Consider the following 60,642-nt stretch of genomic DNA (forward strand, 5'->3'; position numbering starts at 1 on the left):
AGTAGTAGAAATCAAAATACAAGTATTATTCACATTTTCATGGAGAGAGTTATAAAGTATCACTTAAAGTTTCGTTGGGGGAAATACACAGTGAAAATAAAAATTATTTTGAAAAAAAAAACATGCCTTTATAATTTAGGCAGTTTTTTTTTATTTCTTTATTTTAATTTTGAGTGAAATCAGTCAAATAGCTTTTAAGAAATTGAATTTTAAATATACGATTTCTCTAAAATTCAATATCTTAGGAACTATTTTTCTCAAATTTTGTATTTAGTTACGTAAAATTACATTCTTTAAAATAATGTAAAAACTTGTAAATCTTACAATTCAAAACTGCTTTGGCAATGTTTAAATAAAATAATAAAAAATAATAAATAATTCTTAAAAAATATTCTGTTCACGGAAATACTTTCGAATGAACGAATTTTATAATAGTGAGCAAACATAAGTTGATAAGCTTAAAAAATTCTCAAGATATGGCGAAATACACAAAAAAGTAAAAATAACATTAATGAATTCAAACTGTGGACCCTTCTTTTTATATCATTGTTAGGACCAGATTTTCTAGATTACGGCTACCCCTTGTATATTGAGGGTCAGAAATTCAAATCTGTCGAGAAAAAAAAGGCTTGTTTTAATCAGAGGAAATACGTTTTTGTGTCTGAGCTCGTAATTTAAAAGATAGTTTGCACTAATGAATAAACATATTTCAGGTCAACTCTTCGTACCATTAAGATTGAGTCCTGAACATCTTATCAATAGATCAAAAGTTAATCAGAGCGATATGATTTTTTTCGCATAGTTGGACATCCCCATGCTATTTAATTCCTTATATAAATTTTAAAGGTTTCTTTTTTTTTAAATGAGCCAAATTTGTTTTAACTATCAACATTTTGAATGGCATTTTCAAAAAAATTGTTTTTCCTCCTGACGCGGTGGAAATTTTTCAAAAATTCATCAAATTAATGTTATGTCAATCAAACTATTTAAAATGAAATTTTTCTTTTCAAATAAAAATACTAACCAAATAATGAACTGAGATGCAAATGTTTTCAAAAATATAACATTTATTTTCAAACAAAACATGCACTCATTTATAAAAATCAATACTTCAAAAACTTTCAAGTAGTACAAATATAATAAATTGCTAAAAAATATTATTAAATAAAAATTATGATTTGTAATAAAACAAAGAAAAATATAGCGATCATTAACAGGTAATGTAGCTTATGACGACAGTGCGTAAATGTGTAATTTTTTTGTTTTGTTTTTTATTTAAGTATACTATTACCGTCCTTTGCATGAAAATAAACGTAACAAACTCTAACTAAAGTTTTGTATTGAAATTCAAAAGACAATCCAAAAACATAACATGTACAATATAAATACAATATAAATTTATAGAAATTATTTATTGTTTTACTTATATAATATTACTTTCAAGTTTAACTTAGTTCTCGAAGCTGGTTATTTCTTAAATATTAAATATTTGCTAAATATTTGAATTAGCTTTGAAAGCTAAACAAATATTAGGTCTAAAATAAATTTTATTTGCAATTATTTTGCACATCATGCATTAACTTTAAAAAAGTGCTTTTAACAATTTCCTATAATATATAATAAGCAATGAAGACACAGAAAATCTAAATATATTTATCACAGAGACTTTGTTCGGAGCGATCAGTACCATTAATAAATAAATCAAAAAAAAAATATAAATACATTTCCTTATTTATTTTAAAACTTGATACATGCTTTATCATCAACCCGAACAACTTTTTCAACTGAGGCAACATATGCTTTACCAAGTTCTTAAAATAAGATTTTTGTCAGATTGAGAAGTTCTCAGGAACAATTAATAACAATTTTTCTCAAGAACTGATCAGAGCATCGAAAATCACGTTCTAAAATCTGTAAAAGTTGCATCGGGTGGAAAAGTTGGCCCAATTTATGGAATGAAAAGCATTTGAATTGAACAACAATAGTAACTGTAAAAAAAGTGATTAAGATTGCACTGAAGTAAAATATTGTTCAAATCTCTCGCAAATTTTGTAAGGTGCTAAATTGAACCATTTGTCAATTAAAAATAAAAATGCAAACACGTGCAAGTAACTTGCGATTCAAATTGACACATTACTAAAGTTGCAGGGAATTTGCAACAATTGTTACACCAATAATTTTAACAGTAAGAAAATGGCTTCCCGCATTCATTATTCATTCTCTTTTCTTATCTAACTACATATTTAATTAGGACATAATTAAGAGTCATTAACTTCTGTTAAGACTGATAACCAAAACCAAAATACAATAAAAGCTGCTATGATTTTAAGAGGTATTCCCTTAAATTTTCTTTTTGTTTTTCTATACCCTTCTCTCCTAAGTGGGCTTTCTACCCTTTCTTTGTAAGTTAGAATTGCATTTCGGGCTCCAGACCATTTATGAGGACCTTGCAAACGATATTGATACGGTAATGAAGGTCCCAGCCACAAAGCCCAAAACAACTTAGGATCCGTGAAGAATATCTTGAGAATATTAGGCTTAGCACCGAACTGAGAGGTTATGTCGTCCATATACTCAATATAATCGACTCGTGTTGTTAATCTATCGCTCTTCTTATATCGTTTAAGGTTATTTCCATAAGTCTTACGAACTTCTGTAAACATTTCATCAGTTGAAGGAAATTTCACTTTTCTATTAACCAAAAGTGCCGCCCATCTACATTGTGACTCTCCCAAGGGAAATCCAGGACCTAAGGGCAATAAAAATCCTAGAATAGCAAGTGTGGGATGTGGTAATTGGGCGGGATACATACATTTATAAATATTAAGGCAGTCGCCATCTTTAGTGAGTATATCATCGCTTAAGAAGGGAAATTTCCATTGATATCCTGTTGCCATTATGACAGTATCAATCGCGGTTACCTTTGTTTCACCTTCAAATATGACTCCATTTTCCGTAAAACATTTAATATTATTTTTAACAACAACATGTCCAGAAATAATTTTGGAAGGCAAAGTATCTGACAGAACTGGATCCTGTGACCAAGCAGAATGAGGTGGCTTAATACTGTAGAGTGAGTGATTGAATTTCAGCCGTTCAATAATTCGTTCAAAGTTATAACTACTCCATGATAATGGTACTAAACGAAACACAAAATCTGACCATCTCCGTAAGTAGCACATATCAAAAGGAAGACCATATGGGCCCAATCTCGGAAATACCCAAGCTCCATGCCGGCTGCTCAGATATACCTGTAAGAAAATTAAACAATAAATTTCGAAGTTGTAATTCAGAGGGGCTGTTAAAATATTACGTAAGCATCTAACGATAGATTAGGATTAGTGATTTGCTCATTTTTGCTGATAAGAGGAAAAGGGAATGATCAGTACATAAAACACTCCTGTAGCGCTGTCGGTTAAGGCGTCGCTCACACCACTAGTTGGAGAACTTTGGTAAGGAGTTCCATCATGACAGTATACAAAATAACTGACGCATATATCCTGCAAGGGGCACGTTAAAGCTGTCATTTTTTAAAGTTCTCTCGTTGGTTATGGTGGGGAAATTTGGAGAGTGGGGTACCAGCTCAGGCACTGCCCACGTCGTCTGACTAGGATCAAATTTATGTGGCATTCCTACCATGACCGTTAGAAGATAGAGCCTAAAAATGGGATTATTTGGTGTTAGGTGCTTGGCAATGGTAGGGTGATGATGCTGAGCAATGCTTACGTAAGACATTAAGATCTCATTTACAAAATTTTATTAGAAAGCAAAATAAAACTGCAATAAAAATAAGAAGAAATTTTTTTAATTTGGAATAAAAGTAGAATTTGAGGAAAGAAAAAAAAACTGGAAAACATTTCTTTGATGGTCTTTAGAGGTCAACAGTTTTGGGCAGAAAAATGAAGCTCAAAAGATTCCTGAAAAATTTCACAAAACAAAAAATCTACTCAAAATCTCACAAAATGAATTGAAACGTAAATTTTGCTTCATTCAAAATGAGTAATGACACATTTCATTTGAATTTAATCGTAAAATTAGATAACCATAGTAAAAGTCAAAGCAAAAACCAAAGGGAGTTGTGACTTTCTTGTATAAGCATGGTGGGGGAATTGTGATTTTCTTACTTTTTCTGACAAGGTGGGAGGGGGAGTTAAAAATTTTCAAATATATGCTTACGTAACATTTGAACGGTCCCAAAACAAAACACAATGAATCAGTGATTATAAAAATAAGACGTGGGCTATCAAAACTATACCTTATTTGAAACGTTAGAGGACTATACACTCTCAAAAACTATAATAATAGTAATTTTAAATTCAGTTTTCGTTTAAACTTGTCAAAAGCTGTAGCTACATATTTGTTTGAATTTCATTTTCGTTCAGGTTTATCATGTAATCAAGAGTAATCCATGTTGCTATGATATTGCAAAGTTCAACTATCCAACAAATTAACCTGATGCTTTGATTTAATATTTTAGGTTGGATGACCTTTCTTTTAGGGTTGCAAGACTTATCTTTTGGGTTGCAAGGCCGTTCTTTTAGGGCAGCACGACATTATTTAAAAGCATTATTATTACTATTTAATTTTGAAATATTTTAATACTTTGAAAACAATTTTAAAAACATACTTTTGCGTTTTTTCCTTTTTTTTTTAGAATTGTTGAGCTTAAACATGCGATTTTACATAACTTTAAAAAGATAAATAAATCTCTTTAAGATGGCTACAAAAAAGATGAACCATAATGAAATTAAAAAGCTGCTTTGAAATATAAATAATTTTCAATTTTTTTTTTCTTTCAATTACGACACTGGGTCACTACTAAATAACTATTTATTTACTCAGATATTCGTTAAAATAATGACTCATGGTATTTGATGTCTGATTTCAAAATGAACGTTACTCACTCGTGCAACACTCATCCGAGTTAAGAACTCATGATTGCACTTTACTAACAGTTTATGATTTTATATTGAAGATTTCCGGATGTAATTCTGTTGTTCGACGTAAGGCAACAAACATACATAATTTTGATAAAAATGGGTAGAGAAGTCATTTATTATTTTTAACTTTGAGACTGTTACTTTATTCTGCTTACATAAATAAATTAATTAAAAATTAATGGTATATGTTATTAAAATAACAGTAAAAGTAGTAAAATTAATTTCATTTTAGCAGAAAATATGCTCAATTTTGGAACAAATAAATAGTTATTTAATAATTTTTTCCCGAGAAATTTAAAACAGTGTATAGTGATCTTAGAAAACTCAAGCTTAAAAGTTAAAGAACGTGATACGATCGTCGGCAAATATAAAACTTTAACTCATTCTTAGACATTTATTTAAAAATAAAAAAGCAAGCTATTAAACACCAAACAATGAATGTATATGTACATAGCTCAAAATAAAGTAATGAAAAACTGGAATATCTTTTGATCAAGTGATCAGATTTTTACGTACTAATTTGCAGCTCAAATAAAGCGATACTAACCTGAAACACGTCATTTACTCTCATAAGCAACATTTTAAGTTACGAAATCAAGCACAAAAACGTACTTTTTTAATAAATATGTCTTTTCTTTCCCAACTTATTCGAATAATTAACACTCAAAATATGGAAAAGGCTGCAAACTGGAAAATATGATTTCAATAGTTAAGCCAGAAGAAAGATTAAAAGCTTAGAGCGTCTTAATGTTAATCTCACTTTTTGTTTACTTCATCATAGCTCTTAAACTATTTCCACGAGTTAAAAGGTTTTTGAACACAAAAAAGAAACTCGTTGTACCAGAAATAACCCATGTAAATGTTTCTTCATAATCATTTATTAACTTATTTTATTCCTTAATTTAATAACGTTTTTAATCGTTTACTGATTTTTAAATTATGTGATTTTAAATGAAATTTAAAATTTGAAAAAAAAAACTGACTGAATAGTTCCCAAGTAATGCATTTTTGCTTTTTAATAAAAGTCGATATTTTAAATATTTATTTCTTAAAAACTATTCCACCGATCCCATTCAAATTTTGGATTTTGTCACTTAAAAGTTTATACTTCCAAGCAATATTAATTATTAACTAAGTAATTTTAAATGAAATTTAAAACTTGAAAATTCGACCAAGTAGCAAGAAGTAATACATTTTTTAAAAAAAATAGAATTTTTAAACATTTATTTCTTGAGAATTACTCCACAGATTCCATTCAAATTTTGGATTCTGTCACTTAAAAGTTTATACGTTCGCACAATATCAATTATAATTAAGTAACTTTGAAGGAAATGTAAAATTTAAAAAATCGACTGAATAGTTCCTAAGTAATATTTTATTCTTTTTAAAAATTGATTTTTTTAAATATTCATTTCTCAAGGACTACTCAACCGATACCCTTAAAATTTTGGATTTTGTCACTTAAAAATTTATACTTTCAAATAATACTTTAATACCTTACAGTTCAAAAATCCTTCGACAATCATTAAATTAAATAATAAGAAGCGATTATAATTTAAATTTTCTCAGCAGGAGATTATTTCATTTCAAATTATGATTTTTACAATTGTCTGCAAAAGGTTTTTATTTCTCTTAAAAAATGCTAGAGATATGACAGAATTAAAAAAATAAATAAATAAACAAAGGAGATCCAAAATTCAAAATGTTTTTCGGAACATATTTTTCAGGTTGCAGTTTTCATTCCTCATCCCAAATTTTGAGAGTCAAGAATCCGAATCCATTGAAAAACTGTATGTTTATTCAGAGGAAATAAGTTTATTTTGTCTTATTTAGTTACTTAAAAATTACCTGCATTAATCATTTTGCATATTTTAATGGCAATCTCTCAAACTATTGTAATAGCATCTTAGTACATGAAAATTCGATCATTAACTGTTAAGTCATTTAGGTGAGCCGCTTTTATTTTGTGCACTCTATGAATTTCATAAATTTAGTAAAATGTTTTACCATTAAGCTGCCCCAATACTATTTGTTAAAGGAAAATTACTTACTAAGAGCGAAAACGAGTATGTAAAAAAATAATTTCTAAAACATCAGCCATTAAAAAATTAATTTTAGCTCTCAAATAACAAATGTTAAAGTTCAGTTAGTTATTTTACCTCTTCGGCAATGTTACTAGTTTCTGTAGCTGCGTCTACTGCAGAACACCCAAAACCAACTACAACTACTCTTTCATTTTTGAAGCTTTCAAATGTTCTTAATTGCTTGGAATGAATTATTCTTCCTTTGAATTTTTCTTGTCCTGGGAACTTAGGCATATTGGGGTATCCAAATTGTCCAGTGCAGACAAACACTCCATCATAAACATCGGTCATGATCTTGTTGGTCATGAGGTTTTTGACCGTAACTGCCCACCTCCCCGTCTCTTCGTAATCTTCAGATTTACGAACCCGTATGACTTCGTAGTTAAAGTTCATATGTCTGAGAACGTCGAAATTGTTCACGTATTTGTTTATCATCTCGTAAACTTTTTTGTGTGATAAATAGTTGGGAAGATCTTTTGGTGGTGGAAAATCACTAATAGCAGACATTTCTTTACTGTTATTTGCCACCGTTGCAGAGGTTATAGCAGCTAATCCTATTTTATTTAAAAAAAAAAAAAAAAAAGAATTATTAGCATTATATATGATCATATGCAGATATTGTTCATTTTAAGATTGGTTATAAGCAGGGCTAGACTTTTGATGATAAGTTCATTTTTTTACGCCTTTTTGGTCCTTTGAGTATTTTTTCGAGTGCTCTTTGTTTAGTCATTTTTAATTTTAAGATTTTTAATTTTAATTTTTTTAAGAGCATTTTGCTTGTAAAAAACTGTTTCTCCTAATAAATTATGGTATGTTTTGCATTGAATCTTCTATTTTAAATATGCTCCGATAACAAATATTGATATTGATTCAAGTTTTTTAAAATATAAACATTTGATTTTGAACTAGTGACTTGCTTTTGGTTTTAAGAATATCAGAAAAAACACTCTCTAATGCAATAAAATTCTGATGTACTTGATTGTAACTAAAAATTAATAATCTTTATTAGGTTTTCATTTACAATTTATTTTATTATTAATTACATATATAATTTAATTACTGCTTTAAGTTCTATTATAAGTATAGATAAAGGTTAGGATTTATATATATTTTAAAAAATACTCATAAAAAAAACATGGAGTCGAAAATGTATAGGACATTCTTTTTCAATATAAAGTTATTTTTTTATAGTTTTTAGAGAGATTTTTTTGTCTCATTTTCAAGGGCTCTTTTTGAAAAATTTTAGGTCATCAACATTTTAGCCCTAGGGTTTCGTTTTCCAGGAATATGAAAAAATTGAAATTTAAAACAGTACGTAAGTGAGTAAAAGAATTCTGTCGCCACATAACATCCCTCTAAAAAATGGTTCGACTATAACTATGAAACTACTGTTTTTAAACCATGTCGTTTTTAGGGGAACGTTGATTTTTTGGTTGATTTGTTTTTATTCATGATTGATGGTCATATCTTTTAGAAACTGGGAAAGAAATTTTAGAATGATGTCATTTATATGAATGGGGTCTTATATTACCCCAATTTTAAAAGATTTGCATAGATTACACCTATATGTCCTTGTAATCAGATAGATAAATTACAATAATGAGGATATTATTTAGAAAGTGGCTAAGAAAATTTTGACTGATATCTTCCATGTAGGAAGTTTCAAATTATCTCTCATTTCTTTAAGAATTAGGTCAATTGCACATGCATTTAATTGTAATCATATAAATAAATTACAAATGTAATGAAAACTGATTTTTTGTGGATTTTTTTAATGATCAGTGGTGAATAAATGATTGACTAAACAATTGCTTAAACAATTAACTAAAACCTTAAACTACTTAAATAAATGAATCCTTTCATAACTAAACCACTAACAAATCAAGAAAATTATAATTAATCCAAATACTAACTAATTAAATCACTAAAGTTCCAAGTTAAAGTTTAAGTCTAGTTAAGGTTGAGTTAAAAGTTCCAAGTGCTCTTACACTCCTGAAGTTAAAAGTTCTGATTCGTCCAGTAAAGTAAGTTATAGTTAAAATTTCTAATTAGTCTAGTAAAGTAAGTTAAAGTTAAAAGTTCTAAGTTAATCCAAATACTTACAAATAAAATTATTAAAGTTCTCAGTTTCTTACTAAAGTTCATCACTAAGTCACTTACTAAAGGTTTAAAGCTTATGCTTTTAGACCCATGTTACTTTTAACAGTACATATATTTTCTCGTTGATTTGATACTATTTAGGAATTAGAAAGAAAATTTTATAATGATATGTTTCTTCTTATATAAGGATAGTTTTCAGATTGAATCTACATTTTTAAAGACTTAGATCGATTGCACATATATTTAATTGTAATAATATAAATAAACTGTAAATTTAACTGAAATTGATTTTGTGGTTTCGTTAATAACTGATTTTGTGATTTTGTCAGTAATGATTTAAAATATGGTAAGTAGTTAGTCATTCAAGGAAAAAGAAATTGATCATTGTTTTTTTTTCCCATTGCATAATTAAGAGAAATATTTCTCCCCTTTCAAATCAGTCTTTTCACACAATGGAATTGCCGTTTTTCTACTTTTTAAGGGATTGGAATATGTTTCCTTTTCTTTCTGTCATTCTTTCATTTCACGCTTTTGTATCAAACATTTCCTTAAACAAACTAGTAATTTATAAAATTGCTGTCACTTACAGAGGAACTAACATTTTAAAGCTGGCGATCAATGTAATTATCTTTTGTTTAAGACGCAGTTAGTGTGCAAATGATTCATGAGTTGAAGAATCCGTATGAATTTTTAAAATAATGATTAAATTTGTTCCAAAAAAACATGTGATTTCGTGTCGTCTAAAACAGACAAGATAGTTTTTTTTCCAACTTAGTTGAAATGATTCTGATCAGGAAAATTCTTTAATATTCATACTTTTAATGAAAGTTATGAAAAATGGAGTAATTCGAACCTTTTTTGTTGCCTTTTTTATTTTTGATGCAAGAAATCGATGAAAATTTTTTTTAACTTTTTTTAACCTACTTCATATTTTCTCATATATATATAATTTATACACATACTTATATTTTCACTTATGAAAAAAAGTACATTAGCGTTAATGTTGCGGCATTTAAAAAAAAATTATTTTTTTTTTGGCTTTATACTTTAACCTTTATAAGTCAAAAAATAACTATTTAAAAAAGTTAAAATAACTCAATAGACATATCTTTTAACTGTGGAAAAATAGTAATTTTGTATTTTAAAGGAATATATTTGTTATTAATGATTGATCAGCAAGAAATAAGAAGTAGTTTTTATATCTCTTTTCCTTTTTTAACCCACTTTTGGTAATAAAAAGGTGAGAATAAGAATTATTTCACAACTGCCTTATAAACTTTATATAAAAATAATAAATAAATAGAAATAATAAGTTAAGATTAATAAAAATAAGTGTAAAAAAACTTCCATGATTTCTCAATGCTACAAAGTTTCATATGTTATATATCTTTATATCGACATTTGACTTAAAAAAATCGATCTGATTTTAAAATCAACTCAATTCGTCTTCGGAAACAAAAATGTTTTTCATTCAATCATTTGAGTTAGGCTAAATGTTTTTAGAGTAGTAGAAAACGCATGATATTTTTAACATTTCAGTTTCAATGCAGATAATTTTTAAAAAAAAAAAAGTATTTGTGATCACAATGATTCAGATGCAAATCATTCTTAACAAAATTTCATCTTAACAGTCGAATTTTTCCACCTAGGTTGGAAAATTCTTACTGCAACTGACTTATTCGGTGATTATTAAAAAATAACAATTATCCAAACAATTTAAACAAAAAGTTTTTTAATTTGGTATTTTTTAAAGAAGCAAAAATTTTCAATTCTGTATGTTTTGTCTTAAGAAGTTAAACAAACGGGATGGATTTAAATAAAATAGTAGATTAAGCTAGATCGAAATACACAGTGCACAGAGTAAAGTATTTTGGAAATTTTTTTAATAATTAGGAAAATAAATGGCTTGTTAAATAAAAATAAATAGATCGTTAAATAAAATTATATAATTTTTTTATTAATTCATTATTATTACTTTTCTTGTGAACAATTTTTTAGTTTTTTTATGATTGATGATTCATTTAAAATATTAAAAGCAAAATTTTTTGGTTTAAAAAATTGCGTAAAAATTTTGTAAAACTCTACTTTTTCCAGTTTCTTATGTTACTGATATGAATTTATAAAAGAATTTCTTTAGAGATTTAAACTATTGTCCTAACTTTTATTTTCCCCCTCCTTAAAGAATATCTTTATCATTTGGCTGACATTTTATCAAAATATTTGAGCGTTGTACGAATTTACTAAACCTTAAAATGTTAGGTAAATTAATTATAAACATATTATACAAACAGCGTGTTTGTTTATTAAAAACTGACTAGAAAATTTTTTTCAGTATTATTTGTCCTTTTAGACAATTCACACTCTAACCTAAGAAATTAATTTTTTTCGTACCTTCGACATCATCTTCATGGTATCGCCATGTTCCACCAAAAAATCCAGTCTTCTCAAAGCATACTGGTTCGATACCTTCCTCTTTCAGAGTTTTTACACTACATATTCCACAAACTCCCCCTCCAATTACAGCTACTCTTTTTCGTTTCTCTCTATTCATTTTCTGCTGGAATGAAAACGATATATAATTTTAAATAAAAATTTTATTATTAATTAGAATGCATAGAATACGTAATATAAAAAATAAATAACAATTTTGGGTTATGATATTATGTCTGATCCGATAAAATAAACTCTTTATGGTACAGAAAAAAAATCGTTTTTGTTTATCTCTAGTTCTTATTTATGAGAAATCTAAAAGGTATGTAAACATGTTTTTTATTGTTAAAAAACAGTAAAGCAATAAATATATTTTTATCTTTGAAAAAAATATAAGTACAAATGCTTTGGAAAATGCAATAGATTTAATTTTTATCAGAAAATTTCTACATGGCTGTTGCTAATTAAAGAGTAAATTCCCAAAAATTGAAAATTGTTAGACTTATCAATTTAAGTTTCTTTGAAAATTGAAACCAAAACACCTTCATAGAGGAGTCACATTACGCAAAAAAAAAGGCAATTAAGAATGGTACAAAAATTTCGATTTTATTTGATTGCTATCATCACACTGAAGTTGCACCTATGAGCAATCGAAGACGGGTCTAGGTTTCATCCGTTTTGAGGATCCGAAGACTAGATTGGCTCATAAACACACTAAGCTACCGCAATTTCAATCGGAAAACATATGGCATCCGATTTCCTACCCCCTAACTGCCCAATAGTCAGTAATAATAGTTGATCGAAATAATTTCAAGTCAAAATGTTTTTTCTAACGAGACTTGGACTAGCCGAACTCGTCGGCCATAGGTCTTTTGCAAATTAAGTCAGAAAGGTGCGACTTTCGTTTGACAAGAGAGCACCTCAAAGGGGGAAGGAATGTTTTGGTTCAGAAACCCACAGATGGATGGCTGAAACCATTCATTCGTGAGACCACTTCCTCAAATTTTCTCTCAATTTTAACCATATCCTTGTATCCATGGTACTTATCAGCAACCGACCACAAGAATTTCGATGCAACAAGCGGAATCGAGGATCGAGCAAGAACCAAAATCCGATTCTCTGACCACTGGGCTACCACGGCACTTAAATTTATTTTTTGAAAATTAATTTATTATTATTTACCCGAAATCATACATTTAGATATAAATTTTATTCAAACTTGTTAAAGTCTAGCGCAAAAAGAGTAAAAGGACAACTATACTTTACTACTTGGACCACATATGTTATTACAACTGATGACAGTGAAATTACCCTAGATAGCGTTGTGAACGGTCCTGGTTTGGTCACATAATCTTGTGCAAAAGCTGCACAACCGGACATTTCTATACTCGCAAACCAGACCGAATGCGTAAAGAGCTCATTTAATCTGGGGAGAAAAAACAGTGCTAAAAAACGTGAGCTTTTCCTTTAGAAGAGGGAACTCTTATTCCATTTTCGAAAAGAGGGTGCATCGCTGATTGGATTAAAGTGTTCAGGTAAATTGCTGTAAATAATAATGGCCGTAAGACTGTTTATGTCCATTAGTGTCTATACATTATTCCTAATACCTTGTCAAAATTTATAACACTATAAACTGAACACTCCGTCAGTGATAAAAAAAAAGTATCTGAAAAGATGCTTATTAATAATTTAGAATCTAAGCTAAACAAGTATAACTCATACGTCATCAATAGTGTGAGAGTCGCGGTGGACGGAGAGCTCACCTCCCAATGAGGTGATCCAGAACAGAAATCTATCAATGAGAGATACAAATTCTACTCCCGGTTTGCGACGACCACAGTGCTATCTTAAAATATCTTCAGTGGTCGATGAGTTATGGGTTAGAATCCCCTTGCTGTCTGTCTAATCTTGAGAGATTTTTGTGTTTTCCCTCTCCATATAAAGCGAATACTGGCTAGTTCGATCAAAAAATCCTAAACCAAAACAGGTTTGTCTCATTGCTTTTATGAACGTCGTGGAACGGCCGAGCCAAATTTGGATTTACGATTACTAGTGTTCATAACCTAGTATTTTTGAATCCAATCCAGAAGACAAGGGAACTCCAGGATCAAGTATTGGGAGAAATTTGCCATCGTGGATGATTTTTTGATAAAACTAACCTACATTTGAGTTACAAGGAGAGGAAAAACACGAAAACCACCCAAGGTTAGCTTGTCGACAAGGGGACTCTAACCCATGATCCGACTACCTCTGAGGATATTTTACATCAGCACTGTGGTCGGTGCGATCCGGGTGCCGAATTCGTTTCGTCTAACCATTGCTGGGATTCGAATCCAGTTCAACTAATTGGAAGGGGAAAGCTCTATCTTCGGAGCTACCACGGCTCTGTCTCAATGCTTGATCCAAGGGTCCCCTTGCCTTCTGAGTTAGGTTCAAAATTACAAGACTAACGAGTTGAACATTGATAGTCGTTGGCTTTTCAACGCCGGTTACAAAATGAAATTAAATACATATAGTTAAATTTTTACTTGTATAAGGCGAGAAACTGGCTTTGTGACAACTGACCCTTGTGACTTCCCGCTTTGATTTCTTCTTTACTTTTTTTCCCTTTTCAAAATACTTGGAACAACAAAAGCTTTTTTAAAAATTAAAAATGCCCTAATTTAATAAACATATGAATAGATATTATGCACATTTTGACTCTCGTCAAATATCAGGTCCATTTGATTATTGTAATATTTGTTGAGCGTTGTAGAGTGAGCCAAAGAAAAACGGACCATCCTGAATAACTTTTGATCTAATGATCGGATCTTCGCGTTCTGGAACTCGTTCTTGATCGTTTTAGGAGGTGAACTCAAATATGCTAATTAATTTGTACTGACGATATTTTAAGTTATGAATTCAGATACAAACACGTACTTTATCGGAATCAACATACTTTTTTTCAATGAATTTGGTTTCCTGCCCCCAAAATACCGCAATCTGGGAAATATGGTCCCCAGAGATTACTCAGAATAGCGCTCCAAAGTTTGAATGCGTTAACGTTAATTTTACTTTTTGCGTATTTCACTATATCTCGAGAACTATTTAAGCGAATTGAAAAATTTCTTCCCACAATTATAAAACTCGCTTATCCAAAGATAATTCCATGCAAAAAATATTTTTAAATAATTATTTATTATTTTGTGTTTTTTTATGAAATAACAGTCGAAAAAATTGTGAATTACTTGATAAAAAAATTGAGTAAAATCCGTTGAATAGTTCTTGAGAAATCTAATGTTAACTATACGACTTCCTTACTATTATAAATAACGATTATTTTAAACATACGACTTGGCTTACTGTACTATACAAAACATACATGTTGTCCTATGATATTTTCTTTAAATAGAAGTCAGTTTTCATGAAAAATTATGATTTTATTAGATGCTAACGATTATTTTTCGTTTTCGAGACTAATCTTTTCATCATCGGACACAAAAATACTGGCTATATTTGAAAAAACAAAATTAAATAAATGAAATAATTTAAAAAAAATAATATAACAAATTTTGTTTGTCAACTTTCGAAATTAGATATTTTAAATAAATGTAGTCAATAAAGAACTACCAAATAAGATAATTTCTGTTTCATTTAAATAAATAATGCAGCTTACAAATTTTTTTTTTTGCTTAAACGCTTTATCGTTACTATTTTTATTATACTACGATATAGTCTGTATTGAAAATTACGCAATAATAATTTTAAAAATAAATTTAAGTTCTTTGTTTTTTTTAACTGACTGCCCACTACAAAGCAAATAAGAAATCAATTTACATTATACATTAACAATTTCTCTTGAAATATGCGTTTTCTTGATTTTTTACATGTATGAAACTAAATATCTAAAAGAATTACGCATCTAAAAATATATTTACAAAAATTATGCAATTAAATATGCTGTTTAGCGATAATTCTATTAAAAAAAGTCATGTTTATATTTTTTTCTTCTCGAAAAATGTATCAAAAAATTTCTTTTCATATAAAAATAACATTAATAAAACATTCAAAATTAAACAATAGAATTTACCTTTGATACTTTACCGCTCTACTTAGCAGATCAGCAATATTGGTTGAAAGAAAACAATCACAACATCTATGCGGATGGATGAAAACTGAAGAAACCAAGTTCGAAACTCCATAAGAAAGCTACTTAACTTGACCGCATTTAGTTAAGGTCGACTTGAACAGCGACATCTTGCGTATTTATTTGAAACTAACGCTAGTTAAGGGAACTGTAAATGTAATTAAAAGATCAAGTTCATGACCATTCTGACATTTAAATAAAGTGATTTTTTAAATTTATTTATTAGTAAGCTTATTTATTTTTCTTTAAATTATTATTTGTTCAAGTTATATATATTTATTGCTATTATTGGTTATACGTATTTATTATTTTTAAGTTATACATAATTAATGCATTTTATGCTTTCAATGCGCAATGCATTTAATGCGTTTAAAATTAGTATTGAGATGAAAGTAATTAATTTGAAGTTCTTTTTTCCTGTGTTAAACTACGGGAACGTTTTTTTCGGAAACATTAAATAACTTTTCGACTCTGTAAAAGTAATTATGAGGAATACGAAACTTTTAAAACCTTTAAAGAAAGTTTATTTTAGTAATGGATTGTCATACAATAAATACGGTGACCGCATACAATAATATGACTATGTAATCAGTTGGCGTTTTATTCTGAAAAAATGTACAATGGTTCATTAAATTTAATCTTTAAATTATATTTGTTTACATGAAGATTAAGATATTTTTACAGCCAACTGATTACATCAACTGATTGTATCATTTATTCAAAACACATAAAAGTTCATTTAAATTTTGCTTGGGACGAATTGTTTTGATACAGTGAAAATTAAAAGAAAAATTGACTATTAGCTTAGATAAAAAGTTTTTCATTATTTTTTAAATGAGTACAGGAAAATATACATCTCTTTTTGCTCTCCCTTATGCTATACGAAACAAGAAAAAATTCTAAGAGACGTGGTCACTAATATTTTCTTAAAAAAAAGTTGTTTTTTTGAATTTAGTTTTTACAAACTTGTCGTATTTGTTTATTATATAGATCTAACAAAAAATGCTTGTACGATTGTAAATAATTACGATTGTCAATACTTTTTAACAATTTCTCGAAAGTTTTTCGCTATTAACTTACGGTGACAGTACAAATAGTAATTAAACGCTATCTGATATCAAGAGTAATTCAGATTATCGGCAAAATAAATTAAACTATGGATGTATCTTTACAAGTAACATTACAAATGTTTACCATGGTAAAATTAAAAAATAAATAAAAACATTAATTGGAAGAAAAAAAGGTGTCATCCAAGCAATTAAATATTGCTACTGAATATCAGATTAAAATACAAATTGAAATCAATCTTTTAACTTTACCCATCTAATTCTTATTATTATTTCATAAACTGTTACATCAAATAAGGCGTATTGATCGATACTCGTAATCGAATTATAATTCATTTTTAATGATGATGATGCATAATGATCAAAAGACATAATGATATGAATATAGTTAGTTGAGACTATGAACATAATAACGACTACTAAAGGACAAACTATTTTTTTAAAATTATTTTCAATAAAGTTTCGTGAAATTGCATGAACGGGAATGAAAAGTTTTTTCTTTTCATAAAGTTCTCGTTTTAGCCCTTTTACATACAGGATTACTTCTAAACACTAGTTTATGAATTACGTTTAATTCATATTTGGCATTAATAGGATTTTTATTATCTAACAACGCTTCTCTTTTACTAGTTTTTACTCTTCTTTGCTCATAAAAAAATGTTTAGATAATATTTTTTAGTTTTTCGAAGTGGTTTATGTCCCTGTGAGCGATAAAAAGAGCTCTACCAAGGTACTAGGGGCTTTCTAGGGATCGATCATAAAATAAAGAAAAAGTGTAAATATTTGAAAATAAGTCAATTTCTTCTTTTTGTAATAAAAATATAATTTTAAATTTCAACTTTTCATTCTAATAGTTATTATGAAATACAAGGGGAATAAACTGTTTTATCCAATTTCAAAGCGAAAAAGGAACCAAACGTTTCTCACGAAAACATATATTAAGGTTCAAAGTTTTGTTTATTTTTTAAAGATTTATTTCACGTTTTGCTTTAGAAACACAAAGTAAACAGCTTTTGCAATTTTTTTCAAATTGTATTATAAAAAGTATCTGATCGTGCATCATTTTTAAGAGATAATTTTACAGAAAAGCTTTTATCCAGTGATAATTTTTCGAAGTTATGACTAATTAAAGATATATGAATCTCTAATGATATCGTACAAAGACTACCTTTCTATGGATTTCACTGAAAACATAGTTTGTTCACATCATCATCAAACGTTTCATTGAAATAGTGCTCGTGTTTCGATAGATATGGCACAGAAACTATATAATGCGATAACTTTACCTTAAATTCCATACTGATAAAATCTTTTTTATTTCTGTACATTTAATACTTGTATGTTACAAAGCACACTTGTAACGAATTCAGATAAAATATAAAGGAAACACTTTTATTTACAGCTCTAATTAGTCATATTTTCTTTAAATCAGTATAAAACAAAAATATTGTTTTAATTCCCTTCTAATGACAACAAGAATAATCCGTAATACGCATTTTTTTTTTTTCATTTGCAGGCTGCTACGACTGGCAACTTCTCTTAAACCTCAATCTCAATTAAATTTAGCTAATTTATATTCCCTTTTAATTATTTAAACACTTTTTATTTTTTATTCATACTTTATGTTGCCATAGATTTTGAGGTATATATAATTTTTCCTTCGTTAGTTAATAAATGTTTATAAAAAGAAATCTGTGACTTTTTCAATTAATTTATAAGCTTTCACTATCTAATTTAAATACGCATGCTACTGTTGGCGTATTAATTATATGGTATATTATTGAGGTAGACTAAAATATGCTTTTAATCATATTTAGTTGCGAATAATTATTTGCTTTGAACTTTTAAGACTGTTTTTGACTTACCTATGTTCTCTTACAAAATTAGTTTTAATTTATTTTGAACCATACACAGCTCAATGAGTTCCAAGAAAGCAGAGAAAATGTGTTACATTATATTCTAAATCGATATAATTTATTTCATGACAAATATTTGCAAAATATTTAGCTTAATACAACGGCAATGTAAAATTCGAAATATAATTATGAGCAGGAATTTTTAAATTTTACATATTCGATACTTTTTATAAAATTATCGGGTAAATAATTATTTGTAATATGTTATTTCATTTTGAATAATTTAAGGGCGTGACCAAACGTGTGCTATATCAAAAATATTAAACAATGTGAAAAGAATATTCTTTTCTTCAAAGGTGCCGCCCACCAAAATTATTTTAAAATTATTTTTCAAAATTTTCATTTTGAAAATAGGCGGTGATCCTACATGAAGAAAAAAATTCTGGTAAAATTGCCGTGCAGTATGGTGATGATATATAAATAAAATAATAATAATAAATAATAATAATAATAGTAATAATAATAAAGGTTGTAATAAATGTAAAATATACGGCATTTAAACCATTAATTTCATAATTTTTCGTTCATACGGTAATGGTTTTAAAGGAAATTCTGGTTTTTCAAATTATAGTTTATATTACTACAAGTTTAGTAAAAAGACAAATCTGAAAGAAATTTAACTGAATAAATGGTTTTTATGTCATGTTTTAAGGTAGCGTGATAAAATTATTAAATTTTAACACATATTATAAAGCAATATTTAATTATATAATTTATATTGCGAAGCAATAATATCACCAAAATCAATAACAAAGCGTTTCTGTAAAAATTGCCTTGCTTTTTTGGTGTTTCCATAGAATTAGAAACACAGTAAATGTTATAATGTTCTGGTAGTTTTGAACATGCTATTTTTTTTCTCAGTGTATCATCAGATGTGCCCTTTACCAAAATTCTTTTACAAAATTTGCATTTTGCAAAGTAAGAGGTGATCTTAAAAAGTAGTTTGTGATAATATAGTTAGGTATATAATACATAATATAATTAGGATAATATAATTTTTCAATATTGAAAATATAATATATATTAAAAACATAATATAGGGAGGTTTTCATATATTTCTTTTTGTGGCTCGAGAATTTTTTATAAATTGCATTTAAAATAAATAAATAAATAAGAACATGAGAAAATTGTTTCAATTAAGTTTGGAGTTTATTTATTTGTAAAAAATAGGGAAAGAAATGTATTAAGAAAATAGTTTAAACCATTCAACAATTGGCAAAGCAATAAAATGCAATAATTAATAATGGTACAAAAGTAGCCATTACAAAAATTGAAACAAATATTTTCCTTTCAATTTTCATGTTTCAATTTATTTTATACTTTTTTTTCATTCAAAAAAATAATAATAAGCATAACGTAGAAAATATTGTCAAAATTTCCGAAATTGTTTAATTTATTTATAAATTTTGAAAGTAATAAATTTTCATAAAAGCATATTTTAACATAATTTGTGATCTAGTAAAATTCAAAACGTGTAATAAAAATTAAGCTGTGGAATTGAAATGCAACTAAAACGAATTATTTTTCGTATCTGCGAAAGGCTTAAATTGCTTTTACTTTCTTAATCTACTGAAAAACGTTTTCTAATTATGTTGAAATTTAGAACATAAATGTAACAAATGTTGGAGATACTTGACTGCGTAGGGAATCTTAAAAATAAATTCGTTTTCCTCTGGTTTTTATCTGAAAACCGTTCAGCTTGAATAATATTTTCACAGATATTGCTATTATGTAATTTTAGAAGCTGTAAATAGTTCAGATTAAATCTTTATTACTTTCACCTTAACTTCCACTCTATTAGAGCTCATTCCACTCTACTAGAGCTCATTACGTAACATAATCGCAACAAGAATAAGGGCTTAAGTATTACCCCACACTTTACTGACATTACATTACCGCAATGTTTAGTTATATCATTCACAATTAATTGCTATGAATCAAAAACAGTAATTGTATTAGAATCTTCTATCACAAATCTTAATATAAATGACTTGAATAAAAAACAAATTCAAAAGTCACATTATATACTGATTTCTTTAGTAATACTAAATGTGCTTGTTGTTATTTATTTCTACTTTACACAACCAAACTATCTGAAACTTTAAAATGTTTATTAACAATAAAACCTAAGCACTTTTTTTATCTGTTATAGTCATTTTTTTAAATTTTCACTTAGACTTAGTAAGAAATATATGCTGTTTACTAAAAAATATCATAATCAGCTTATAAATTACATAATTTAATTTTTTTATATTTTTTCGCAAGTAGCAAAGGCTGGAAGTAGCTCGCTTATGTTTTTTTTCTTTCGAAAGTAGCACCCTTTCCAAAACGGTTGCTTTCTCCCAATCTACGTTATCTAGAACATTACTTATCGACGAATAATGGAGAGTTAATTTTTATTTCCCCACCTAAAATCCTCGAAAATTGTATGGGCAGCGTTCTACTTAAAATGTGATATATAAAATCCCTTTAAAAAGTACTTAGCTACTTTGGAAAGGCACTTTTTAAAGATTTCTTTTTCATGAAATTTATAATTATTGTCTTTGTATATTCTGAAGTGTTCGCAAATAAGCACTTATTTTAAAGCATAATTCTGTTGTACTAGACCGTTCAATTACACTAACTATTTTTAAAGAACTAGATGAATTTATTTTACGAATAATTGAATTTTTTTTTTATTTTCGGTGCTTTTAAAATACTCGAATAGAAACTGGCGGTGAAATCCTCTCTTTTTTATTAAAAGTCCATTTCCTTCAGTATAAATTGAGTATGGATACTGTACGGATAAACACAAAATATTAACGATGGAAGGGAATGTAAATTGAGTTTAAGATTAACTTAAACCATTTAAAACGTAATTAGTGATTAAACTAGCTAGATCAATAACGTCTAGAACCTAAACTTTGCTGATAGCATTTTCTGGAAAATGACATTATCGATGAAGAAAGAAAAAAACACTAGAAGGTTAACAAAAAAAAACTGCACTAAGAAAAAAAAAGCATGAACAAAAGTACTAGAATAAGGTAAAATTTATAGTTTCTTGCTCTATGGGAACACCAAAACATTCGGGAATTTCTATTGAAGAGCTTTGTTATAGATTTTGGTAAAACTAACTATTAAATATTGTTTTGTAATGGGTGATAAAATTTGGTAAAAGTGGTAAAATTTAGTAATTTTACCTTAGAGCATAGCATAAAAACTAGTAATTCTACAAAATTTACTTTTTTTGTATATTTTACTGAATGTGGGGTAATGATATAATTTTGATAAGCAGAATTCTCTGTTAACATATGAACGGAAAAATATTACCCAATCCATATATTTTGTTTTTATTACTGTATATTTTGGTTTTATTAACTAGAATAAAGTTTTTTTTATTAGAAATTTCATTACCATACAGTCCATTAATTTTTACATTTTTCCCCCTTTGAAAATGGAGAAAATACAGTTAAGCCCCGCTACAGTGAACCTTTAAGAGTCCGAAATTTTGTCAGTACCGAAAACAATTTTAACTAATTTTTCCGAACTGCTCCCTTTTATTACACATTATTTAAATAAATGACCAGTAAAAAGAAATATAAAAATGATTAAAAAACAATATGTAGTAACAAAAAATGCGTTAACTTTTATTTTTTATTACTCTTCGTCTTGCGTGCAGAAAATTTAGGGATGGCCTTTATTTAGGATGGGAAACTGAGATAGAAGAAGCAAACAAAAAAAATGCTTTTGGCTACATTCCACTCAATCGATGGTTTTAAAAATCGGTATATATATTTTATGTAGAAATGTCAAAATTACCAATAAATGAAGAAAAATAAATCAGTCTAAAACAGAAAAAATATCCTAATATCCAATTTCCTATCTTCTTTTGGATCACTATATCAACAAAGAATAATATGATATGTGTATAGCAAGGGACGGGAGCGAACGTTTCGTTCACTGCATCCGGGAGTTCACTATAAACCATGTTCACTATAATGGGATTTGACTGTATAATTTAAATTTAACATGAAATTTGTAAAATTTTTAAAAATAATTTAAACTGGTAATTAATATGCTAAACTATCTGGGTTGAGTCTCGTCAAAAAAAGAAAAAAGAAACACTGCAAAGATTAGCACAAAATATTTACTATTTATGTTCTAAATCTAACATCTTAACAAAATCAGGGCAAGCGTTATATAACCTCATCGTACTCTTTTACAACGGTAATCAGAAACGAATATGAATGCAAATCACCCAATCCAAACACATTGACAAACATCCCCAGGCCTTTTATTTAGAATAGATTGAAATAAAACAAAAGAAGGAAGATATCTACTGATGATATTCCTTCCTAATGGGTTCGTTATTCTCTTCACGTTCGTGTGGAGGCCAACTTAGAGATTTCAGTGGTAAACATCATCATCATCTATCCTATAATAAGTCAAACACGAACGCTGTTGGCTGAACTGTGTCAAGACTAATTCAAGTTCACGTGGACCGTTTTATCGCATCTTAGCCTTAACGGCTCAAAAGTGAATAGCTTTAAGCCTTTCGTGTCTCTTGTATCTTTTTAAAACGACACATTTTTCCTTATTTTATATAGCTCGCAACCAAATGGGGGGAAATTGCGTGCAAATAAAAAAATGCTAAAAATTTTTATTGCTAAGAATTTCATTGATTTTTGTACGCTCAATTATTGAACTATTTTGTGTGTCGAGTCTTAAACCTAGAAATGTAGACTCTGTAACAAAGTTGCGTCAGCGTTTTTTTTAAACAAGTGTCATTAGTTTTTAGTGTTTAACAACCAACTAGGTCTGTTAATTCCAATTTATTTATATATATATATATATATATATATATATATATATATATATATATATATATATATATATATATATATATATATATATATATATATATATATATATATATATATATATATATATATATATATATATATATATATATATATATATATATATATATATATATATATATATATATATATATATATATATATATATATATATATATACATATATTGGCGTAGGCTGGTGAGCACCTTGTGACCAAAGTCACGGAGAAGAGCAGCATTACCCACGACGCACTGTCACAGATACCTGTTCATAAGGTGGGCCACATTCATAAATCACACATAACAAAGCACAGAGAGAAACATCCAAGCCCTGAGAGGGATTCGAACCTGCAGTCAGACACGCTAGCCACTCGGCCACCTAGCCGGCTCAAAAAAAAATTTAACATAAGTTCAATATTTGCATATTATGTGTTCAAATACGTAAAATAAATTTTCTGTGCCATTTTTTTTCTCCATTTCTTCTGTTTTAATGGTAGATTTTAAAGTTTTTGTAAACAAAACCTATAAAACCAAGCATGATGGAGAGGATATTATTTTTAAGAGTAACCTGACATCAAGAAAAAAATCAACTTTCTCAAGTTAATGAAATGAGAATACTTCAATGATCTTGAAATAGTTAAATAGAGTGTTATCGTAAGAATTTTAGAATTCGAAAGTAATAAAAAAAAATTCCTTTTGTTTTCCGAATCTAAAAAATATGTAATCTATGTTCAATATTTATGTGTCTAAATATGTAAAATATATAAATTTTTTTGTTGCTAATTTGCATTGTCATTTTATTAGGTTAAGATGCTACAATTGTCTAGTGTATTCAATGTCTTTTAAAATACGTGAATGATTAAAAACAAAATAATAGAAAATAAGAAAAATAATGAGAAATAAAAAAAGAATAAAAGAAAAATTAGATTGTGCAGTTCACTTCCTAATACTTTGATAATTGTTTAAAATTTCTATTAACATGTTTAAAGTGCATCTATTATATTTTTAAGTAATAAATATGTTAGTGAAAACACAAAAAAATGAATAAACGAAGCCACGGTGATGGTATTTCTAAAACAAATTCAATCCGTTTTATGTTTCAAGATACTGATATTCCCTTTAAAAGCATTGTTATTACACCATCCTGATTTATATTTTAAGAAGAAATAACTCAAATGAAGCAATAGTTATTTTACATAAAGTATAAACCGGAGTTTATATTGTCTGCCCCAATAATCAACTAAATATTTAAATAAATAATGAACTTGAATGCATTAAAAATAGCCAATTATGCTATGGTCCAGCTGATTTTTGTCTACTAAGAAGAAAACGCTTGTTTTAGGTCAGTGGTTTCGAACAGTTAGTGGATCCGCGGAACACCAGTGTTCCGTGAATTTAGAGAAAGTGTCCTGCTAAATTTTGAGAAGAAGTGAAAAAATCAAGACATTGAAAAGAGAAAAAAACTGTTATTCAATACAACAACCAGTTTCCTCAAATCACCATATCAAGTTATGAATTATCTTTTTGAAGGTAAGGTGAAACTAATTGCGGTGTGAATCAAAAATAATTTCTAAATAATTTTGTATTTCTATATAAACTAAGTTTGTAATAATTTCTGAATAAGCCGTTTTATTTTATGTTTTATAACCGGTGTTGTACAATCGATCCAATTCTGAGTTTGTGACTATCAATATTCAACCACATAACCTTATAATTTTGAACTTACCCGGAGGACAAGGGAATTCTAGAATCAAGCATTGGGACAAACTAGTCTTTGTGGAGGACTTTTTCGATGGAACTATCTCGTATTTGTGTTACACGGAAAGGAAAACCGCGAAAACCTCTCACGGTTAGCCTGGCGCAAAAAAAGAATCCAACCCATGATCCATCGACCACTGTGGATATTTTACGCCATTACTGTGGACGGTGTGAGCCGGCAGTAGGATTCGTATCCACATGCCACCTCTAGGATTTGAACTTTGTTCATCTCATTAGGAGGCAAGCACTCTATCCCCTGAACCACCATGGCTCTTAAATAGGCGATTAAAATTTTATAATGTCTTTGAACATCGTTTTTATGCAAACCTTGTTTCTAATGTTAACCAATCTGAAGGAACAACTCCGTCACGCTTGAAGTACTATTTGCAAGTTCAACTATAATTCTTGTACTTATTTAACAGCGATAAAAAAGGTATTCTGTTTATGCGACATGTTCAATATTTACAAATTAACAAACAAGCAAGCGCTTAGTTCAGAAAACAACTGACCTTACAGTCCAGATGTTTCCGTAATAAACCAACTTTATGTCTTGCTAAGATTTGATCACAGACAAACACAACCATCCCAACATCGGCGAAATATAACTCAAAGTTGTTAATAAATACAATATAGAATGCACAAAGGAAAATTAATCTTTATGTGTGATAAATGTATGTTATGTGATCACATTCCATACTCTATGAAATATGGTGTTATTGAAAGATTTTAATAATGGCGTAATTTTAAGTCAATGTTTTTGAAGGAATGCGATATACAAGTAATCAACTAACTGTGTTTCTCTCTAAAATGTACCACATTCGCAGAAGATTACCAATTATACAACTTATATAGGAGCGAAGAATATAACTTAGACCCTCACCTTGTCTAAATATAAGATTAGCAGTACAAAGGTATTTTAACCTGCATGATCGTACGAAGGAAAATTAGATGATAAATTTATGCTATGTTACATGATGGTTTTGATACTATATGAAAGGTGCATATTGGCATTGAAAGATATATTAACAAACGTGAAATTTGAAGTTAGTGCTCTTATATGAATGCGATCTTCAAGTAATAAACTAACTTGTTGTTTATCTAAGACATAGCACACTGCCAGAATAATACTAGTACAACACAAATCCACGCGTCGTACAACTCAAATCCACGCCACGTGTCAAGTAGAAGATTAGCAGCACAAACGTGTGATAGTCCGCTAGATGCCTCGAAGGAGAATTAACTGCAAGATGATAAATTTATATTATGTAATCCGATTACATTTTACATTTTATGAAAGATGCATAGTGTTATTAAAAGATTTTAACAAAGATGAAATTTGTTCTTATATGACTGTGATAGTGTTTAGTGTTCTTATATGAATGCAATACAAATTAAAATATTTTGAATCAAACTACAATATAAAGGACTTTTGGGTGCATCATCCGAAAAAATCATTTTACCGTAAAATCCATTTTTACCATTATATATAATACCACAATTTTTTCAATAATATTTATTAAATTAAAGTGATTCAGTGATATTTAATAATGTCTGAACAACTATTTATTTGATAAACAGTAGAGTAGTAAGATGATACTCTAATTATAAAATTATTAATAATTATTTATAGATCGAGAATGTTGTAGTTTAAGTTAGTATTTTTTTAATCTTGCATTATGTAACATGCAAAATGCGCATAGTTCTGTTTACAACTGCATTTTGGAAAATTCTTATGAAGTTTAAAGTATTCCTTTTCTCCGAAAAGGTTGAAAAACACTGTTTTATGTAATGAAAAAGTAATTTAAATTCTTTTATAAATATCAGAACAAGGTAAATTATTTCAGAATAACCTGGTATAATTTTTATTTTAATTTAAGGTATGTAAATTAGCGATTTATTTCTATAACTAGTTTGAAAGACACATATCTAGATTAAGTAATATAAAGATGGTACTCTGAATATAAAGTTATTAATACTTGTTTGTTGATCACAAATGCTGTAGTTAAAGTTAGCAAGATTTTTTTTTTATACATTGAATTATGCAACGTGCAAAATATGCATAGTTCTGTTTCACAACTGAGTTCTGGAAGAATTTAATCGAATGTGAAGTATTACTTTTCTTCCAAAAGATTAAAAACCACTGGTATATTTAGTAAAAGAGTAATTTAAATTAATTCATATCTGAGCAAAGTAAATTACTTTTGAATAACCTGGTATCATTTTCATTGCTATGTAAACTAATAATTTGTATCTATATCTAGTATATCTAGTTTATGCGACACAAATCTGGGTAAGGTAATGTAACAAATAGTAACAAAACAATGAAAGAATTTTATAATTTCCGGAAACAAAGTTTTCTGAAACAGTGTATTATAACAATAAGAATGATTTCTTGGCGATAGAGGAACCAAAAGAACTTACGAGACATACTAAGAAGCTTAAATCATGTTCTATTTTACAAGAAGTATCACTTACGACTTAAGGGATGGTCAAAAAAAAAAGAAAAGAAAAAAAAAGGATAATTTTGAAGAGTTGAATGAACTAAAAGAAACTGGTTTCGGTCAGTAATCACGAATATATACGCGGGTCTCGTTTAATATTAGACACGTGATTTAGGCCATTTTTGTTATTTTTTATATAGAAAATATCATTAATTTAAAAAGGAAGAATGTCGAAGAGTATTTTATTTTCTTTAAGCGAAACTAAGTGGAGGAAAATTTTAAACAAATTTAAAAAAATGTCATTGAGATTATTCCTCATTTTCTGACTTCAATGCCATGTGCTATTTATTTTAAAACACATCATCATGCTTGACAACATATCTATTTTAACTGGCAATCGCTGAAATTATTGTAGAAGTAACCATTTTTTCCAAGCATTTTTTTTTCAAGAATAAACGAAAGTGTCTTACTAAAACACATTTTTTTCTCTTTCATATAACATTCTGTACTTAGAAGCCTTCTCTGAAAGTTAAATTTACGTTTAACAGTGTTATCAAATATTTAAATCACAATAGCGCAATATAATGGTTTATCCTGATTCTAGAGTTATTAATACTGGTTTTTAGTTCACAAATCTTATGATTTATAAGCCAACAACAAACCATGACCTTACTGTCATGTGGCTGTTAAATTTCAGGGAAATGCCACGTTCAGAAAAGCTACGTATCTAATATTTCTGAATTAGTTTTTAAATGATTTAGAGCTATAAATTTTCTTCAATATTTAAACGTATTTTCTTAATATTTGTTCCCTACATTAAAAATAGTTATCAGATATACACTGCGAAAACTGGCTGTAATACCTATCCGAATTGTATCTTAAAAATAACTTCACTGACTCTTTGTGTATCATATCTTACTGTAATTAGAAATTTAGTCATACTGAATATGAAAAATAGTGGGAACTACTTTACACCAAATAAACTGTGAAAACTGTGGTATAATACCTATCCGAATTATATCGTAAAAATAACTTTACTGACTCTTTATGTATCATATCTTACTGTAATGATAAATTTTAGTGTTACTGAAAATGAAAAACGGTGGCAGCTACTTAGCACCAAATAGAGGCTTGGTGTTTCACGGCACTAATAATGTATGGTGTTTCACAACACGATTTTGGTGTAAAGTAGTTGCCACCATTTTTGGAGTAGAGATACACTCAAGTTTTTTTGCAGTGTATGTTTCAATTATACGGCGTTTTAATATTATCTCCTCTTAAAAATATATTTATACTCCGTTGCAAGTTAAGAAAATACCATTGCGGTAAAGGATTTAAGTAAACATTCGTTCCGTTTTATTTTGCTAATTATACAAATAATGTAAATCAAAGCAATATAAAAGCTTTTAAAAGTTAAACATGTCTGACAAAATTCAATTTGTGCTATCTTTTATGATAGTATATATTATAGAAATATTAAAAATTGGAAAATATTTTCGTAGTCTTACTGGATTCCTAGACTTGGCAACACATTTCGACAAATGAGGGGAACATTCATTCTTGAAAAAGAAACAACAATATGACGCTGCAAGAGTATAATTATAAGATCATAAAGCGCATCGTATGTTAACACGAACTTAACAAATCAAATGCAAGATTTTTATTTCTATTTTATGAGAAATTTTTACTTTTTGTTTCGTCGTTGAAGAAAGTCATCTGCTAAAAACAATATTTATTATTTTTTCCATCCTTTAAATATGCTACTATTAATTTTATCACATTAACCAAATTTTATCACAGGTTATAAAATCATATTTTATTGTTATTTAACTATAATCATTGCCAAAGCCTTTCGAAAAAAGATACCGAGCCTTTTGGTGTTCTCATAGAGCCAGAAACACAGTAAATTTGACTATTTTCTGATACACAATGAAACATTCCGGACCAAATTCGGTACAAAATACCGGCACTTTGGGTGTATCATCCTTAAAATCTATTTTACCGTCAAATCCATTTTTACCTGATGATATTATACCGTAATTTTTAGAGTAATAGTAATTTAATTTCATTGATTCAGTGATTTTACTGTAATTATTACTTTAAAATTACAGTGCATCAGATTTTTTGTTCCGTAGCATGTTCCGGTAAAAATGGATCCTTCTGTAAAAAGTACCGCCACTCTGAGTGCCGATACTTTTTATTGTAATTTCATCCGGAATTTTGTACATTTGCTATACTTTTTTTTTCAGTGAAGTATATTGGATCTTCAGAAAAAATAAGATAATAGACGGCCATTTTTGAATGGGCTGACAATGAGCATCCATTATCAGATTTTTGTTTCATCTTATACTATGGACTTCAAAGCACAACTCTTAAGAATAGTATTACTTAACGCCATTTGGTAGCATTGAAAGACATAACATACTCTTATACTTCGTTTTTTTTTATTGAAAATACAAATTATTTCATTGTAACTATCATAATAACTCATATAAATAAGTTTATGTATGCATTTATAATAGTCATGTGAGATTTCATTTCAAGTTACAATATACACTGATCAAAACATTAAATGATATTGTAAGTCTTGTATAAAATAACTTTATAAGCAATTTTTGTTGTTGCATGGAATGGAAGAAGAGAGTCACAGCTGCAAATTTTTCTTATTTTCAAACTTTGCAGTATGCAAATTTTGAGTTTGACGTCGAAGACGACGCTTTAGTGGCAGCTAATTTGATTTGGCTTTCAACTTAATGCTGAACAAAGCGGAAAAGAGTAATCGGCATTCAGTAAGCGCGTTGCTTTTCAACACGCTTCTCAAGTCTCAACGAAGTCATGTAACTAAATCAGAAGCTTGGAGAGTTGTTGGCCGGTTAGAGGGGTGCTAAATACAATCAGAAGTAGCAGAAGTCATTGGAGTTTCCCAAAGTGTGATTTCCAGGATCTGGAACCGTTTTTTGGAGACTGAAAATGCAGGCTGAAGATCAGGACAAAGGCGTAGACGTGCAACAGCGCCCAATGAAGACCATTATTTTACGCTAACGGCTCGGAAACTCTGAAATATGAACGCCACTCTTCTTCAACTACACCTTCACTCGGCTGCTGGTACCACAGTTCCGGCCATAAACTGTCCGAAACCACCTTCACGCTCTAGGTCTGCCTCCTCGCCGACCAATGGTGTGGCAAGGCACAATCGCATTCGCAGGGAGTGGGCAACAGGGAATGTAAACTGGAGGAGAAATGAATTTCGCAATCTTTTCTCTGGCAAGTCCCATTTTTCTGTTCATTCTGATAATAGGCGTATTTTCATTAGGAGGGAACGTGGCACTAGAAACAATCCTGCTTTCGTGCACGAAAGTGTAAGATTTAGCGGTGGGGAAGTGATGGTCTATGCATGCTGGCATCTCCATTGATGGGCGCACCGATCTCCATATCATTCGAAATGGAGCTCTGACCGGTCACCGATATAGGGATGAGATCCTGAGACCTATTGTAGTCCTTTACGCTGCAGCAATTGGAGATAATTTCGTGTTAATGAACTGCAATTGCAAGCCACATCGTGCTAACTTGGTGAATGATTTCCTTTTGGATGAAGGAATCATACGAATGTATTGGCTAGCGTGTGTTTTTCGGACGAATTGCTGGACGCCTATAGTGGGACAGAATACCCCAGCCCCTCATTAATAAGCTCGTTGACTCGATGCCTCAAAGGTGTTCAAGGCTGCTGGGAGTCCGGGGAAACCATACCCCCTACTAAAAACGATTTTCTTTTAAGGAAGCACCTTTTTTTAAAAAATTTGTTTTTCTCACATGAACAAATTGTGTTTTTTTCCTTTTGTACCTAAACACTCAATAAAACTGATTTTTCTTTCTTCCAAACAAATGTAATTTTTATCTCATATAGCCTACTACGTCTGTCGATAATGTATCAATCATTTAACTTCCAGGTGCAAAATCAATCCACAACCTCAACATCCTTTAATTGTTTTGAGCAGCATATTAAAGGAGTTATAACAGTCAAGTCATTTTTATTTATAAACATAACCAAGTTATTTGTTTAAAAATTTATTATTCATAATCATTATTTGATTTATTTCAATCTACTGTACGCTCAGCGAAATTAAGGTTTAAAAAATTAAGTAAGATCTTCATCTGAAGACCTTTTAAAATAGATTTTTACCATAAATTCTTGAGTGCATAAGCCAACACATTTAAAATAAATTTATGTACCACTTAAGTAAAAGCTTCAAAATTTCGAGGCTACAGATTTTAGAAATTATTTCAGAAACAATTGAATTTAGATTGTAACTACATAAAACTGAAAAGAAGAATTAAAACGCAGTGTACCACATAAATGGAACTGCAAAAACCGCATTTTGCAAAGCATACAGAAAATTTAAACTTATCATGTTAATAACAGCTGGCCAAGCGTGATCTATAAATCCTTTTTCCAATACATCTAAGTATTTGTTCAAAGGAGAACCTAAGCCAGTAAATTTTGGCTGAATCTGACCAATTTTTAAAAATGATACTGATCTTAAATTATTAACATTTATCGGATAGTTGGCAATTATAACTGACATGAGAGTGGACGTTAAATTTGCTCTGGCAGTAATTGAAACTGTTGGAAGCTTGCCGTACTTAAGCTTACCTTTAAAATAGATTTTTAAATCATCTAAACCTAGAGAACAATTAATAAAAGGCATGTTCCAATCTAAAAATGGTCCTGAACAGTCTCCTTTTCTTCGAGCATTTCCTAATCCTCCTAGTTGACCATCGTAGAAATTTGCAATACCATGTACTCTTCCAATTAGTTTTATTCTGTCGTCAAAATCAGTATCAAAATCGGGTAGGAAAACCGGATCGAGACCTAAAGATCCCAGTTCCATTTGCAAGGCTGTATTTAACACAGTATCAAAGTATTCATTAACAAAGTTGTTGCCATTAGAATTAGCTAAAATAAAAATAAGATCATTAAGATGAAGAAATATTAGCTTTTCTAAATGATGTCTGATTTTAAATATTTTCACACTAATTTGTCTTTAACCCGATGCTCCGTAAAGAGTTCCCTTCCCATCTCTAAATTCTTAATGGTGCCATCAAAAGATTCTGATGGTTTACATTAGTTTCAGTGCGATTCATAATAGTCCAACAGCATTTGATGGTCACCATCATCCAACATTTTCCATTATGCGTTCATGGTTTTTTATATGCCAACAAACATCCATCATTCCATGATGGAAAATGCTACTTTAATACTATGATGGTTAACCGTCATTAAGAGAAGTTTGATTCCAACGGACCAACAATCCATGATGATCCGTGATGGTCCATGATGGTTCCAACTAAATGTATTTCTATTATGATTTAATGAGAATTATTGTTGGTTCAGCTGTATACCATCAAAAGAATTTGCTTTTTTATGTTGGCCCATCAAAAATCAGTTCAAATTCCTACATTGGGTTGATTATTACTTATGTTGGTTACCATCAAGATTATGCTGGTCCATCAATGGATAACCATCAAAAATTTTGGCTTTGGTTACTATATATTTTTCGAAATTTTTTCAAAAATAAAGATATTAAATTAGTTACTTAGGGGGTCGCAAATTCCTATTTAATCAAGGAAAAGCTAAAAATGCTATCAAAATCTGTCGAACCACAATTAAAGAAGGTGGCTACACGAAGGACTAAAACTTGTTAAGTTGCCAAAAATCAGAGGGGAAAGGGAAGAAAAAAATACTGGTAACAACTAGAAGTTTCAATTGATAATGAAACATATTTTGATGTTCTGTAGACTCGCCTTCCAAAACTGTGATTTTCCAGGTTTTGATAGCACTTTTGCTTTTTCCTCGCGTTAGTGATAGTTTGTAACTTCCAATGAATATACCTCTGTGTCTTCCTTTTTGCAAGAAATCTAAAAATGTATGATTAGGGTGGTTTTTACGGGGTACCCTGCGTAAATACTTTAATTTTTCAAGTTTTTCGTCTGAAAAGGGTGACCTCAAATATGCTAATTACCAAGTGTAGATGATATTTTAAGTTATGAAATCAAACACAAAAATGTACTTTCTCTGAATAAACATACCTCTTTTTGACGGATTCGGATATCTGGGTTCCAAAATATAAGGGGTAGTCGCAATCTGGGAAATATGTATATTGAAATTTGTAAAATTTGTAATTGAATTTCAAAACTTTCAGATGCTTAAAATTCAATTTCTCAGGAACAATTCGACCGATTTTGCTCAAATTTTGTATTTTGCTACATAAAACTATATTCTTTAAAATTAAAAATTCTAAAAATTGTATACCTTACAATTCAAAATTTTTCGACCAGAAAATTCGATTTTTTTAATTTTAAATAAAATAATAAATATTTACTAAGTTATTTTCTGCATGGAATTATGTTTGAAAAAACGAATTTTATAACTGAGTATAAAAATTTTTCAATTTGCTTAAAAAGTGAAATTAACATTAAGGAATTCAAACTTTTAAGCGCTCTCCTGACCAAACAATTGGGACCATATTTAACGGATTGCGGCTAGCTCTTATATTTTGGAGATCAGAAATCTACATCCGTCAAATGAAAGGTATGTTTGTTCAGAAAAAGTACGTTTTTGTGTCTAACTTCGTAACTTAAAATATCGTCTGCACTTATTATTTAGCAAATTTGAGGTCACCCTCTCGATCCATTAAGAATTGAGTCCAAGAACGTGAAAATCCAAACATTAGATCCATTTTTATTTTGGCGTACTGTACCTTATACATTTATGCATAATTTTTATTTTAGATATAACCAGAAATGTTTTTTTTTTTTTCAAATTTTCTCTAACTTAATATTTTTTTTTAAAACAAAAAAGAAAGGAAATTCTTATTAAGATGTTAAATATTATTGTTTATCAAGTGAATCCATGTTTTTCAGGTTTCTTCTAAAAATAATTTAACAGGTTTATCATTCTGGAAAAACATGCAATTTTTTGAACATACAATAAGAATTTAAGAATTAGTAAGTCTTGAATAAATATCAATATAATAGTTTAATTTGCTGTTTTCTTAAATGAACGACCGCTCAAGTTAATAAAATATGTGGTGACTTAAATGTTTCTAACATCCTAATTTGTACTGCGTTCAATACAAAGTGGTTCCACGGTTTTGACCGACATGTGATACTGACATTCTTAACACATTTGACCGGCATTCTTAATACTGAATTTCTATAGATAAAAATAATTTTATTCATATTCAGAAAACACTTGCATAAAATTATAATTTCTAAGTGTACTTTTTCTGTGGAATCACTCTACTTAATTAGCGCTACGAAATTTGCATTTTTATAATCCTAATCCAACAAAAACAAAATACTGACTCAATAATATATACTTACCAAAACCGTAGACTGACATTAAAAGAATAAATAAAGTATTTGTTCTTCCTAGAAATAAAAATATAAAATTTTTTAATATAGGTTTGAATACAAAATAGGGAATTATAATATTGTGTATACATTGCGATGCAAATGTAAAAGCTTGATTAGTGATTAAAAAAAGTGATTTGAGAAAATTAATTATGTTTCTGAAATCACCTTACAATTAGATTTACTTCATTTCTCTGTTTGTTCCTTAATATATACTTTTCAGTAGTGTGTGTATTTAAGAATAAATAAGCAGTAACTATGCTTAAAACAATCTGCTAAAATTTTTAAGGAATATTTTTTGCTTATATAATTAATTTTATTTCAAAACTTACCTTTCATACTATATATAAAAATATAAAATTTTTTAATGTAAGTTTGAATACATAATAGGGAATTATAATATTGTGTATACATTCCGATGCAAATGTAAAAGCTTGATCAGTGATTAAAAAAAGTGATTTGAAAATATTAATTATGTTTCTGAAATCACCTTACAATTAGATTTACTTCATTTCTCTGTTTGTTCCTTAATATATATTTTTCAGTAGTGTGTGTATTTAAGAATAAATAAACAGTAACTATGCTTAAAACAATCTGCTAAAATTTTCAAGGAATATTTTTTGCTTATATAATTAATTTTATTTCAAAACTTACCTTTCATACTATATATAAAAATATAAAATTTTTTAATGTAAGTTTGAATACATAATAGGGAATTATAATATTGTATATACATTCCGATGCAAATGTAAAAGCTTGATCAGTGATTAAAAAAAGTGATTTGAAAATATTAATTATGTTTCTGAAATCATCTTACAATTAAATTTACTTCATTTCTCTGTTCGTTCCTTAATATATATTTTTCAGTAGTGTGTGTATTTAAGAATAAATAAACAGTAACTATGTTTAACGCAATCTGTTAAAATTTTTAAGGAATACCTTTTGCTTATATAATTAATTTTATTTCAAAACTTACCTTTCATACTTCCGAAGAGAAAAATAGAAGAATGGATCTTCAGAAAATTAACAATCTATCTGTTAAATGAAAAGTTTGGACCTCTTTGTTTTATACTAAAATAAGATATTCATAATTCAAGTACAGTTAAGTCGTGAACCACTAAAATTTATGTTTCGTCTTTTATGCAAAGATAATAATAAAATCTCAAAGCGCACCAAAAATGTTTTTCCAAGGTTGGATTTCAAGAATCGTTGCATCGAACTAAGATGTAAAAAAATAAAAACACACAGTAAAAAACTTTTCTTTTGTTTATATTCCAAGAAATGAATTAAAATATAATACAGTACGTCATAATTAATGGGATAACTGTTTCTCATTTTTTCAATAAACTGAAAATATTGTATTTTCATTTCATTGATATTTGATTTTGCGTTATATTTTGTAGTCGAAGAACATGTGTTTGAATTATTTTATTGCGACGCTGTTGATCAATCTGAAGTCTAAAGGATGGAAAACTAATGTAATAATTATAACAATTAGCTTTCTTGCATCTAAATTCGTTTAATAATAAGTTGTACTGAAACTAAAATTTTTGCAGAGTAGTCACCTATTTTTTTTATTTTTTAATTCATTTTTGTTTGTTTACTGACAAGACATATTTTCATATTTTATGCAACACATATTTTAAAATTTTATTCCATTAAAGTAAATATTTGTCTTAACAATATTTATTCTGCAACTAGTTAATATTTAATAGATAAATACACCTTAAATAATAATTAATGAAATAATTCTCATTTTTTCAAAAAACTGGATATATTGTATTTTTCTTTCATTGATATTTGATGTTACGTTATTTTTTGTAGTCAAAGAACATGCGTTTCAATTATTTGATTGTGACGTTGTTGATCAATCTAAAGTCTAAATGAAATAAAACAATTCTAATAATTATGACAATTAGCATTCTTGCATCTAAATTCGCTTAATAATTTAGTACTGAAACTAAACTCTTTACAGTGTAGTCACATTTTTTAATTATTTAATTCATTTTTGTTTGCTTACTGGCAACACATATTTTCATATTTTATGGCAACAAATATTTTCATATTTCATGGCTACACATGTTTTCATATTTTATGGCAACACTTATTTTATAATTTAATCTCATTAAAGTAAGTATTTGTCTCTAAGTAACAATATTTATTCTGCAACTAATTAATATTTAATAGTCAAAAACACTTTAAATATAAAAACACATTTATTTCATTGCTTTATTTTATTTCATTTCATTGCTTTATTTTATTTAATTGAACAAAAAGTCCTTGAATAATTTCAAAATTAATTTAAGCTTGTAAGATAACGAGAAACAATATTTCAATTTTTTGATAAGAAATAACACACTTCATTTGCAACACAAAGAGAATGCACATTATTTTTTATTTCCGTAGAAAATGAAATGCTCCCGTTCTTTAGCACAAGTTTCACAAGCACTGTAAGGAGAACTAAAACTTCATATCTGAGGTACTAAGTATATATGAGGTCAACCTTTTTAATGTGGTTTTATTATTTACTTTAAATTTCTTTTCTGATGTACATTAACTATACTTTTTCCATTATGTTTGCTGTCAATCAATATTTTTCTCTTCTAAATTTGCTTGACGGGTTAAAAAGCATTTGCACATATTTTTTAAAGTTTCACATACGTCCCTAAAAGAAAGAAATCTAATAAATACCAAAGGCATGTGCACAACTTTTTTTTTCGAGATTTTTCAAAAGTATTTTAATCCCTATAGCCTCATAATCCCTCAAAAATCATTATAAATAGCAACTTAAGTTGGTACCTATATTTCCATGTATTTTGTTCAATTAAAGTAATTAAATTTTAAGATTCGACATATTCTCTTCAGGAATTTATTTACTACATTTTTACCTTATTTTTATCACAATTTACAAAATTATATGTATTGGAACTGGATTTCATATTTTATATTAGATTGTTTTAAGAAATTAATATTTTTAAGTTACTAATAATAATTCGATAATTGTTTAATCTGCAATAAAAGTTGAAATTTATTGTCTTTTTTTAATAAATAAAACCTCCAGTCACTTGCTCAAATCGAGCATATTTTTATTATTTATATTGTTTAAAATAGAAAAAAAAACAGTTAATTGGAACTAAATTAATTTTTTTAATGAAAAGTTAAATGATATTTTATATAATTATTGATCAGTGAACAATAGTTTTCATTTAAGAAAAATGTTGTTAAAAATAAGATACTTACGCTGCGTGAAAATGTTGGTATTTAAATAAGTAATATGTTAAATAAAAGTGCAAATTTGACGTGTTATAATTGATTTAATATTATATTAAAATTGCATAAACACTATAAAAAGAAGAAAATAACACGAGGAGGAAAACAAATAAGATATTTTATAAATATGTTTCAAAATTCGTTCCAAAATGGACTATTTTTAAACGCTTAAAAATTGGCTCGTAAAAATGATAAACTAAAAAATGTGCTCATTTAAACTCGTAAAAATATGGAAATTAAAATTTAATGGTTGAAGGCATTATTTTTGTCAAATTAGGTAAATGCTACTAAAACAAAATGCAATGGTTCAATATTAGAGTTTAAATTTAAAAAGAGAATGATTTAAAATTAAAGAATGAGACAATGATATTTTTACAGCAAAAAAGCAATTTTTAATTTCATCTTAAAAAAATTACAGTTAAAGTAATAAACTATACAAACAATGTACAAGAGCAATAAAGCAAAACAGTTTTTCACAATGTTAAATCTTTATTCGTAAAGGTATACCTGAGAATCCAACAAATAATCATGCTCGTATAACATTAATTTGGCATTGGTACTGAGGCCACAGCTCTACTCATTGCGTATTGAAATCTTTGACTAACGGAATTAAAAACCTGAGCTTCAACGTGAGATTTATAGCCATCTTCTAAAAACTTTGTAAACTTGTTCAGTGGACCTAATCCAGTAAATGTGACTTTCATGAATCCAATTTGTTGGAAAAGAAAATTTTTCAGGGTTGGATATCCACCTTGGCTGGTCACTTCAATAAAAATAACTGTGTTTGTAACGTCACCCTTTCCTTTGATGTTAACTTTTGGTACTTTACCATACTTAAGTTTCCCTTCATAATTTATATGCAAAGTATTAAATGTAATTGTGCAATTGATACTTTTAGCACCAAAGCTATAATAAGGTCCTTGGCATTCTGAAAAACGGCGAGCTTGAGAAAGACCACTAAGTGTACCTTTGGAATATTCTGCCTTGCCTTTTACTTTTCCAATTATTGCAACTTTGTCCTGGAATTCAGTTTGAAAGTCATTTAGTACTGCAGGATCAAGACTTGCAGATCTAATTTCATTTCTCAGAGCTACATTCAAAACGCTATCGATGTACTGATTAGCAATGGGTGATCCATACGTCAAACCTGAAAAGAATAAGTGCTTAATTTAATATGCATATTTGACCAATAAAATTAAAGCTTAAATATCTTTTTAATCAAAAACAGTTCATAATTAAGATTTTTTTTATGCATTTCTGCTACTTTTTTGAAGTAAAGAATATTTTAAAGGTTGGTTTTGGATGATAAAAAAAACTTCTTAATCGAGACTTTAATAATTGCAAAAGTTAGTTAAATCGATTGTAATTTTACTCTCTTTAATGTTACGAAAATACTCATTATTTTACAAAGATTTTCATTATGATTATTTGCAAGATTTCTTTAGTTTTAATCATTAGTTCTAAGTTCATGTTCTGTTCCAGGAAATATCAACTTTTAAGATCAAATTCTGGTCAAGATTTCAAAAACTAAGTCAACTTAAAAATTCTTTTTAGAGATATAAAGGAAGAACTTTATTAAACAATTTTTTTTCATTTTACTAGCCAGATTATATTATAATTTTCATTTCAATACTACTAATAATTCAAACAGACATGAGTACTTCACTTCTCGAACTTCTCGATCTCTTAAACGTAAGTGAAACAGAAAAAAAAGAAAAATGATATACAAAATAATTCTGTTTAAAGAACCCTAAATTTAAATTTGGTTTTAAAGAGAAATACGGATAACTTGACAACTCTGCACTTGACAACTCTGAATCTTATTTCTTTTAAACACCATGTAATATTCGTATTTATTTTTCCAATCATTTTATAAGTTTATCCCCCCCCCCCAAAAAAAGCAACTAACATTATTTGGGAAAAGAAATTATAATTATTTTTATTGATTTGTAAGAAGTGAAACTATGAAGGTTCTGAGGAATCAACCAAATAATCGATTGATATCTAATAAAAAAATCGATACCCTCTAATTTATAAGTAATATAGCAATTCTAGAGAAGCAAAAATTGCAAAACCCCTGAACATTAATTTTTGCATCTTGCTCACCAAAACTCCAAGCCTTAAATAGCGATAGAAGAAAGTCATTCTTGTTTTCTGAAAGAAATGCTCAATTTTCTTCTTGCCCAATTTTTCTTGGCCATTAGAAAATATGCGAGCTTTGCCTGTTTCGGATTCAAACTAGAAAACTTACCAAAATATTGGTGACCAAGTACTATCCTTAGTGATATTCAAAAGCAAGTATTCCGATAATTGAATAGTGCAATTTAGTTTAATTCATATAAAAATTAGTAAAATTAATGAGTTTTAAAAGTATTAACTCCAACTTAGGCCGTAGATCCACAAGGGAAAATTATTAAAATTCATTGTCACGACAAAGCGAATACAAGCATTAGTAAAGGAGCCAAAATGTTTTGAGAAATAGTTTAAAGGTTATAGAGTTTAAACGAAAGATAGACTTCTATTATTTGTAACTCAAACATTGTTTTTTTCTTTCTTTCAAAAGAATAATATTATGTTATAATCAAATAATTACTAAAGACATTATTTGAGGAATCTTCGCTGCTGATGAATTAACATCACTATAATTTCATAAATTTTAATTAGTACTATAGCTAGAATTATAAAATTATTTTACCATCATTTTAACAACTTTATTATATTATAGCTTACTAAATTACCGATAAGTAATATTATTAATTTTTTAATGCTGTGTCAAACCAGCTTTAACATTTATCATACAGTAAAAGTTTGTGAAAAAATTCAAGCCTTTTCTGAGAAAAAATATAATATAATATTATATAATATAATATAATATAATATAATATAATATAATATAATATAATATAATATAATATAATATAATATAATATAATATAATATAATATAATATAATATAATATAATATAATATAATATAATATAATATAATATAATATAATATAATATAATATAATATAATATAATATTATATTACATAATGTAATGATTTAAATTGAGAAAATAAAAAAACACTTACCTACGGTGAAGAGAAGTGCAAAAACTGCAGAAAACATCATTAACTCTTGTATTCTTCTTAAACTAGTTAATAAATAAATTAATTAATTAAAATTTGCTTCAAATTTGTTAAAAGGATAGAAAACTTGAAATTTTTACATGAGATTATGTTCAAGTATTTCTCCTGTCTCTAAGGATTGCACAAGTGATTTTCGCTTTTAACTCTTTCAAGTTTAAGTAGGAAACATCAAATAAATATGAAAAAACCCAAGTCAATTTTTATATTCAGGTAAAAAAAAATAGGATAACAGGTGGTCAGATAATGCTGTATTGAACTTCAATTGTAAAGCTTAAGAATCCAGATGTTATCCAAAAAAAAAAAATCGCAATTTGCAGTCACATAAACACGCTATCTTTCCGATTGCGAAATGATTCAAACAATTGTGAAGAAAATAACACAGACTTAACAGATTTTTGTTTCTTTTAGGTTTTAGAAAAAATGCTTTTAGTCACTGGATCAACTTAAACTGTAAGCGTTAGTGAAATTAAATATATATATACATTTCATCGTCGAAGAAACATTTTTCTTACTTACTCAACTTACTATCTTAATTAATAAATTCTTATATATACAAGATTTTTATAATATATTTTTATTGCAAATTTTACCTAATATATACTATATATTAATTTAATAAACACATGACTGTCATAAATGCATATATAAACATATTTATATGAATCATTATAAGTTGCAATTGAGAGAAATTGTTTTATTCTATAGCATAAAAATATTTTAAACATGATTTAACTCATATATATTTTATGTCTAAGAAGATATAAAAACTTAAATGTTCAGTACTCCTTTCCCTAAGAAAAATGGAACCCCTTATTAAATTTTGAGCTTATAATCGAACAACCATATAACAGGAAATATTAATGTTTTAAAGGATAGACTTAAAATGACATAAATAATTAGTGCAGACTAAATTTATTTAAGAAATCGGTCACAAAAACGTACTTCCCCTGAATAATTAATAATATGACTTTTTTTAATCTGTTCGGATAATGATGTTAAAAAACATACCGTCAATAAAGGGGGAGCGGTTGTTGCAACCTAGAAAATAATAGTTTAATCAAACGGTCGAGAGTTTTGCCCAAGTAATGTTAATTCTATATTTATACTTTTTTCTTGTTTCACTATATTTATGGCATTTATTAGGACAATTTCAAAAAAAAAATAGCGCAATTGTAAAAAAATTTTAAGCAGAAATAAATTTAAGCAAAATATAATTTTTTTGGATTATTTTTTTATTAATCAATTATTATAATAATTATTAAATTTTTTTATAATTTAAGTTATTGTGACAACAAAGCAATTTTGAAAGGTAAATTATACAAATTTTTGCACCATTTTAAATTATGTAATTTTAAACGACAAAATGGTCTCCAATGTTCAGTATTGGAATTTATCAATAACATTGAGTGATTTGTAAACTCATGTAAGAATTCCTTGTATTTTAAAGCATAATTTTGAAACTGAATCCAAAATATATTAGTTTATATTTCAAGGTCATGACTTCAGTTTAAATATTTTCTGATTTGCACATTTTATCAAAAAAAAATTTGCTTTTATAAGCAAATATTAAAACGCAAAAATTGACAAAATAATCGAAAAAGTCTTAAAACTGTATAAATTTCAGCAATTTTACAATAAATTATTCATTTCAAAAATTGAGCAAGACTCAATTTCTTTTTCATAAAATTCAATAAATTTAGTTATTAGTATGTCACATTTTATAGAATTGTTTTGTTATTTGTTTATTTTAATGATTAAAATACATCATCAAATGAAAGAGAGAAATCGTATAAGTCAGTGAAATTGTTTAATATGTTGCATAGAATTCTTTCAAGTTTTAAATTTTTTCGAATTTTTACATTTTAACGAGTTGCAAAATTGTAAAAATATGTATGATTTTAAGCTCTAATATTGTTCAAAAATTTTTTTGTGAAATTTAACTCTTTGATCTTGTTATTTTTTTCTCTTGATTCTCTTAATTTAACTCTTTGATCTTGTTATCTCAGAAAATGCCTAAACCATCAATATAAACCAATTTTTCATTAACTTAAAAAATAAGTTAGGGAGAGGAAATATATAAATATATTCTGCATAGCGAAAATTAACTCAATAACCAATAACTTAATTTTGAATCACGCTTATGCTGGCTGATATTTGCTTAAGTACTATTTAAATATATATTTAAGATACTAATATCTATTCATATAATTATAATATTATCCGTATTATTATGTCACTCTTTTGTAATAAATTTGAAAAATATTTTAATGTTTTACAATATGAGACAGGTACTAAGCTAAATTGAACTTACTTGACTTGTATGATTGTTCCAGCTCTGGAATAAAGTATGCATTTGTGTAAGCTTTTATTTCAAACATTTTTTTACTTATCAAATATTTGACGTATTTTCCGAGATAATAATGTAAACTGATTACACCTTATTTCAAGAAGCTCTTACCTCTTAAAATATCATTTTGAGTTCCTAGATAAGTTGAATAATAAAAAACGTAAATACATAAAAGCTTTTTCAACTGAAATGGTGCAATAGTTGCTATCATTTTTAGTGTTTCGATATTCAATTTATTGACATTCTGTGAATTTTAAATGAGTCATAATTATTTTTATCTTACTTTTAAAATTAAAGGATCATTTCTTCTAGAAACTTTATAATGTCGTATAGATAAAGTAATTTTTATCCAAACAACCAAGGAGTTAAAATATTTTGTATGATTGATTAGCAACACCTAAGCAAAAATTATTGAAGTACTTCATTTTCTCATTAGTTTTATGCCAAATTTTCCTCCACCACATAAATAATATTTTAAATAGATAACATATTAGGCTAACTGAAATTCCCAATTAGCGAGTCCCCAATTTTCTAATTTGCGACAAATGCCCTCATAATCGGGAAATACTCCAACTGAATTGTGCATAATACTAACTATTGATTAATATGATTAAATGAAATTACTTAGTTTCAGTAACTAGTATAAAGAACCAATAATAAATATAATGACTTATTAGAAAGCGTAATTCAAGAAGAAAACATATATTAAAACGTAAGCCAGACTTATTATATTTTAAAATCGTCGTTGAACAGTCGATCCAATTTTTGGTTTTACGACTACTAATGTTCAACTATGACGCCTTGTAATTTTGAACCCAATACAGAAGACAAGGGAACTCCTGGATCAAGTTTTGGGAGAAATTTGCCTTCGCGGAGGACTTTTTGATGGAACTAGCTTGCATTTGCCTTACATGGAGAGGAAGACCGCGAGAAACACCCAAGGCTAGTCTGACTGCAAGGGGACTCTATCCCCATGATCCGTCTACCACTGAGGATATTTCACGTCAGCACTGTGGTCGGTGCAAGCCAGTTGCAGAATTCATATCGACCAGCCATGTCGGGATTCTAACCCGGTTCACCTCATTGGAAGGCGAAAGCTCTATCCCAGGGGTTTCCAACTTACATGAGGCCGGAGGCAACAATTAAAAACATGAGTCAAATGGCGGACCGCAACTTTAATAAGATTTTATATAGAAGTATCTTATGTTTGAAGGAACATTAAATATTACTGTCAGATTTTTATCAAGTTGTACGAAACAAAAGTATTAAATTACAAATTAAAATAAGAAGTAGATTTTTAAAAATATTTAATTGCATATTAAAAAATTCTGACTACAATAACTTTAAAGTGCATCTATGTATTAAACAATTAATGTGCAGATGTCAAAATAGTAAGATATGAAACTTTAAAAAGGTTGGTATTAAAACTTACATAGTAGCACACAAAATGTTCAATGAGAGAATTGAGATTTATCTGCTGCAACCATCAGAGAATAGATATTTACATTTTAAAATTTAAATTTACAGATACAAATAATTTCGTCCAAAATGAGTGGTTTCAAAAAGTGAAATCGGAGAATTTCTTCAAGAAAATTTCTGATACGCACATGCTAAATTATATTCACAAAATACAAAAAAAAAGAAGAAAAAAAAGAACGAAATAAAAAGAGCAACAATACCCGATTATTTTTTTATTTGAATAAATATTTTCTTGGATGCAAAAACCTGAGAAGTAAATGTTTTGCACCGTTGGTATGTTAAATTTACAGAAACGAAGAAATTAGGTTTTCTTTTTAAAGTGAAAAGTATTTTAAACCCATATAGATTTTTTACGAAAATTGTCCCCCAAAAAATGACAACTAATATATTTTAGTTCGTGGGCCACAAAAAAAAAAGGATTCGCAGGCCACCAATTGGTAACCACTGTTCTATCCCATGAGCCATCGCGGTTCAGTCAGACTTATTAGTCATTGGGAATCAAAACCAGTCGTTATAGTAAATTTTATAAAGTTGCGAACATTTTATCTCATAACCCACTGTTTTGTTAATTCGCTTAACAACCTATTACCATTTATTGTAATCAAATTTATAATATGAACCATTCAGGACTTTGATCAAATATACGTATTCACGTGATTTTTCCATTCACGTCTATGGTATCAAATATGAAACGAGCATTTTTGATTCTAACAGCCCAAAACCACACGAACCTGATGTTATTTGGTAATCTCGTATTACATTTCATATTAGTACGTATCATAGTACATATACGTATTCTTTATTACGTATACTTTCAGAGCTTGCAGACCTGAGAAAGCGCTTCTTTTTCCTTTCATCAGCCCGGAAGGGGTAAATCAAAAACAGTATATATATTTCATTTAAATATTTAGTTGTATCAGCTCATTTTTTAAATTTTCGTTATGTTTTATATTATTTGATGCAAAATTATTCTAAATCTATCTAATTTTTTCACTATTAAATTGGTTTAAACATTTCACAAACACTGAGAAAAATCAGTATGGTCAACACTACTAGAATATGGTAAAATTTATCGTGTTTTCTGTCGCTAAGGAAACATAAAACAGTACGATGATTTTTTTCAATACTTTGATCATGACTTATGGTAAAATTACAAATAAAATATGGTTTTATTACCATGCTGTTTGGTTGTAAATTTGATAGATAAAGTCAGATAATTTTTCAAAACAAAAATCAATAATTTTAACAGTTTTAGTATAATTTTAAGTAGCGCGAAATGTTCAGTTTAATAACCTCTATTTTATTTAATAAACGCTTAAATTAGTTCTCTGTCAGTAATTATTTTTTTGTTTCTATGTAAACTATAAGCTAGCATTTGCCAACGACCTTTAAAACTATAGAAAAAAAAGTGCATTTGTAAATATTCAAATGACTGAACAAGACTGAACTGAATCAGTAATTTAACTGTTACGTATCAGGCTGTCCTACCATACCAAAGCTATAGCTTAAAGGTAGCGGGTTTGAATCACGCTGCAAACTTATATTTATTTATTTATTTATATTTATATATATTTATATGTATTCATTAATACTTATTTATTTAAATTTTATTATTTATTGTTACACATACCAATGCAGATTTGTGTACTCATTGCAAAGTTCAGCTGATAAGCCCTTGTAAAATTTAACAACAATAACACAAAGATATCCTTGTCAAAAAGATACATCAAGACTCATTAAAGGATTCAAAATCGTAAATTCCACGCTACAATGAATGCATTTTGTAATGTCCTTCTTTAAATTGTTCTACCAGTTCTTCAACTTGACTCATAAATGTGTGTGTAATGAGCTCACTGTGTAATGAGCAGAAAAACCAGGATATATATTCACCATATCTCTGAAATCTGGAAGAACTTAAGCAAATTAAAACTTTTTGCACATAATTATAAAAAGTTTTTGTTCAAAGATAATTCCAAACAAAAAGTAATTTGTAATAATAATGAATTATTTTAATTGCTTAATTTAAAGATAAGTAAAGATATACTTGAATTAGAAGGTATATATATTTTTAATTTATTTTAAAGGACAAACTGCAAAATATAAACAATCTGAACCATCATAAAAATTTTGTATTTAATCATTTGAAACTCAAAGACGAAAATAATTTAAGCTTTGTTAACCTTACAATTCAATTTTTCGAATATTTTATTTTTCGAATTAAATAACAAAAGATAATTATTAGTATTTTTTTATTGAATGATCTATGGTCAAACGAATTTTATAATTAGGAGTAAAAAGGTTGAATGCTTTTAGAGATATGGCAAAATATGCCAATAGTAGTATTTAAGGGGTCCAAACTCTTGACGCTCCTGATTAACCTATATTGAACATATTTTCCAGAGTGCGGCTACCCCCACCCTATATTTTGAAGGTCAAGAATCCAAATCTCATATCTGATTTTGTGCCTAAAATTATTGCCTGTATAAGCAACTTAACGTATTTAAGATTTATAATTTTATAATCGTCATTGAACAGCCGACCCAATTTCTTGGGTTTACGACTACTAATGTTCAACTCCGTAGCCTTGTAATTTTGAACCCGGTACAGAAGACAAGGGAACTCCTGTATCAAATATTCGGAAAAACTTGCCTTCATGGAGGACTTTTTGATGGAACTAACTCGCATTTGCGTTACACGGAGAGGAAGACCCCGAGATCCGCCCACGGTTAGCCTGACAGCAAAGGAACTTTAACCCATGATCCGTCTACCACTCAGAATATTTCACATCAGCACTGTAGTTGGTGCAAGGTGGATGCGAATTCGTGACAACCAGCCATCTCCAGGATTCGAACCTCATTGGAAGGTGAACACTCTATCCCCTGAGCTATTGCGGCTCACGTATTTAAGATTAGATCTTTGAACCATTAAGATTGCATCTTACCATATGAATATTCAAACATTACAACAAAAATCATTCAGTTGCACTATTTTTTTCGCACTGTACGTGTACATTTTATTTAGCAAGGAAAAAAACTGGATAAATGGTTATATTGGCTTAACTTTGTGATGGGAAAAATAGTGGCCTCAGACATTCTGGAGGAATTTATTAAACAAATGTTACTGCACTGTAAAACTTTTTTATACACTTTTCAAGCTTTTGCAACTTAAACCATATTAGTGTTGTGTAATTATTTCCTATTTGACATAACTTTATTAGTAAGATCTTGATTTCCTATTTTTATTTTAGAACACATGCTAAAAAAAACAACAACAACATGCAATTTACCAAATCACATATTATTTTCACAAGGTCTTTGTTTTTTTATTCACTTTACGATTAACTTATGAAATCTAAAAATTATTTTACAAAAAACAAAATATATAATACCGTCCTGAATTTTTTTAAGGTTTATTTGATACTCAAAAACATGTTTACTTGCCATCAATAATGAAATTCATCTTTCTAGAAAGATAACAGACATTACATTCTTTGCTCTCAATAACATCTGTTTCATATCATGTTTGGAAGATTTTAAAAAACATTTTATCTTTAAAAAGTAATATCGATTTACTATCTATATTTAAAGATTTGGAATAAGAAAAAAATCATTTTGAGGACCCTTATAGTACTTTTTAGATAAGAAGGAAATAGATTTAAGGTGTTACAATAAATTGCAATAATCGAAGACTTATATTTCGCCCAAAATGAGCAAAACTAACCTTGGTTAACCAGATTTCTTTCTGTCATTTTCATTCAACTTTAAACATATTTAATTGGTAATCAATAAGACTCAGTGCTCCATTCAATTTTTAATTATTAGCAAATATAATGATATAATTCTTGGAACTTTATAATAAAAAAATCAATCCTCAGCATTATAAGATCTCAAAATTCTTGTAAAATGTAAGCATGTTTTTTTTTACTTAAATATTACTTATTGCTAATATTTCTCAAGTCGGTTGAAGTTACACTTTTCCAATTTTTTTCTCAGAAAGTCTCAATTTTTGTTCATTTATCATTAAGATATTTATTTCGCAATGCAAATCTTTAAGATTAAAATATTTCTTTTTTTAAATTATTCATCAAATTAGAATAAAATCACGTAAAAAATCATTAAAACTTAAAATTAAAAACTTAATTTTATAAATAAAGTTGTTAGTATAAAAAATATTTTTAAAATAGCTAAAAATATTATAATCATATTTAAAAAATATTTTTTAAAAATACATTATTTTTATGATATTTAAAGAATATTTTTAAGAAATACATTATTTTTATGATATTTAAAGAATATGTATTCAGTTTTTTTTTAATTTTTAAAAATCACTTAAAGAAATTAAATCTATGGAAAATTATGGTTTCTATAAAAGTTTAAAGTTGATCCCTCTCTGTAATCTTCTAACCCAATATTATGCATTGCAGATCTCTGCCAGCCATGGACCACAACTTTATTAAAAGAAATAAGATAAAGTATTAAAAATCACATTTAATTGAAAACATTAAAAAGACGGAGATAGCATAACATAGGTTATTCATTAGATTATTTGACTTTTCTACTCATTTCTCCTTATTAATTTATTTTTCTTACAACGATTAAACTATTAAAGCCGTGCAATTAGATATTTTGAAAGCAATAAATTTATAAATTATATATATATATATATATATATATATATATATATATATATATATATATATATATATATATATATATATATATATATATATATATATATATATATATATATATATATATATATATATATATATATATATATATATATATATATATATATATATATATATATATATATATATATATATATATATATATATATATCATTGTATATTAAGCTGCATACATATATGTAGCTATATATTAAGGTTACACGAAATATTTAATAGATTTTTCCATAGAACTTTCTTTTCAGAAAAAACTTTGCCCTTTAGTTTTCTCTGCCACTATAAATTATTTTAGATTGAATAGGAAAAGGACCACCAGTTGAACCAAATAGGAATTATCATTTATATGACCTCTTATTAGTACAAACAGGTGAAAAATAATTAATTTTCAGATTACAGGTTAATGATTTTTTTTGCAACCAAATCAGTTTAAAAGTTTGCTATTATTTGTCGTCACAACTGCTCTCCTTCTATAATTTTATTTTACTTTTTTAATTAAATTTTTATTTCATAGCTCATGGCCTTTCAAAAGATTTAATTTGAAAAACAAATAATGATGTTATTATCAACTAATCTTAGGCAAAATACCATATTTGTTAAAATTTTGTCACTTCTTTACTTATTGTCTCACTTAGAAGCATTTTACGGTATGGGCAAAAGTAACTATTAAAGATGCTTTAACATTGATATTTTTATTGATTTCTAAAAAAAAAAATTTTTTTTTTAAATATAAATATTTAGAGAGAAAGGTGGGGTAATTCCGGGTGAGATAAGTTTTGAAGGCCTGTTTGACCAAAAATCTGTCTGATTTAACATTGTTTAGTTGCATACCATATATATCTTTCTCGAAATTTAGGTGTACTACTATACTACACTAGGTGTACTACTTTCTTTATAAATGATATTTTCTTCTAGAAAAATTCAAATTACCCGGTTTTACTCTATTAGTGAGGTAAAACCAGGTTCACATGCTAACTCTATGGGAAATTTTGAAGTACTAGAAATTCAGTAAATAAACAACGAATATTTCTATTTCATCTTACAATTTAAGAAGGAATGCATGTAATGTACATGTGATGCAGTTAAAGCTATTGTCAAGGGAGAAGAAAGAAAAGAGAGGGACAGTTGACCTAGAGTGGCTGAGGGCCCGGCCAAAGGTCTTTACAAAAAATATAGTGTTTATCAATGTGTTTTCAAAAGAAAATGGCAGAGAATTTTTTTATATCTATATAAAATTATTAATTTTATATAAGAGATCTTTAAACATTCTACTAAATAAAAAAATAAGGCCTTTTGCGTTATGAGGACAGGACCCCGGAATAAATTTTGTACTGAGGCCTGTAAAACCTTTGTCCAGTCTTGGATGTAATTGTCTTCTTCCTCCGCTGCACTGCAGCTTTCGTGGGCTGAGCTTGGTTGGGAGACATTAGGGGGAGAGGAGATATCCGGTCTTACCTCGAAAGCAGAGAATCTCGAAACGAACCGAACAGCAGTGCTGCTTATTGGGCAAAATTCTTATTCCTTATAAGGGTTTGAATCTTTAGTAAACGTATAATAATCAGGATAAGAAATAATTTTTACAGTTGTAATGATCAATTAATAAAAATAGTTTAAAACAAAAGAACATTATAGAATTGACAAAGTAAAACTACACAAGAGCAACAATAGCATGCCAATATGGTAGATCCTTCTTCTTGACTAGTTAGGTCAAATTCAGAGTTAATCCGCTAGAAAAAAAAAACTAATTTCGAAAAAATCGAAGTACCTGGTTTCACCTTACTCTCACCTATAGGAAATAATTAAAAGTGAAACTAATAAGCTATCAATTTATTCAGGAGAAATATTACGTGCTTTAATATATGATTTCTGAGATAAAATATTTGTAAAAAAAAATTAGGAAATGAGTAAAATTGTAACCAATGAGCAAGTAAATTATTCAGGATAAATATTATTATGAAGAGAAATTATCAGAGAAATCTTATACACATTGTTATTTGTTATATATGTATTGTTATATATGCTTGCGCTGAGGTATCTCAGATGTTTTACTTTTGTTGGCAATAGAACAGTGCAATGACATAACAATTTAAAATGTAAAGAGAATGTTAAAAAATCATGTAATTTTTTGAAAAGCCTCTTTACATTTTAAACTATTACGTCTCTTCGGAAAACTATCTTTAACTTTCTTTTATGATCATATCTTGCTTAATCTTGGTTTTCTAAATCAGTTGTCTTTGTTGTTTTTCTAAATGCTATTATTGTGTTGTTTTTTTCTCAGATATAGTTGAATTAAAATAGACGTCCATTCAAAAAATTATTGAAAAAAATTTATTTTGCAAACAATTTGAAGTGATACAAAATATAAGTCTATTATAAAATGCTTTTTGGCATAAAACTATTTTTAACGAAGAGGCATTGGCACTTGTCCAACAGCTAAGTTAAGGGCATACTGGAATCTGTTCTGAACAACATTGATCACTTCTTGTGTCACCCGGCCCTTGTAGTTTTCTTCAAGAACTTTCATCTGTTTGTTAAGAGGACCTAATCCAGTAAAATGTGTATCTAATCTTCGAACTTGACGGACTTTGTATGACCTCAAAGTAGCTTTACTATCGTGCAAAGCTTTGGAAACTGAAACATCTACAATTGCATTGGAGGTGTTGCCATTAGCGTCAATGGTTACTTTAGGAAGAACTCCATACTTTACTCGTCCTTTGTAACTGGTTTGTAACATATTGAAGGATAGAGTGCAATTGATTACTGTGACAGAAGATATGTTGGTTGGTCCCTGGCATTCTGAAATCCTTATAACTTGAGACAATCCACTCAGAGAACCTTCGCTGTATTCAGCTTTCCCGTGAACTTTTGTAAAGAAGATTTTATCTGTATACTCAAAAGTGTAGTCAGGAAGATGCGTAGGATCCAACTTTTCACTTTTTATAACATTCTGAAGAGTTGTGTGAAGTACATTATCCATGTACTGGTTTCCAGATGGTGCAGCCAAGGCGCCACCTAAAATAGGAATTTTTAATATTTAAGCACAAAATAAATGTTTGTTGAGTAAGATAACATAAAAAACATACGCACAACAAGAATAAAAATAAGCTCAGAAATATTTATATTACGCACTTGCGAGTTTCCAAAAGAAAATATATTTAAAATTTAAAAAATCTTTGCGAATTAAACTTTCGGAAATGAGTATTTGCTGGTTAATTTTTTTTATTCAAATAATATTTTTTGGGACATTACAACCATCTTAAGTTGTAGTGGTAAAATAGCTGCACACACATCAGTATCGTATTCGAATCATCACTATGGATGGATTGTTATTTGTCTTCAACTGCCAAATAGTGTGACTCTAACACGACATTAATAATCAAATCAAATTAAATAATTGGCAAAAACTAATAAATAATATCCTAACACACAAACCAAATAACACGAAAAAACCGATTCGGTTTGGTAGTCACTAACCAAAGCAAAATCCATATTTAGATAAAAATAACAATTTGCAAATTGAAGTTATAAGTTAACACTGATCTTGATAAATCAACAATCTTTGCGCAACTTTCTTTTCAGTCTATTTAACATAGATTAGCAGTGCCTCTTTTCGACTTAATCAAACAAGTAAATTGCATTAGACGATTTGAATATGATTTCGTAATATTACGATAATTCGTTAGATTTAGAAAAATTTAATCTTTTTTTTCCCACTTAAGTATTGTTTTGTGACTGATAGTGTGCATGCTTTACAGAAGAAAATTTGGAGTTTGTCGTGCCATATTATCGTTCATATTTTCTGCAAAATGAACCATATTGTTATGCTTTTTGAACTTGATTACATAACATGGATACATAATATGAAGCATAATACAAAACTTAGGCAAAAACAAGGTTTATTTTAACAGTTTATTAAGGTTGCAGCAAACTTGTCCGATAATATGGTTTAATATCGAAATGATATTCCTGAGTGTTTAGTAAGTTTGTCTTTTTATTTCTACATTTTTGGACAAGACTTTTAAAAATTTATTATACAAAACATCCAATGTAAATAACACAATCCCCTAAATAACAGAAACATTGAATCAAGTAATATATAAATTTTCTTTTGTTTACATGAATAGCAACATAAATTCATAGAAAGAAAGATTTTTATCTCATAATTGCCAGCATAGTGAGTTACTCAAATTGTTTAAGGCAAAATAGAAAATACTTCGAGTTGTATAAATTTAAGACGATATGAAAAACTAATCACATTTTTAAATATCTTTTTACCGAAATCAAAAAATGAACTGAATGCATCACCTAAAATGTAGTGTACAAGGATATGACCCATACAACTGCGAAACCCAAAATTATTTTTCTTTTGCGTATTTTTTAATTCCTTTCTTTGGATACGTAATTCTAGTGCTTTTTCAACATAAAGAACACATTCTTCAAACTAAAATTATTCTTTCTGCACGGTAAATTTTACCAAAATATTGTAAAATTTACCATTTTCTGGCTCTATAAGAAAGCCAAAAAGTAAGGTAATTTTTTGATATTAACTTAAGGTAAAAATGACTATAAAATATCGTTTTATCACCATGCTGTTTGGAAGCATGCGTTAATTTTATCATGATAACTCAGAACATGGCATAAAAATCATTTATTTGGTTAAATTTACTTTACAATTTTGCGTTTTTACTAAATGTGTAATAAGACAAATAAGATCCAAAATATAGAAGACCAAAATTTCCGGTAAACCGTTTTAATACGAACGGAAAAATTACCAAATAAATAGTTTAAATATTATTTGGTCTTTTCTATATTTTGGCTTTATTACTACGGATATTTCAGTTTTATTATCAGAATTATGTTTTTGTTTTGTTTTTTACCAGAAATGTCATTGCTATACAAATATGGTAATTTTACCAGAATTGGTTTTCTACGTGTAATTTAACGTAAGAATTCGAAAACTTACTCATTTGTCCGAACCCCTATATTGTTAAAACTAGAAATATATTTTACTTAAGTTTCATTACTTATTTAACAAATTGCCCATTGTAAAATCTTTCACTTCGTAAATTTTCATATTTTTCGCTTAAACAAAAAGATTGCTACAATATTATTAATGTGTTATAAAATAAAATTCAAATTAAGCTCTATATACTTAAGAAGATAAAATTTAATTTTTTATTACAGTCACAGTTATAACAATCATTTTTCACTAAACAATAATAAGTTATACACTTCAGTAAAACTTGTAAAAATTAGTAGATATAGTTTGAAAAAATGTGAGTTTATAAAAAAGTATAATGCGCTTATTTTTATGAAAAAATGTATTAAATTCATATTTAATCAAAACATATTAAATTGACTAACAAATGTATAAAGTTACATAAATTTTGCTTGAAAATTTATGAAAATACTTTTCAGGCACTATCTTTTCATATTTTGTTTTAAAAGAAAATTAAATTTCTTGACAAAAGAGCTGCAACCAATTAATAACCAGATTAAAAAAAAACAAATACTTGAACTCCAAGGTAGTGTTACACTGGTGCCTAAAAGTTAAATGTGGAAGAATGCGAATGAATAAAAGTCAAAATGTTCAAATTTACTTGTAGAGAATCACTGTTTGAAATATGCATTTACAAAACATTTCAGTCCATATCGGTATGTTCAAAAGATGGGCGCATGACAAAAAGAGTATAAAATCAAGAAACCGATTCACGTGCCTTACGGATATCAGATGCTAGGCGAAGGAGCTTGCTAAATAATCAAAATGACCGAAGGATGACACAAAAATGTTGAATGGACATGTTTTTGAAAAGGAGAAATATTAAAATGCTGGAATGTTGTCGATCCCAAACCAATTTTTTTTAATTTTATTTTATTTATTTATTTTTATTTATTATTATTATTATTTTTTTGAAATTCTGAATGATCCTCAGTATGTGATCTCAAGACAGTGACAGAGGCTTTAATCCAAGGGAGATATTACTCAACACTTAGTACAAGGTCAACCAAGAGTTCATGGAAGATAACGCGCCTAGTCACTATGCGATGGTGTGGACAACGACTTCCTCGAAAGAGAAAACATCCTGCGCCTTCAGTGGCCTGCTTACTCCCCTGATCTTAATTCTTTTGAAAATGTGTAGTATATACTTGGGAGACAAACTGCATTCCTTCCTCACCCATCAATTATGTTCCAGAATAGAAAGGAGCTTTCCGTAGTGCTTGGCACTCTTTAAGACTACAACTCTTCCACATTCTCACAACACATATGGGCAATCAGTGCGTGGCTACCAGATGTAACTATAGAATTTATTAAGCTACGAAATGATGCCTTAATGGAAATTGATTCACTAAAGTATAAACAATGAGTTAGCGTTGTTTTCTTTCAAATTGCTTATTTGGATAATAAAAGTTATTGATACCCTTATTTTGCAATATTTTCTCATATATATAACTTATAGATATAACAATATTACCCTCGCTTGTATAACGTTTCCCGCTATTCTTGCTCAGTGGAATATCAGTTATGCTCATCTTTTGGACACCAAAAATGTTTAGTATGTTTTAGTACAATAAATAAGAAATTGCTTTATAGGACTATTTAGATTGAATAATGAAGTTTGAATTGAATTGTTAGTCACCTATATGGATTAGATATACAAGAGACCTAATGTACCAAGTTTCATTAAAAAGATTGCCAAGTAATGGATGAAAGATTGACCTATTAATTAAAACACATTTTTAATTACACCTAATTAAAAATAATTTGCTTGCGGTAAACTTTTAAGAAAAAAAATCAATTTAGAAAAAATATGATCTCAAATAAGGTTTAGAAAAATGTAACAGTAAATGCTTTCAAAAAGATGCGTTCACAGAACAAAATAAATAAATAAAAAATTAATTTTCATAAGATTTTATTAAAACACAAAGAGTTATTTTTTCAATATTTTTTTATTTTAAACTAAAGCGTTGAAAATCATTTATGCCACATTTGTTTTAAACGTTATTTATGACCAAACATTTCAAAAATTAATATTATCTTTTTATCTGGTTTAATTACTCGTGTATTGATTAATAACACACTAAATTGTCAATATCTTTTTAGTAAAACTTAGTAGTGCGGTAATTTGTGGGAGTATACCCGACATCTATATAAAAATAAAATATTTAAAATATAAAAAATTTTCATTTTTTGCATTCTAAAGGTTCGTTGTTCCCTTTACTTACCATTTGGTAATTAATTTAGTTCATTTATTTGAAAATATATCAGCACTATTACCGTGCGTTCCATTCTTCCGTATGGTGCCGAATGCTGGCTTGAAACTTGAACTTGAAACTTTTCAAAATAGATGCTTAAGAATAATACTAAAAATCTTCTGGCCCAATAGTATAACAAATAAAGACTTTGTAACAAAAGTTATTATCCCATCTGTTAGTGAAGAAATCTTAAAACGAAGATGGAAATGGCACGGCCATATACTAAGAACAGATACAAACAATCTTGTAAATGTTGCAAGCTCATGGGAGCCTAACAGAAAGAGAAAAAGAGGGAGTCAGAGACTAACATGGCAAAGATGCACTAAAGAAGATTTTAGTACAGCAGGATTAACTGGATGCGAAGAAGCACGTTGCCTAACCAAGGACAATTGTGTGTGTGGAGCAAAAAACTGTGCCAGTTCGGCACGAAGAGGATAAGTAAGTATATTTACATTTTTCATTGGAACTGTATGTACTATAGTAACAAAATGACGACAATGAGTTAAATTCAGTAATCTCTAATTTTTGAATATTTAGTCTAGTTATTGTTATTCGTGTCAATTTGTTCATATTTGTAAAACACTTAAATAGGTTTGGAGTTCAGTTTTCTATTGATAAGGAATTATATTAATAATATAAAATTTTCTTTCATTTTTAATGTCGGGCATATTCACACTTAGTTTGAAAAATTCTCTCTGAACTTCTAACTCAGATTTTTGTTCAGGATAGAAGCGATATCCTTTACGGGTACTCAACCCCAATTCTCTCTATATCACCCAATGCACAAGGGAGAAATTTCCATGCACTTTCTTAAACTCAGAATTTAAATAGAAATTTTAGTTTCAAAAATATATAAATTATTAATTTCTTCTCACTTAACTTTTTTTTTTCAAATTAAAACGCAAAAATACGATTTTCTGTTAATGTTTTCACAAACTAATGTGTAAAAAAGAAAATTAATTAAGATAGAGAAAGGCAGATGAAAAACATATAACCAACTTACCACAAACTAAAACGAGGCAAAATAATGACAACATATTTCTTCCCTTAGAAGTATCTAAAAAATAATGTTAGATTATATTTATATAAACCAAACTTCTTATTAAAATGAACTTCTTAAGATAAAAAAAAAAAAAAAAAAAAACTACTCTCTCAATTAAGTTATATTCTTATTAAATAAGACATAAGACATAAGTGAATAAGACATAAGAACATTTTCGCTAATATTATCACAATATTAAAAGGATAAGACAAATCGTTCCATAAAAATAAAAGCAATTAACGAATCATTAAATTGAATATATTTTTGGGTTTTATACTTTATTATTATTGTATGTTGATCAAATTTAATTAAATTAATTAATTCTAATCATTAATTATAAAAATCAATTAATTGATCTCTTACCCTTTTTAACTCTGGAAGACTAGATTTGTCTGAGTGGTACAGAATCAATTTATATTATTTTTTTGCTTATTAAAACAAATAGTTCAAAGGTTTTTTTGATATCAAATGATAGTTCTTAGAAAAGTGATTAAGGTAAAATTATGAGAACTACCATCTGCTGATAGAAAAGAACATTTATAAAACAAGAGAGATAAAGAAATTGCAAGTAACGCGAATGCAATTTACTAACAGTAATTACCTTTAAGAAATATTTTTTATGAAATATATTTATAATAATATTAAAAAATAATTTAATTTTTTTAAATTAGGTTATTTATATTCATCAAAATGTTATTTTTTAAAAAAAATTGAATATTTTATAACTAAATAATAATTTATAATTCCTATTTTTAACAAATGATAAATTATAATATATATTTTTATTTTAATGATAAACAAAATGTACGTAAATAATGTTAATTTCCTTCCGTTAGAGCAGAGGTCGCCAAAGTGGTCTATATAGACCCCCAGGTATCTATTTAACAGAAGCGGGGGTCGATCTGAGCCAGGGGGTCGATCCGAATCGGAAGGGTCGATTGGATGTCGAAGAAAAAACAGTTCTTAATATGCAAATCACACATACCTAATTGAGTAGGTAAAATGTGTGAATTTTTTTACAATTGACTTAATATCAGACATCATTTATAACAAACAAATGAAACGATTCCTATGTGTCTTCTATGCGAAAAAAGGAAATGACTACATGAAACCGTCAAGATTGAAAGATCATCGTGATAGGGTTCACTCAGATAAAAAAAATAAAGAGCTTGAATTTTTCAAAAAACTTAAAGAAAAATTCACATGTCAACCAATTATAAGAAGTCTTATAAAGCGGTCTACTGAAGTTGAAACTGAAGGAAGATCAATAGCTTCGTACAAGATTTCGCTTAATATTGCAAAGAGGGGGAAAACCACACGCTATCGCTGAAGAAATTGCTATGCCTGCAATTAACGACGTCATTCAGGATGTAATGAAAAAAAGACTGTTAATGTTTTAAAATCATTGCCATTAAGTGCAAATTCTGTAAAACGGCGTATTGACGAAATGGCTGAAGAAATAGAAAATACGGTAGTTTCAGAGCTAAAAAATTGCAAGTTCTCTATTCAACTTGATGAATCTGTTTTTGCTATTCTTATGGTGAACGTAAGATATTTCAGTAAAATGAAATGACAAAGTCATTGATAAATTTTTATTTGCTAAATATCTTGAAACTGATGGAAAAGAGAGACAATTTTTAGTTTTCAAGAATATTTAAATATATTATGATATTCCACTTGAAAATATAATAGCGGTAGTCACAGATGGGGCACCTGCTATGGTAGGACGTTACCGAGGTTTTACTACATTTCTCAAAGAAAAAGTGCCCGGTATACGCACTATTCATTGTGTGTTGCATAGAAACAACTTAGTAGCAAAATATCTGAGTCCAGAGTTACATAAAGCTTTACAGTTTTGTATTAAGTGTGTCAATAAAATAAAAGCCCAACCTCTTAAATCAAGATTATTTTCCAAACTTTGTGAGGAAAACAACGAGTTATTTAACCAATTACTTCCGCACACTGAAGTTAGATGGTGGTCTAGAAGTGTATGCTTGCAAAGGCTTGTAGACCAAATGACTCCATGACCAAATTTCTCAGTGAAATAAACCCTGTTCTGAGTGAAGAACTCCAAAACAATAAGAACCGCATTTTTTATTTAACGGATTTATTTGGAAAATTTAATGATGTTCAAACAAAGCTGAATGGAAAAGATGTAACAATTATAGAAGTTCAAACAATACTGTTAGGCTTCCAAGTAAAATTAAATTTATTTAGATCTTCATTGCTACGTAAGGATTATCAGTATTTTTCAAATCTGCGACAGTTAGAAAAAAAAGAAGAAGACTTGGAAATATATACAGGTCATCTTCAAAAATTGA

The 60,642-nt window shown here is 28.1% G+C and overlaps 4 protein-coding genes across 6 annotated transcripts; all 4 read right to left on the reverse strand.

Moving 5' to 3' along the window:
* Window positions 1–1,047: 1,047 nt before the first annotated feature.
* LOC107450418 (flavin-containing monooxygenase 5) lies at window positions 1,048–15,756 on the reverse strand. Of its 2 annotated transcripts, none has more exons than XM_016066210.4 (4): window positions 15,624–15,756; window positions 11,516–11,681; window positions 7,100–7,578; window positions 1,048–3,251 (listed from the first exon to the last, which is right to left on the reverse strand). In XM_016066210.4, the coding sequence occupies exons 2-4, from the start codon at window positions 11,673–11,675 to the stop codon at window positions 2,259–2,261; spliced, it is 1,632 nt and encodes a 543-aa protein (XP_015921696.3). In that variant the 5' UTR covers window positions 11,676–11,681; window positions 15,624–15,756; the 3' UTR covers window positions 1,048–2,258. The 2 variants fall into 2 exon arrangements, with proteins under 2 accessions (XP_015921696.3, XP_015921701.3); XM_016066215.4 differs by having other exon boundaries at window positions 11,516–11,678; window positions 15,624–15,754.
* A 14,371-nt stretch (window positions 15,757–30,127) lies between these two features.
* On the reverse strand, window positions 30,128–36,225 carry LOC107450355 (uncharacterized). Its single transcript, XM_016066124.4, has 3 exons — window positions 36,090–36,225; window positions 35,084–35,131; window positions 30,128–32,654 (listed from the first exon to the last, which is right to left on the reverse strand). Exons 1-3 carry the CDS (start codon window positions 36,094–36,096, stop codon window positions 32,032–32,034), a joined length of 678 nt encoding a protein of 225 aa, XP_015921610.1. The 5' UTR covers window positions 36,097–36,225; the 3' UTR covers window positions 30,128–32,031.
* Window positions 36,226–38,752: 2,527 nt separating this feature from the next.
* On the reverse strand, window positions 38,753–44,054 carry LOC107450407 (uncharacterized). 2 transcript variants are annotated; one of them, XM_016066199.4, is made up of 3 exons: window positions 43,827–44,054; window positions 41,459–41,520; window positions 38,753–39,530 (listed from the first exon to the last, which is right to left on the reverse strand). In XM_016066199.4, exons 2-3 carry the CDS (start codon window positions 41,496–41,498, stop codon window positions 38,926–38,928), a joined length of 645 nt encoding a protein of 214 aa, XP_015921685.1. In that variant the 5' UTR covers window positions 41,499–41,520; window positions 43,827–44,054; the 3' UTR covers window positions 38,753–38,925. The 2 variants fall into 2 exon arrangements, with proteins under 2 accessions (XP_015921685.1, XP_071043404.1); XM_071187303.2 differs by having other exon boundaries at window positions 41,596–43,841.
* An 8,285-nt stretch (window positions 44,055–52,339) lies between these two features.
* LOC107450400 (uncharacterized) lies at window positions 52,340–58,783 on the reverse strand. Its single transcript, XM_016066186.4, has 3 exons — window positions 58,685–58,783; window positions 58,283–58,336; window positions 52,340–53,037 (listed from the first exon to the last, which is right to left on the reverse strand). The coding sequence occupies exons 2-3, from the start codon at window positions 58,314–58,316 to the stop codon at window positions 52,427–52,429; spliced, it is 645 nt and encodes a 214-aa protein (XP_015921672.1). The 5' UTR covers window positions 58,317–58,336; window positions 58,685–58,783; the 3' UTR covers window positions 52,340–52,426.
* Between the last annotated feature and the right edge of the window lie 1,859 nt (window positions 58,784–60,642).

Source organism: Parasteatoda tepidariorum, chromosome 11 (assembly GCF_982258835.1).
Source record: "Parasteatoda tepidariorum strain Cologne lab strain chromosome 11, Ptep-v5.0, whole genome shotgun sequence".
Lineage (NCBI taxonomy): Eukaryota > Metazoa > Arthropoda > Arachnida > Araneae > Theridiidae > Parasteatoda > Parasteatoda tepidariorum.

Coding starts and splice junctions, on each gene's coding strand:
- LOC107450418 (XM_016066210.4), bottom strand. CDS start 11,675: ATGAATAGAGAGAAACGAAAAAGAGTAGCTGTAATTGGAGGGGGAGTT. Junction 7,579..11,515: donor CCATGAAGATGATGTCGAAG/GTACGAAAAAAA, acceptor TAAATAAAATAG/GATTAGCTGCTATAACCTCT. Junction 3,252..7,099: donor CTAGTAACATTGCCGAAGAG/GTAAAATAACTA, acceptor ATTTTCTTACAG/GTATATCTGAGCAGCCGGCA.
- LOC107450407 (XM_016066199.4), bottom strand. CDS start 41,498: ATGATGTTTTCTGCAGTTTTTGCACTTCTCTTCACCGTAG. Junction 39,531..41,458: donor TGCACTTCTCTTCACCGTAG/GTAAGTGTTTTT, acceptor TATTCTTTTCAG/GTTTGACGTATGGATCACCC.
- LOC107450400 (XM_016066186.4), bottom strand. CDS start 58,316: ATGTTGTCATTATTTTGCCTCGTTTTAGTTTGTG. Junction 53,038..58,282: donor TTGCCTCGTTTTAGTTTGTG/GTAAGTTGGTTA, acceptor TTCCTATTTTAG/GTGGCGCCTTGGCTGCACCA.
- LOC107450355 (XM_016066124.4), bottom strand. Junction 32,655..35,083: donor AATGTCAGTCTACGGTTTTG/GTAAGTATATAT, acceptor TTTTTATTTTAG/CTAATTCTAATGGCAACAAC.